The following is a 72,089-nucleotide window of genomic DNA, read 5'->3' on the forward strand; positions in this document are numbered from 1 at the left end:
GCCTGGACTGAATCTACCAGGTTGAGCTGAATCCCCAGGGGAGTCTTTGCCCTGGAGGAGATGGGAATTGGGGGTGGGCTGGGGGGTGGGAGGACAGGGTAATCCATGGCTGATATGCAAAATTAAATAAAATTATAAAAGAAAAATAAAAGAAAACCTAAAAAAAAAGTATCAACAAAATGACTCCAAATTATATCTTACTATACTCATAGATCAATGCCTTATTTAGTCATCATCAGAGAAGCATCCTCCTGTAGCAGATGGAAGTAGATTCAAAGATCTACAACCAGACATTACACTGATAGAGAGTCCTTGGAACACATAGCTCTAAATGTGATGTTTCCATCAAATCCCTCCCCTCACAGCTCAGAGAACCTCTTGAAGGAGGAGGCAGACAGACCATAAGAGCCAGAGATGATAGAGGACACCAGAAGAACAAGCCATCTGAATCAAGGCGGCAAGGCTCATATGAAGTCACAGAGATTGAAGCAGCAAGCACAGGGCCTACACAGGCCTACACCACCTTATCTGCAAATATACAATACCTTTTAACTTACTATTTTTCTGGGACTCTTGAGTGAGTGAAAGAGAGGGTCTCTGATTCTTGTGCATCCTCTTAGAACTCTTTTCCTTCTTTTTTGGGTTGCCTTGTCCAGCTTCAATGTTATGATTATTATTTTATCTTTTTATATTTTATTTTGTCATGTTTGGACATTGTCTCTTAGAAGCCAGTTCTTTTCTAATAATAGATAGAAAGAGACTGTATCTGCAGTGAAGGGTAGGTGAGAAGGAACTAGGAAGAGTATAGAGAGAGGAAATTGTTTGATCAAGATAAACTGTATAAGAAAAAAATTTATATTCAATGAATATATTCAAAAAAATTTTAAAGGAAAAACAAACCAATAGAAAAATAAAAGGCACAAAAAAACACACATAAACACACACCATAAAAACACAAAATCGGAAACCATAATAAACAAACAAAAGATCACTGAGGTTAAAAATGCCCAAACAAATCAATATGAGACAAAGTCTCCAAAAATGCTATTGAGTTTATTTTGTGTTGGCCACCTACTGCTGGGCACAGCACACAAAGGATCCTGGACTATAGAACATGAGAAGAACCAGCACGGCAGTCTTCTACATTCTGGGAAAATGATCTTTCATTTTAGCCTACCTCCATTCATTTCTAACATTCCTCAGTCTATTGTCTACCAATTCCTACCAAGGACCCCCAGTGGACACAATAGGCTGGGACTCAGTGATCCCAAACTTGGCTAGGATACAGAGTGAGTAGTAGCAATCAAAGAATGGAATACCCACCCAGCAAAGACAAGATCAAATATTCATACCAAGAAGTACTTCAAACACTGTAATTACAACAAATGCCTAGATCCCAGCAAATAAGCAAACAAAAACTATAAACATGGACAGGTGAGACAACATGCCTCCTCCACACTGAAGCCAGCAACACTACTGTCATAGGCCCTGAAAAATAGCAATATAGGTGAAGCATAAGACAGGGACTTCAAAATAGCAATTATAAATAAGTTCAAGAACCTTAAAGATGATATGAATAAATGCCTTAAGGAAGACCATGAAAACACAAATAATTGAATGAAATAATAAAAAATAATTTAAGGCATGAAAATAGAATTTAGCAAAGAAATATATTAACTGAAGAAAAACTCAAAACTAGAAATGAAAAACTCAGGATGTTAAACAAAACCCTCAGAGGTAATCCTCAGCAACAGACTGCAAGGCACAGAGGAGAGAATTTCAAGTTTTGTTTTGTTTTTTGAGACAGGGTTTCTCTGTGCAGCTTTGTGTCTTTCCTGGATCTCACTCTGTAGACCAGGCTGGCCTTGAACTTACAGAGATCCACCTTCCTCTGCCTCCTGAGTGCTGGGATTAAAGGCATGTGCCACCACCGCCCAGTGAATTTCAAGTCTTAAAGACAAAGTTGAAAAAATGGATTGCTCAGTGAAATACAATATTAAAAATTTTAAATCTAAGCATAAAACATCCATGAAATCTGGGATACTATGAAAAGGCGTAACCTACAAATAGGTATAGATGAAGGAGAAGAAACTAGAACAAAGCCACAGGTAATATTTTTAACAAGACCATAGAAGAAAATTATGCAATTTTGAAGAAATGGATGTATATTAAGCTCAAGAATGATACAGAAGAAAATTAACTCCAAGAGGGTATTTTTTTTTCTTTGTTGGACGTGGGAGCTGTTTTATTTGTACTTTCTTTTGGCTTTTATTCTCCTTATTTATTTTTTGTTTTGGTGTTTGGATTTTGTTTTTATTTTTGAGGGAGAAAGATCATGAAATTGGATAAGTAGTGCAGAACAGAAGATCTGAGAAAAGTTGGGGAAAGGGGGAAATATATTCAAAGTATATTGTATTGTCTTAGGATTTCTATAGCTGTGAAGAGACACCATGACCATGGCAATTACTGTAAAGGAAAACATTTAATTGGGGTGGCTTACAGTTTCAGAGGTTTAATCCATTATCATCATGAAAGGAAGCATGGCAGCATGAAGGTAGACATGGTGCTGGAGAAGGAGCTGAGAGTTCTACATCTTGATCTGTAGGCAGCAGAAGGAGACTGAGTGTAGCTGGAGCATGGGAGACCTCAAAGCCCTCCTCCTCAGTGATACCCTTCCACCAACAAGGACACACCTACTCCAACAGGACCATACCTGCTAATATAACCAATCTCTATGGGCCAAGCATTCAAACACTTGAGTGTCTAGGGGGCCATTTATATTCAAACTACCACACATATGAAAAAAAAAAATCCAACAAAAACTTTTTTTAAAAAGTAACTATATTCACATTGTTTTTGGAAATTCAATGCTTCCACTGGCCCCTGCTACTCTAGGGCCTAATTAAATCTATCATATTTAATTCATTCATCTGAGAAGCAGCATTTTCCACTCCTAAGGTTCATCTTACAGGACTAGTAAAAGGCCTGTCTTCTAGGCTGTCCCACTAGGGAAGATTAGGTTTAACACAGTGTATCATCTCTAGCTTTCCAATTTCCCAAAGTCTTAAAATAAATTATCTCTACATGCGCTACACCACTGGACTCCTAAGAATTTAACTGAGGTAAAGGGCCCTTTGATTTTGGTTGGATTTATTTACCATCCTCTGTTGCACATATATGTTATCAGAAAGTCCCTAGTTGCTAAATTTTGTTCACATGGTCCAATTAACATAATGTCATTAATATAGTGGACCAATGTGATACTATGTGAAAGATACAGATGACCAAGATCCCTTCAAACTAAGTTATAACACAGGGCTAGAGGGTTAATATATCATTGAGGTAAAACTAAAAGTATATTCATAACTAAAACTAATAGAAAATAGCTTCCAGTGGTCTTTATGGACTATAACTGAAAAAATAGACATTTGTTCCATCAGTAGCTGCATACCATGTACCATGTACCAGGAGATGTCTTAATTTGCTCAAGGGAAGACACTGTATCTGGCACAGCAGCTACAAATATAGTTACTACTTGGTTTAGTTTTTGATAGTCAACTGTAATTCTCCAATATCCATCTGTCTTCTGCACTGGCCAGATAGGAGAGTTAAAGGGGAATGTAGGAACCACCACCACCCCTGCATCTTTCAAGTCCTTGACAGTTCTAACTTCTCCAATTCCTCCAGGAATATATATTGTATTTGATTCCCTGTTTTCACTGATGGAGGCCATGAAAACAGCTTCTATTTAGCCTTTCCAACTACAATAAATTTCTCTCCATAGACCTGGGAACCAATGTGAGAATTTTGCCAACTTCTAAGTATTTCTATCACAACTATACATTCTTGGACTGAGGAAATAACCACAGGGTGAATAGGGGACCCTCTGATCCTCCTGTGAGTCAGACTTCAAACAAAATTCCATTAATCTCCTGATCTTTATGAGCCCCTACATTAACTAGTGGGCCACAATGTTTCTTGGGGTCTCTTGGAATCAGGGTCAATTCAGAACCAGTATCCAGTAGACCCCAGAAGGTCTGATAGTTTCTTTCCCCAGTGTACAGTTGCCCCTGAAAAGGCAATAGGTCCTTCTGGAAAAGGACTAGAAAAGTTTAAAAGTAAAACTGTCAGGTATTTTATCAAGGTCCTTTCTTGGGGAAACCTGGTCTTCCCTTCATTCAAAGAGTTCTGTATCTACAAACTGGCTCAAGGTTGAAATTGGTTCATGGACCAAGATTCTTTTGCTGTGCTCCAAAAGAGACTTTCTTTAATTTGTTTGAGTTTTTTTCACTTATGAAACTGCAATAGTCTTCTATCTATTTCATGCCTGGAAACACCATGATTGATTAGCCAGTACAAAAGATCCTTATGAGTCATTCATCAGAAAATTCATTTTGCCTATGCTGACCATTATAAGTCATGCAATTAATTATACATTGTTTTGTCTAGGCTGCCCACTATGATAAGTACAATCACTTTGCATTTCTGATTGCATGTTGTTACCTCAGCTCTGATACCTTGGGGCCCAGTAAACCTACTGCATTAAGTCATCCAACTGAAGAGTGGTGTCTCTAGTCTAAGGTCTGGCACACACAAGGAAAAGGGTGATAGCAAAGCTCTTCAAATATGCTGGTTCTCCTCTCACCTTTTTGCACCTTATAGAATTTATGAAGGTCATACTTTTTGGGTCTTCTTACTGAAGAAATTAGATTTTACACAGCAAATCCACTCTAGCTTTGCAATTTTCCTGAGCCTTAAATATCATCAACACTAAGCCAAGTGATATCAAGCGTATCTAAATCTTTTTCAGTAAGCCATGTTTTAACAAATTTTTCAATCAACCATACAAAAAAATTTGAAAACTTTTTTGACTGTGTGAGCTTCCATATTAAACCTAAATCTCCGTTTAGTGGGTTCATATCAATAAATCCAGCTTGATCCAGTTTTATGTTCCTTCTACCATTATTCCACACCAAAATATCAAAGTAATTGTTTATCAAAACAATGTAAAAACCTCAATCAGACAATAAAAACAAAATACTTGGTAAAAAATTGATCAGTGCTCTGGTGATATTTCTGGTATGAGATCTAACCAGGAAATAGAAAGAGGTGAAAGGGAAGCCTGTAAAACAATAAGTGAAGAAGGAAGAAGAAATATGAACTTACAGTCTAAATATTATACATTATCTAGATGTAGGGTCAGCAGTCATCAAGCTGAGCTGGTGTTAAAGAAAATGGCTTCTCTTCTTCTTTCTCTGTACCTTGACACATCAAAGAAATAGATATTCTTTGCTAAGTCACATTACATAAAATATAACCCAATATTCTTCTGAAATGACCCCCCAAGGCCTCTTCTTGGAATTCTTTTCTCTTGTTTTGGGGCAGGCAGCAGAAAAGACTGCTTGGAACATAGGTTTAAGCCTATAGAAAGTCTTTGTTAACTAGCCAATGACTATACTAAGTGTTAAGGATCATAGTGTAACCCCAAGCCTTTCTCAGGGTGAGCTTTTAAGCACAAAAGCCATGTTTTTGTGACATACTTCGGTTAGCAAAACAGTTATCCAGAAACAGAACTACAGGGGGAAATATCAAAGTTAGCACATTTATAGACTTTCCCAGAACTATGGACTTTGATGGATTAGGCCTTTGTTTCAGTTTTGGAAGGTGATGCTGTCTACTTTCTGAGTTTTATAGCCTGAAAGGTATTTCTGCTATGGAGTCATGGGCTAAGTTCATGGGACCTACTAGGATCTGGGGCCTTATTGCACTCTCAGGAGTCTGGAAAGACAAGGCAGAAGGCTGCCTGTACTCCTTCTTTGTCTGAGCTCTTTCAATTCTTTCACTTCTAGCATCGCTATTGAGGAGTCAGAGCAAGAAGTTTATGGGGAATTATTGGGAGACTTGTCACTACAAGTCTATATTTCTTTTCTTAAGGTGAGACTCAGTTTCTTATGACATTGACTACTGATGGGACAGTGACATTCTGTAAGAGACTCACATTTTAGACATTATAAGGAAGAGAAAGTGAGGTCAGAGAGTAAGAATAACATGAACTCCTATCTTCTTGGCCACTATAACATGATGTGTGCAGAACAGATTCTCACACACTATCTACCTGGGTATTCGCATAGGAGTGAAATCACACTCTGGTCTCATTTTGCTCTCTCATCTCTAAAGACATCTGCTTTTCCTTTCCTTTTCTTTTTTTTCTTTTCTTTTCTTTTTTTTTTCCCCTTCACCACCTGTAAACATATTCTTCAACTTGAAACATATAGTACAACCCCAGTTTGGAAAAATATATGAGCTGTGAGCACAAGATTGATATAATAGAGGAAGCCACACTAGAGAAATGTCCCCTCTGGCACACAGAGAAAAGACTAGTTTGGAACAGTCTATAGCAGAATTCCACTACTCAGAGTCCCAGTGACCCTTAAGATGAGCTTTTCATTGACCTTTAAGAGGCAGACACAATTAACATAAAAATGATACTAAACAGGAAAAGAACCATTGGACAAGGGACATTCCAGGCCTGCTGAGTCAGAGCAACCCAAATACTGTTAACTACGGTTCAGAGCATCATAAGCTTTGAATCTTTCCTCATTCTACTGAACAATCTCCATACACACTTTCATTTCTATACTTTTATTTATTGAAATAACAATGACATATTAACTATCAGAAATATTTTCCAAAATAAAGTACTTGTTCATTGAGAAGTCACAAGGAATATCCTCCACCATCTAACAGCCTAGCCAGACTACTTAAGCACCTTGGTGCCAAGGATGCATCACCGCTGCCTAGGAGCCCTGGCTGTGAAGAAGCCTTTCACCTATAAGGGCAACCAAGATACTCCTTGATGCCAGGAAGCTCAAGAACCTCAATGTCCCACCCTTATGCATTAAAAAGGCCCAAATCTTGTGAGTTTCCTTCTTAACACATGGTTAATTTTCTCCCCCCCCCCCATCTCTTTCTTGATCACACACAGATAGAGCTATGAGATTTATCACAATGGCCAACATCCCTTACCACAGGATTCCGCTTTGGTTTATATAATACACTAGTGTAGAGAGAAATTCTTTTTAAAAAGTCATAAAAATGCTCTTAGTCCAATTTTGCTTTGAGTGTGTCATATGAGCCCTGTTGTATCAGATCTTTTGAAAATTTCTCAGCTAAGTGTAAGCATTCCACAAATCAGGTAGCATGAGTTCTTTACTTGTGTGTAGAAATGTAAATACCCTCCTTTGGTTTTATTTCCAATAATCCCCCTAATTAATTAACAAGGTGACTTATTATTGAACAACAAATACTGGATTGCCCTCTAGTAAAATGTAATTATACTACATGTGCTTTCTCTTCTTTGTCAGTCTGTGGTCATAATAGTTAAGTTGATGTAAATGCTGGTATATAAATTTGATTATCTTTCTGACTTTGCCCATGATAACTAAATTTACAAAGCAAAAATCTAATGACTACAGTAAAGATTGTAGTTAATACTTATCTATGGAGAAATAAAAAATAAATCAGTGCTTTCTTGACCACACTCTGAATAATTCTGAGGGACTATGGTCTTCACATAGGGATGTAAGGCCATCACCATCTATGATGATGTGTTAGTTATTTTTTGTTTCACTGAAAATGTGCCGTGGCAACTTATAGAAGGAAGAGTTTGGGGCTTACAGATCCAAAGTGTTAGAGTTCATGGTGGTGGAGCAGAGGAAGCAGGTGCTAGGACAAAGCTGAGACCTTATATCTCAAATCATGAACCAGAAGCAGAGAGGGACCACCCAAACTGAGTCTTTTGAAAATTTAAAGTATCCTTAGAAATAGACTTCCTCCAGCATGCCACAGTTCCTTATTCTCCCCCAATAACTAGCATTTATGGACCAAGTATTTAAATGCCCCAAACTTATGGACATATTCATTCAAACCATGAGAGGTGGCATGGAGCCTTTTATCTGAAGGACACACACTATTCCTGTGTTGAAATGGACTCCCATAGCTCTTCTAGAAGTTATACATGAGCGTGTTCATGCAGCCACTAGGCTAACTGTGCTTACTGGTATTAGGGCTCGGGAGACATGTGAAGGGGACTACTCATTGTCTAAAAGGAAATTCCAATAAACAGTGGACATATGGCATGGACATTAAAGGGATGAGAGGAAACTTTCCATTGGTCTCTCTCATCTTTGTTGCTACTTTGCATGTGGAAATTAAGCCTCCAAGTTACCTCCAGGTTCTGCACTAGCTTTCCTCTACAGGATTTGGAGCAGGATAGAGCTTTAAGTGCCTAAAAACAATTTGTTTTGGTTTTCTCAACCTGTGCATGACCTGACTATCCTCTGGGAGTGATGAAAATGCTTTAAGATTTGATGCTTAATTATGACAACATCCTCTAATTAGAGCTGTTCTGAAAACAAGAAGTGAAGTATCAGAGATTCTGAAATTCTGTCCAATTCTTCTTTGAGATGAGAGACAACCTAAAGCATAAAAACTACAATATAAGCTCTCAGAGTTTAGCAGCAGTGTCCTCCAACATTGAGAGGTATCTTGGGAGAAAAGACTTGGAATTAGAAGGGGAATTTATTGTGATCCTTGCTTAAGGCTTGAGAAAAGTGAATGTGACATAGAAGTCCCATTTAGCTCTGAGAAGTCTGCATTTCTTACTCTCACAAACCTTAATGAGTTTTGGGTTTCTGTTTAAAAAAATCTACTGCAAATAGAAGCTTCCCTGAAGAGGGATGAGAGATGGGTTAACCCATAGGTGTAAGCATCTTATAGAAATCAGTTTAATACTATGTTCACTTGGTAGAATATTAGTAGCAGGCTCTTTTGCTAGAGTCTATGACATTTTTAGCCATAGATTCTTTGCCCAACTATGGTCCAGGATTGTTGTTTATCCTGTGGAGCATCACTGAAATCCAATCATGAGTTGGTTGGTAACTTCAGTAATGTTCATGACATTATTGTACCCCTCGCTGGCATGTCTTGTCAGGTTGAAATAGCAGCTCACAGGCCTCACAGATTATTAAGAGTGGTGATTACTTTTCACCTCCAGTGTTGTGCATCGCGCCTTCAGCATTTTGAAAGTTAGCCAGTAGGAGGACGCTTTCAGGTCAGTACTAGATTAATACATCCGTGCTCAAGTAAACTGTGGCTGCAGAAATGGGACACTTGTGTGCAATCTTTTAGGAAGTTTGTACAGCAGTATACATGTTTCCATATGACATTTTCAAAAAGTTTTCAGTGTTTTTTATCCCTCTTTCCTCTCCCTTGCCTTCAAATCTCCAATCACCATTTAAAACTTCTCCTTCTAATTGTTTCCCTTTAATGTTTCACACAACTGTATCCTTATCCCCTCTCTTCAAAGCCTCCCACACACACTGGCTGTTACTAATTTCCTGACCTCCATGGGTATTTCAAATGAAATTAGTACAAAAAAAGATTCAATGTTAAGATCTACAAATGTTACAAAACATGTAAAGTTTGTCTTTCTCTTACCAAATGGTACCACCTAGTGAGAAATACTCAGACATGAATCCTGACCTACAGCTATTTAAAAATTCCCCCTACTCAAGAAATTCCTGTCTTCCTAATTCAGATAAGAAGGCGGTAAGAACTCTTGGACATATACCCAGGAATGCTCAATCATACCTCAAGGGCATTTGCTCAGCTATGTTCATATCAGCATTGCTTGTAATAGCCAGAACCTGGAAACAACCTAGATGCCCTTCAACTGAAGAATGGATAAAGAAAATGTGGTACATATACACAATGGAGTACTACTCAGCCGAGGAAAAACAATGACATCATAAGGTTTGCAGGCAAATGGATGGAACTAGAAAAAAATCATCCTGAGTGAGGTAACCCAGACTTAGAAAGACAAACATTATGTGTACTCACTCATAGGAGGATACTAGATGTAAAACAAAGTATGACTAGACTGCTACTCACAACTCCAGGGAGGCTACCTAGAAAACAGGACCCTAAGAAAGACACAAGGATCGCCCAATGACAGAGAAATGGATGAGATCTACATGAACAACCTGGATGTGAGTGGGGGTAATAAAGGGCAAAGTTCGAGGGAAAGAGAACTTAGAGGAGCAGGAGATCCCAGCTGGATCAAGAACAGAAAGGGAGATCAAGGAATAACAAACAGCCCATGATAAATGAAGACCACATGAGACTAGGAAGAAGCAAAGTGCTAGAGAGATCCCCAGAAATCCACAATGATACATCCACTGTAGACTACTGGAAATGGTCAAGAGAAAGCCTGATCTGACCTAGTCTGGTGATTGGATGGCCAAACACCCTAACTGTTGTGCTAGAACTCTCATCCAATGACTGATGGAAGTGGATGCAGAGATTCATGGCCAGGCCCCAGGTGGAGCTCCAGGAGTCCAATTGGCAAGAAAGAGGAGGGACTGTATGAATAAGAATTGTTGAGGCCATAATTGGAAGTATGGGGACAAATAGCCAAAGTAGTGGGAACACATGAACTATGAACCAATAGCTGAGGAGTCTCCAACTGGATTAGACCCTCTGGATAAGTGAGACAGTTGATTAGCTGGAACTGTTTGGGAAGCACCCATGCAGTGGGACTGGGACCTGTCCTTAGTGCATGAGCTAGCTGTTTGGAACCTGGGGCTTATGAGGGGACACTTTGCTCAGCCTGGAAGGAGGACGCTGGACTGAATCTACCAGGTTGAGCTGAATCCCCAGGGAAGTCCTTGCCCTGGAAGAGATGGGAATGGGGGGAGGGACTGGGGGAAGGCAGAGGGGCAGGAGAGGGAAGGACAGGGGAACCCATGGCTGATATGTAAAATTAAAACACAAATATCCATATGAAAAAAAAAATAAAATAAATATATTTTTAAAAAAGAAGATGGTAAGAAACCCTTCCACAACCTAATTCAGTACAAACTTTGTAGAAACTAGAACCCATGCATATATGAAGGCAATGTAAATGAAATCACCAAATAATGGGGGACACAGTTACAACTGGCTACCTCTTGTCACCAAACAAGTATTGGGATTAAGTTACATCTAATTGAGTTTTTTGAAAAAAAAAAAAAAAAAAAGCATCTCACAGGAATCCCCAAAGAACCCAAGCTGTTGCCAAGACTATAGGTCGCTCTCCACAAATTGACAGCAAGGACACTTTGCTGAAGATAATACTCATAGAACTCATTGAACATAAAGAAGTCTAGCAGGATAGAGCCTTCTCCCCTGCATTTTAGCATCTTAGTACAGGAATAAACTCTGCCTTCTCTCAAACGGGAAATATAAACACAAGCTAGACATAAACCATTTATCTACAATGATGTATTGCAAGCAAGGTATGCTAGGTAAAGAATGGCACAAAGCTTGTACAGGTAACCAACCAATAACTGATTTGACATAAGGTCCTCTGCACTGGATGGAACCCATACCCAACACTGCTTAGGTAATCAAGAACCTGATACACTAGATAGTTCAGGGACCTAGATAAAACCAAATACTACTGGTCTTTAAAAAAATGTAGTTATAAAATGACTCCCTTTTTTGTATATACAGATGTCTTAAGGCATATTTATTTATAAAAGTATAAGGATAAAAACAGTTTTCATGTTAAATCCTTGAGACATTAACATTATAGAATATTATATTCATACAATAAATATATGGAACGATTGATGATAACAATAAATTTTTCATGAGCTAGGAAGTCATTTTGTCATTTTTTAGAAAACACAATGTGTCTAGACCATTATTCATAAACAGTTTGCACATTTATCTAGATGACTCCTAATGATAGTCTACTATACTTGTAGATCAGTACCTTTTGTTCAGCTATCATCAGAAAAGCTTCCTCCTGTAAGAGATGGGGACAAATATAATGCAGACATTGTGCAGAGAGTGAGAGACTTAGGAACACTAAGCCCTAAATGGGATGTCTCCATCAAATACTTCCCCTCACAGCTCAAGGAATGATATGGAAGAGGAAGCAAAAGGAGTATAAGAGCCAAAGGGGACAGAGGATACCAAGAAAACATGCTCTCAAAGTGAACACGACCAAAGCTCGTATGAACTAAGAGACATTGGAGCTACATGGACAGGGCCAGCAGAGGAATGCACCAAGTTCTTTTTCTGTATATCACAGCTTCCAGTTTAGTGATATTATGGGATTCCTGAGTGTGCAAATGAGTGGGGCTCTGATTCTCGTGCCTCATCTTGGGCTCTTTTCCTTCTTTTGATTTGTCTTCTTCAACTCGGATGTGATAGGTTTTGTCTTATATTTTATCTTGTTATTTTTTTTAATTACTGAATTAATGAATGAAACCCTAGCCACTAGGGTAAAGATTAACAACTGACCTGTCACTTTTATCTTCTGGGAGAAGGAATATTTATTTTCTCTAATAGAGTGAGACTGGATATATCAACCACTCCAAGATAGGTATGTTCATTTGGAGTTGACCAAATATAAAGGACTCCATATTGTATGTGTATGCATGTGCATGTGCATGTGCATGTGTATGTGAATATATGTGTGTTGATTTTATTTTGTTACTGTTTGGTGGGGGGTTGTTTTTTTTTCTTTTTGGGTATGGTTTTATTTTGTTTTCTTGGTTTGGGAGGTTATTTTTGTTTTGGATTTTGTGGTTGTTCTTTTGAGAGAGAACTTAAAGTTGATGAAGAAGAGGATCTGGAATGACTTGGGAGAGGGAAAACATGAACAAAATATATTTAGATTTAAATTTTTTAAATAATAATAAAAAAATTGAAGAGAGAAACCAAAAAATTCTTCCACATCTCATCCCCAGCAGAGATGTTCACTGTTAAGGAACTTAAATCCAATCAAAAAGAGGTTGGTAATTCTCATGATGTAAACGCCTCTATTGCACTAGTGAGAATATCTTTCAAGGACAGACCTTACTGAAAGATCTGATGGCTCATAGATGACTAAGAGTGGTCAGAGAACTATCAAGGAACTGCCTGGAGGAAAGATTGAGATCACAACAATCCTGATTTCCACTCCACTGACAGAAATAAATTAATTCAAAATGAGTTGGGGGATTGTACCAATAAAACAGAAATGTTTAGTCATTTGAGCAGGTAAGTAAAATATATGAATTGTCATGAAAGGAAAGGTTATTACTGCAAGGACAGAACCTGGCTTCTCTAGAAAGAAGAATTATTCAGCTCACCACAAGCAATGACTTGCTCCCTGCTCATGTAAAAGTGGAGATACAAGGTGACTTCCCAACCAGGAAAACCATCTCCACTGAAAATTCTGAATGGACATCAAAGACTTGAGATGAATGACTGAGAAAACATTTTCCTCACTAAGTCATAGAGGATCATAAAATGCTAAAACTAGCCTGTTAGTATTCTTGCTTGCCCTATACTTCAGAGAGACAGGGAGGCATCAATAACCTTTCTCTAGAAATTATGAGATGTTACAGAAATATACATCAACACAGAATCAAGATCACAGGAATAAAGGGTGCTTCTAAAAGACAAACATTCAGCTCAGTTTGCCAAGACATTCATAGACAACTTCAAAACCTGGTGGTTGAACCAGGCCAGCTTCTGGATGCCATTCTGCAAGCTCCAATCTCAGTCTTTCATAACCTTGAACATCAAAAGAAAAAGAAAGAGCTAAATACATGGGAAATGAATGGCTACAATGAGATGTAACCCAGTAAAGGCTATCTACTAGAAACAGTTCAAACCAGGAACATACTTTCACTGTGGACAGAAAGACCACATTCAATGGGAGTGCCCTCAGAAATGGAGGCCTCTACCAGGACACTGCCCCATCTGTAAGCTAAATAATCTGAATAACTGACTATGTCATCTCCTCCACGATGTATGATCATGGGGGCTTCCCATGTTGGTTGCTGCTATGCCTATCAATAAGGAAGAGCAATTTTGATTGTAGAAGACTGAATTCATTTGCATGGTTGACACTACAGCATTACTTGTTATCTTTCTCATTTCTCTTTGTCCCCAGTCTAAAGAGGCCTACAACCATTCAGTCATATCAGGTCAGCCACTGAGCTGTTACTTTACTCAGCTGTTTTCCTATCCATATAAAAATCTCCATTTCTGTTCCTCCTACTTAGTAAGTCCTCAGACTCTACCCCCCATCTGGCAAGAGACTGATGGTCCAAGACCAAGGTCCTATTGCTTCTTCCTCCATGGTACATTGCTGCCTGCCCCGGTGGAGAATATCAACACCTCCATATAAACAGATGGAACTAGCAGAGAAAAGGGGGAAATAACCACTTCATTCATCATACATCTCAAATATCTAACCCATTTCTTACACCAAAAACAATATCACAAAATGTCTAAAGTCAAAAAAGGACTAATCCCATAGTCAAAGGTTTAAGAAAGAAGGGCTGTTAATTAAATGTTCCAGTCTATATAACACCCCATCCTCAGTGTCAGGGAAGGTCATAATAAATGGAAATGACTCTAGATATCTAATTAAGGTTGCAGTGGCCCCACTCCATCATTTCTAATCATTATACCTTTTATACACATTTCCCTAGATATGTCATTACTCAGTTTTAGATTTTGAAGATACCTTGCTTTATCAGGCACTATTCAGATAGCCAGTGACTATTTGCATTTGAAGACTCCATCCCTAGGCCTGGACAAGTCATCTGATCTGTTCTCTTAAAAGGCTTTTTTTAATAGCCACAACTTACTTTGTGTAGCTCTCTTTTAAGTCATGATGTGATGCACTCCCATGGAGACCACCCTGATACAGTGTGTAAATGATCTTCTCCTATGTGGTTCTATGGAAAGAGATATTACCTGAGGAAAATAATTCCTTTTTAGTCTCCCAGCTGATAGAGGCTGCAATGTGTCATAGGAAGAAGCATGATCATACCAAGACAAATCACCAATTCAGCCCTCTTTTAACAAAAGGAAAGAGAGTATTAAAAACAGGAGAAGAATGATCTCTTTTGGTGTTCCAAATTCTCAATATATTAAGAAGATGAAAGGATTCTTTATAGTTACAGAATATTATAGAATTTAGATTCCCAATTGTGCACAACTGGCTATGCCTTTTTATCAGCCTCCCAAGGAAACCCAAAAGTCACTAAGACTGAATTGATTTTTGAGTGCCAACAGGTTCTTCAAAACTTCAAAGAGACACTAGTCAAGGATTCTGCCTTAGATGTGTCCATTGGCCCATCATCCATCTGTCATAACTGAGAGACAGGGCACATTCCTGGCAGTAATTACTCTATCCATAGGTCCCTCTCCTTAGTCTGTAGAATACCTAAGCAAACATTTAGCAGTAGTATTCAGGAGTAGTTGCTGCCACAGTAATCTTGTCATTGAATTGATTCAAGCTCCCCTGAGATAATGGATATCTCAATACTACTCTCAAGGTACTAGATGCTCCAGCTATTCTTGTGAGATATTGGATGACCTCAAGCTACTCTTCTAGTGTCACATCACATGACTGGGCCATCCTGTTTAGGGACGGCATTCCTCATTGTATCTGCCATGATTATTACTTTCTATCTTTCTTGCCCAACAGTCTCTGAGATTACCTCATTCATTGGTCTACCTGCTTGGGGTTCTAGTGAGGTCTTCTGGGTGAATAAATCAACACACTTCATGAGATCCAGTATTTATACTTGACTCAAACACCCACAAAACACTATCCACTACAGAGAAAATATAAATGTCTGATACTGTGGGAGGAACTTACCCTCAAATTACTGATGAATACATCAAGAATGAAATAAGCCCATGCTGGAGCTTCACAAGGATGAAATTCTCCTGTGCTACCAGGTACCATGTTATGGTTACTCCATTTATGCCTTCATGACAGACATTAATAACCATTTATGATTGCTGTCCCAAACTTGTGTGTATCATGGTCTATATGACAAATGTGCATGAGTACAGTCCATTGTAGCCTTTCCCACTGTCCAGAATATTCCCTGTACCTGCAGAGTAATCACAGAACTCAGAAACAAACCATCTAAGCTACTGAAAGTAACCTGCCAGGCACAATTCCACCTACGCAATGACCAGCCAAATCTGGAAGTAGCCAGATGATGACAGAAACAGACTTCCACCTAGCAAATGACAAGGCCCACACTACTTTCACTCTTCCTGGGAGGTCTCCACGTTCTGGGTTCATCACTCCTATGCTAACTGTTCCTAGGCCATGACCCTCCTAAGGGAACACTTCTCCTAGTGTTTTTCCCTGAACTGGCTATTAGACTATCACAATAATACTGAGAGCCAAATATTAACAATCATAGCTCATAAGTCATAACTTAAAACCCTAAGACAAACAAACCAGGAGCCAATATCCACAAACAGTCAACCTTCCTTGCTTACACCCAGAAACAATCAGCATCTTCTGGTTGTAGGAGAATGAAGTTCCTCGGCAGAATAAACCCTGGCCTGGGGCTTGCTAGAAATAGTGAATGGACAAAAAAAATTTCAAAATGACTTAGAAATGGATTTTCTTTCTAAGGTAAGCCATAAGTTTGGCTTATTTTTCCAAAAGGACGGAAAATGTCAGAAGGCCTTAACCAAAGAACTTCAGGAAAGAAAAAAGTATACAACCCATAAGACAAATCCTACAAAACTATGCCTCAAAGTCCAGTTGGGAAAGAGCCTGCACACAGACTCAACAGAGCCTGCTGGAACGTTTGGCTGGTGACCCACCATCTTTATTGAAGATACTCAGTCTAGAATTATATTGACTACCTATGGAAAATTTTATGAAATATAACTTCCCACAGCTCTAATATGTCTTCCTGCACCATAATCACCATTTTCCATGATTAAACAAGGCCACTAGATAGATAGCCTGTTGTCAAACTCACAGGATTGGAGCAAATTATGACACTAAAATTATGTCTAGGGGAATTGTCAGATAGTACTAGAGAACGAGGCTTGATGGAACTGTATTTTTGTCTATGACTGTCACTTATATGCCAATATTTGTCTATTCCTAATCAAGAATGGAATGCACATTTCAAAGGACTTTGGCTTGTAGTCAACCCCCACTAGATATTGTATCTAGTACATTGGTAGGGCCATCTCTTGCTGGAAGGGCAGTGTCAATGAGACAGTTGCTTTAAATGAATTCTCTAGTAAAAATTTCCAGGCACTAACACTCCTATATCTGGTATAACAAACCCAATAGTACAATAACACTTTTATCTGACAACATCAATATAGATGTTGAGAGAACCATTTTCCTGACATATCTCTATATACTCCCCATGTGGTTAAGGTCTCTAGAAACACTCATTAGTCTCCAAAGTCAAACCACTGGGAAGCCAAAATAACACTATGCTCATCATCTATTATATAATCAGGATACATTCTAACACCTATGCTAAGTATTTGAATATAATGTTGGTACTAAACTATGTATGTATATTTGTGTGTGTACTGCTATAGAAATATATGAATGTACACACAATACCCATGTGTGTGAGTATGTGTTGTTTCATACAAATATGCCTATGGCAGAGTTCAGTACATCAGATAGGTAAGCTCAAATATTAACAATAGAAACTAATGATACACTAGAACAGTGATTCAGAAGGTTGTATTAAAAAAGACATTTCAGTACTCTTGCATGTTGAGGCATTGAAGCTCCTAAAAGTGTCACTTGAATGAAATTCTTGTAACTGAAAATCCAATTACCGTGATGTCTTCAACACAGTCACAGGAAAGGTAGGATACATGATTGAGGCAAGAGACAAGGGAAATTCATAAACCAGTACAATACAGTGAAGTGACACACATTGTCATCTTGTTACATGGAGTAGAAAACAATTGAAACTGGGTGAGTGCATATGAGTTAAAACTTTCAAGCAAGAAATGTTCATACATACTTCAGAACTCAAGAATGAATAGTGAATACATAAAATTTTGTAAGACACACACACACACACACACACACACACACACACACAAAGATAGAATATTGACTGTAACAAAAGAGCTATCTACTCTTTCTTCCAGAACCCCAACATCACAAAAACATATGATTTCATGCTGTATTACTTGTTTGGATACCAAAAACATCACTGAATTAACAACCTGTAGTCCTTGGCCTAAGAGTGGGAATCTTGAGATGGTCCTCCTTCTGTGTTAGTATGTCTACTGATAATGTTATTGTTCATGTATCATTTAAGCAGCTATTTCTAGGAGACACAGTCTCATCACAGACTTCATGATCCCCTGTCTTTTAGTCTTTCTGCCCTCTCTTCCACAATGTTCCTTAAGCCTTAATGCAGGAGTTCTGAATGCTAAGAGAAGGAGAATGAGCTCTCCCAGGAACAAACCCCTAATGAACTACACAATGCAAAGTGATCAGTCCTGAAGTCTTGTGCACATAAACAACAAAATTGGATTCATGAGATTTATTATGTATCCATCAATTTGAGAAGAAATGAGGAAGGATATGTGAGGAGTTAGAAGAAGAAGACATGGAAGGGGTTGGGGGAAGGAAAGAAAAGAGAGGTGTAATATAATTTTTTAACTAAAACATATATTAAATAAAGTAAAATTAATTACTTAAATTTTTAAAAAAATCACTACAGTCAAAACTGTAAGAAGACAAACACTACATTTGAACTTAAACCTTTTTAAAGACATCATTTAGCACAGTCCTTAAAAAATTAAAATCAAGTTACTATAGGAATCAAATACAAATCAGTGCAGAGCTTCAGTTACAGCAGCCGTCATGTCTTACTGCAATAAACACACCACAGAATTCACATCACAATGTATTCTTCAGTGACTCAAGTGTTGTATCCATGCAGCAGAGGTTATTCATGTTGAAGGGGAAGTGCTTCATCTTTACAGCTATCCCCAGTCTAATCCTTCCTTGCTCCCTTCAGGCAGCTTACACTCTGGGGTAGATGGCATATGTAGCAATTCCACAGTGGTTGTTCCTGTCTCTGGCAATCTTCATGTAGCCATCCATGCCCCATCTTTCACCATGACTGAAAGAAACCATGTTTCCCATTTAGTAAAAAGAACACAGGACAGTGGATTCATTACAATAACTCCATGTAAACACTGCGCCAGAAGCCAACTTAACAAAATGATCAGAAAATGCAGAATGTCAACTTCCAAGAACCAAGACTTGTCTCAGATAGGACTGTAAAAAGTCATAGCAGTAAAAAAGCAGGGCATCTTTCCACAGGTGGCACAGAGCTCACAGATATGCTAGCTTTTAGTAAAATCAATGACAGCAATACGATATTAGCACCCAAGGAAACTGGTGGCTGAATCTGAACATTGTGATCACACAATATGAGAACTGCAGTTCAAGTCCAGGATCCCACTAAAAGCCAGGATGGGGGCTGGAGAAGGATGCATGCCTAAGAGCATGGAGCTTTCCCACAGAGCCTTTGTTCTTTTCCCAGCAACCAAGTCAATTGGCTCACAGCCTGTGGTAACTACAGTTTGGGGAAATATGATGTCCTCTTCAGGTCTCCCTAGGCACCTGCTCACATGTAGAATAAATCCACACAAACACCCTCACATGAGTGAAAATAATAATTTCTTGAAAGCCAGGAGTCACTGCAGCTTGCCTGAAATACCATAAGTGAAGACATACCTAGAGCAGGCTCACTGAGCAACAACACAAAACAGTAAACTCTAAGACCAGTGAGATCTGCTGCCTCAAAGGAGAACAGCTAAGTAAAACAACTGATATCAGCATTGGCTCTACACACACACATGCAAATAGGCATACTGCATACACATACAAAATTGATTTAAAAAAATGATTCTTATCCAGATTCTGACTCCAAACAAAAAATCCATTTTGAAATTTAAATACAAATAATATTTGCAGTTTATACCTGTTCTTTATCAGCCAGTATTTCCTGCCATCTGATTCTCTTCCTTCATAGCCATACCCAACTAACAGAACAGAGTGATTGATGGCATCACTCTTGCAATTTGGCTCATAATAAATACCTGAAAAATAAAATCAAAGGAGTGAGAGGCCCCAGCAACCTAATAGTGATGATGTCCAAAAACAGTAAGTAAGGCATTTTCTAATTGGAAAAAATAAGTCCAGCAAAAATAGGACCCATTGTTAACAGGAATCCTGAGGCAGGTTCTTATCAAATGCCAAAGAAATACAAATGAGCATAATTTTATAAATAAATGTTTTCCTACATGCATATGATGCCTTCTCACCTTGGGTTTTCTCTAATAGAACACCATTCCAAGAATGCATAACTGAACATAAAGTGCTTAATTCAAGACACTCTTTAGAATTCAGTTCAAAAAGACAATCTCTCAATATCTTAAAGTACACTAAGTAGAGAAAAGTTCATTAATTAAGCTTAATAATTATAAATTATGAAGTGCTCACAGGCATAGGAATGGCATGTTGAATGGAAACCACACACACGATTATTGCATAACAATAGATGGAAATCTGGTGATCTAATTATTAAGATCAAATGTTATACATAGAAAACTGGTCTCTACACCTAGCAGGAGTTTCATAATCGTTCCTCATTAATATCTAAAACAGTGGTTCTCAACCTTCCTAATGCCGCGACCCTTTAATAGATTTCATGTTGTGGTGACTCCCCAACCATAAAATTATTTTCATTGCTACGTGTTAACTGTAATTTTGCTACTGTTATGAGCTGTAATCTAAAATATCTGGTATGCAAGATATCTGATATGTGACCCCTGGGAAAGGACTGTTCACCCCCCAAAGTGGTTGAGACTAAAAGGTTGAGAAACACCAAGGAACACTTGCTTACCTCCCCTATACAACTTGAAAGATTCATGTCTAGCATCAATTCCAACAGAGATGGGCCCTATAGTTGCTACAGCCTGCATTAAGGCTTCCTCACTCTTTGAGACAAACATGAAGTCTGTGACTCTAACAGCAGAATGTTCAGGACGGTACCTGCAGCGTCCTTCCTTTAAAAGGTAAAGAGATAAGAGGCTCCGTTACTTCCACCCACCTCCTGGGGAGCATGCATCAGAACCACAACCCTGCACTTTGCAGCTGAGCATCCCCATATCTGGATTGTTATAAATCATCCCAGGAAATGAAATGTGACTGGGTAATTTGGAACTGAAAATCAACTCTCATGTCTTCCATGACACCTCATAGATCTTTAAGTCTGTACAAAATTTTCACAGGGAGAAATCTCCATTATATGTAGAATGGTTTGTATATTCTCTGCGTACATAAAAACATCAACAGCTACATGGAAACCATCACATTAGAAACCTATGCAAAGACTGATATTCTAATGAGACCACTGATGGTGTACAATGATTCAACCTTCCAATGTGAGTTCTAAACATAGTGAATTATCCTGCAATTACCCCTTGCCTGAAGCTGGCTAAAACAACACTAGTATAAAAGATCCACTTAAAGCTGGGCAGTGGTGGTGCATGCCTTTAATCCCATCACTCAGGAGGCAGAGCCAGGAGGATCTCTGTGAGTTTGAGGCCAGCCTATACTTCAGAGTGAGCTCCAGGACAGGCACCAAAACTACATGGAGAAACGCTGTCTTAAAAAACAAAAACAAACAAAAGATCCACTTACTTTTGCCTCATATGGATAGGTTGCTTCAGCCTCCAGACCTCCATTATGCTTCACGTACTCTAAAGCATAGTAAGTATTCCCTTCATGACATCCTAGATTGCCTTCAGGTCTAGAGCAATCCACGAGGTTCTGTGGACTCAGTGAGACCAGTCTGCCTGTTTTTCGGAACATCTGTCCTTCTATGGCACCAGCCACAGAAAAAGCCCAACAAGAATTACATATACCCTAAGCAGAGAAGAAAAGACAGTTATCTACAAACAAACAATACCTCCAAATCAGATAGCTGAATACTGTGTCAACGAATAAACTATTAGCAGGTGATGGTGACAAGGGAGGGATTTTCATTCTTCCTGGGGACCTGACTGCTGGCAGTTTTCTTTTGCCCCACTGAATTGTCACACACACGTGCATATTTGTGTAGATTAACATATGGACATGACATAATGTAGTCTGATTGCTATTACTAACAATAAAGAGGATATAAAGTCTGGAGAGTGATTAGCGGGAGATCTCTAGATAGAAGGAGGTAATGGTGGATGGATATGATCAATTTGCATTGTACAAACATATGAAACATTCTAAAAATAAAAAATGTATATATTATTAAAAGTGAATTATGTGTCACTCCACACTCAGCATACAGAGATGTCAATTCTCTTTGTCTCCCCAGTAGTTAAAGACAATCGTGTGATGCTGTCATACCTGTCTCTTCACAGGAGTCACATAGCCTCTCCTACTCCAATCTACAAATTTGGGGACATAACTGACCATACGTAGCTGGATACTTTTCCTTTTCCTAAGAGTCTGGACTGGAATATCAGGCATCATTTTCCTGAATTCTTTACCAGTCTTCAAGAAAAAGAACATAAATCATTAAAAAGCAAAAGTCTCCACATAAAGAACTGAAAAAAAAAAAAAAAAACAAACCAAACAAACAAAAACCCACCATGTGAAGCAATCCCTGTCACACTCACCATGTCACCAAAGGCATTCATTTCCATGGTGAAGCCGTTCTTCCCTTGGCTAGATTCCATATTGTGCTGTTTGACCAGTTTCGTGTTTTCTTCCCATACTGTTCTCTTCTGTTGTTCTTCTTCCTGGAAATAACAGAATGCATGACATTTCTTTCTAATCAAACCCCTACACAAGCTGACCGAGGTGAATGCAGATCATGAGACAGATCTCAGGACACTGCATCAGAAGTCATTGGCCACACACCTAGGGACAGAGATTCTGCCCCTGTTCTCTCAGTGGATGACTTCGGGCGATTTCTGAATAAGAGGTGGTCTCTATGACCTCTGCTGCACTCATAGACCCAGCAACAAGGACCATTCTCTGTGGGACAGTTTTCAGATTACTAACCAGGCTGTAGTTTTTTCCATATTTGATCTTCCACTCCTGCCATTCAGAATCCAAACTGGGATCAGATGATGGAGCAGCTGTAGCTACTCTCAAACACAGGATGGCCAGGAGGACAACAGGAGTCATCTCTCAAGACCTGGAGGGTAAGGAGGAAAAATGGAGATAAGACTACAGCGGCACTTCTAAAATGCCTCTTACTCCTTCCTGAGAAATAAGACATTTGTGGTGGATAAAATTATTGGAAATACTTTTTCAAATATTTTTCCACAGACTTTGGAAATGGATAAATATGTATTTTGGATGAAGATGCTAGGGAATAGTATTTAGTTGCTCTAACACAATGCAAAGCATGTGTCCAGAATTCTAGGAATAGAAATAGTCTGTGTATTGCAAACTTTCATTTCTAGGTGGATGTCCATGCACCTCAAAATTGAAAAGTTACACAATTGGTGACTTAGGACATGGATTTGTATGAAGCAAAACTTGTCTTATATGGATGGCATCTGATGCTAACCATAAGATAATCACAAGAGTTGTGGCCAAACAACACTCATATCCCTATCTAGTCATTATATGAGCTTGTCATGAAAACTCCCCTCTTGAATGAAAATTTTATGAACTGTTCTCCTTTGAAAATATGAGAAGGATCAATGTAAATCCCTTGGTTCTACCTTTGTGACTATACATCCCACTCACTACTTCAGTGAGAAAAAAAGGTCGAATAGAAACTGGGTCGTCACTCCTAAGATCCAAGTCATGACTTAATGTGTTTCTTAAACAGCACTCAGTACAAGACTGAATGAGGGCCATGTAATCTACTAATACTTCTGTTCATGTCAATGAAGAATATTGTATTTTTCCCAGTGGCAATGAACAAGAGGATGAGCCCTGTTGGTGCAGGAGGAGAAGGAAATGATACCTGAAGCACAAGGACCAGCTAAATTACTCTGTATAAAGACCCGGACTTGTACTTTATGGGAACCAATGACAAGTTGACCCATCTGGGTCCACACAGTATGGCTACACATGTTGAGAAGATAATCTCATTCCTGGAGATTCTGTCTGATTCCCCAAAAGAGTTATTTTATCCAGTGTCATTTCCCATTCTGTCTTAGAGGAGATAGGGTCTTACCAGGAAGAATTATGATGATTGATGCACTCCACAGATTCAATTCTTAAGACATGGCTGAGGTCCCAGGATCTGGCCCTGCTGTACTTCACTTGGGCCTTAAATGCAGTTTCTGGCCAGTAACTCAGTCTTGCTATTCTTCTGATTGGCTGTACTGGTGACTGGATTGGGCCTCCAGGCTCTGGGACACACGCTGAGATCTGATCCCGCCTGTCCTGAAAGGGTGGGTGTGGGTTGCCTCAATAGACTATGTGGAGATGAACCTTTGAACCTTATAAGAGGAAGGCAGAGAATCAGCTTTTCATCTTTGGATCATGTAATACTTGATGCCTTTTGTTTGTGAGTTGTTCAAGAAAGAGGGTTTCCTGGTAAAGCTGTGCAGAATTTCAGCCTAACAATGTCTTTGTGTTACTTTGCTGGGATGAAACATCATGACAAAAGAAACTTGAGGAGGAAAGGGTTTATTTAGCTTATGATTCCACCTCATGGTTCATCATCAGAGGAAGTCAGCACAGGAACTCAAACAAAGCAGAGACCTGGAGGCAGAAACTGATGCAGAAGTCATGGAGAGATTCTGTTTACTGGCTTGCTAATCATGGCTTGCTGCTTTCTCAGAGAATTCAGGATCATCCCAGGGAAGGCACCAGGAATAATGGGCTTGGCACTTCCCAATAAATCGCTAATTAAGAAAATGACCTACAGGCTTACCTATAACCCAATCATTTGGAGGCATTTTCTCAATTTAGGTTCCTTCCTCTATGATGACTCTAGGTTGTGTCAAGTAGACATAAAACTATCCCGTACAAATAGTTACTTTAGAGTGGAGTGAGGGGTTTTGGCTACTATTCATGGAATATACTGAGGATGTTCTGGTCTAGCATTTCATGATTAGTCCACAGCTACAGTGGGGTCCTGTGAGACCCTGGGATGCTGTCCCCCATGTCAAGATGGAACACAACTGGCTCTCACAGGAGCGTAGAGGTGGGTGATGCTCAAGGCCAACATTTGGTTTGTCCACGATTGCTGCATTTGTTTGTTTCCTCAGATCCAGGCTGACAGATATGAGACATGTCAACCCTACAGCCTACACTGTCCAACATCCATAAATCTAAACTTAATCAAGAAATGTCTAAAAGTGGGAAACACTGAAGGATATTTATGTTAGCATGAGTAATACAATAGTAAAGCCATAAATCTTCAAAATGCCTGTTACTCAGTGTCTGTTGAGTAACGCCTGTGTTGCTTGATTCAGAACTGTAAGTCCTTCTTCTAACAATGCTCATGTCTTTGAGTCATTCCATTTCCAGCAACAATCCCGGTAACTCAGGTCATTATAAATTACCATTAGTTGTGGCTTTATTTTATTTGTATATTAATAAATAAAGTTTGCCTGAATATCAGAGGAAACAGCAAGCCATTTTAAGTTAACACAAAAGTCAGGCAGTTGTAGCACACACCCTTAATCCAATCACTTGGTAGGCAGGGTCTCTGTGTGTTCAAGGCCACACTAGGCAACAGGTCCAAGCATGATGACACATGCCTTTAATCCCAGTACCAAGCATAGAGACCTGGAGGTCTGTACAGACAGGCAGTAATAAGGAAGTGAGGTAGCTGGGCTAAGAGCCAATGAGAGGGCAGAACAGCAAGGCAATAAAAGCCTGGGTAGACAGGAAATCATGGCATTTTGGAAGCTACAGAGCTGGTGAGGTAAACTGGTAAGGAAATCACTATTTCCATGATCTCTAAGGCTTTCACCCCTATATTTGGCTCCATGTTCTTTATTTAATAAGACCACTTAGAAATGCATCTACCTAATCACCAATCATATCTAATCAGATTTATCTTCCTCCACTCCACACCAGGTGAAGTCTTCTCATCCTCACCTGTCTGTAAGCAAGGATTGTGAACATCTGCCTAGGCAGAGTCCTGCTCATGTAAGCTTTTTCTGTTTCTCTGTAAAATTTTTCTATCTAAATAGTCCCACTCTACTATTTGGCTATCTACTCTTTTCTGGCCTTTATGTCTAGTGGCTGTTCTGTTCTCTGACCCCAGTTTATTAGAGTGCACAATATATTGGGGAACACAATATCACCACATTTCCCCTTTGTTGTCTAAATTTTTTAAAAAGCTTATATCCAATAAGTATATACAGTCAAGAATTACATTAACAAATGTCCTGTCCATTAACATTTGACAGATTCATATAAAAATCTCCATTAATACATAACAATGTCTAGTCCATTAACATTTGACAAATTCAGATAAAAAAATTTTCATTACTTATCCTATTTAAAACAAGTAGTTCCTTTTTAAAAGTAGATTCAATAATCTCCCTTTTTATCTTATCATATTATCCATATTCTTTTTTTTAGTAGATCCAAAAATCTACCTTTTATCTTATCATTTCTATATCTTCCCTTTTTTCAGAGTAGATTCAATAATCTATCATTTTCTATATCTTTGCTTTTTTTCTTTTTCTTTTTTTTAAACAAGAATCCTGTGTATAATCTCCTTTGTTTAGCGTTTTTTTTTGACCATTAACAATTAACAACTTGTAACCAACCATCATAAACAATAACAATTATTCATAAGCCATTGAATGACCAAAAAACACCCACCCTACCTCTTGAGAATATGGGTGTTGTGCTCTTAATATTACTTCCTGCTTTCTGGGGACAAACACATCTTTAGGGAATGTGGTGGCATTGTGTTCCCCAAAATATTGTGCACCCTAATAAACTTATCTGGGGTCAGAGACAGAATAGCCACAATACTAAACATAGAGGATAGGCAGTGGTAGCACATGCCTTTAATCCTAGCATTCCAGAGGCAGAAAGCCATCTGTTCAAGAATACAGCTAAGCATGGTGACTCACACCTTTAATCCCAGGGAGTGATGGTAGAAAACAGAAAGGTATAAAAGGCATGAGGACTAGCAGCATTTGGCTGGTTAAGCTTTCAGACTTCTAGCAGCAGTTCAGCTGAGACCCATTCTGGATGAGGACTCAGAGGCTTCCAGCCTGAGGAAACAGGCTTAACCAACTCTAGTTCCTGATTTTCACGCCTTATATACCTTTCTGCTTCCTGCCATCACTTCCTGGCATTAAAGGTGTGTGTCACCATGCCTGGCTGTTTCCAGTGTGGCTTTGAACTCACAGAGATCCAGATGGATCTCTGCCTCCAGAATGCTAGATTAAAGGTGTGTGTGCCACCACTTTCTGGCCTCTGTGTCTATTGGCTGTTCTGTTCCCTGACTCCAGATAAGTTTATTGGGGAGCACAATATCACCACACATTCCCTTTACATGACTGTATGCTGTGCTTAAGCCCTCTTTTTCAGTGCAGTACCCTATGCATCATCCATCCTTTTAGGTATATTCATGACCCTTAGTGAAGTCTTCCTAGTTACATTTTATCAAGTGTCACAGACAATTTTCTCAAATACCTACCTTTTCTTTTTCCAATGGTATGCTAGGTGAGATGGCACCTTTATCATACAGACAGCATGTTCTTACAGAAAGACTTAGAATCTCATTCCTGATGGCCCTGAGAATCACAGCCCATCCCTCTTGAAGTTGTTAGGCTCAGTGTTGAGTTTGTAAGCAAATAACTGGATAGGATGAGGGTATGAGGTTGAACAAGCTAAATCTCAACTCTCATCTCTAAGTCTTGCTTGTGACATTGCATGCATTGAAGTGACTGGCAGGCATTGCAGTGTTAGCTGATAGCTCCACCACCACCCAATATCTGCATTCAACTTCAGGGAACACCTCTATGTGTAAAGTTGGTCTTGTATGTACCTCTATCTCTCAATTCAAACATTGTAACTGTTTATTTTTCTCCTGATCACAAGAAGATACTAGTATTCATTTTCCCTCTAACATTTATTTATTCATTCTTTTTTATTAAGAATATTTTTATTCATTTTACATATCAATCACATACCCCCTCTCTCTTCCTCCCACCCCTACAGACTTCTCCCTCCAGTCCACCCCCCTTTCCTTCCTACAAGAAGGTAAGTCCTTCCATGGAGAGTCAACAGAGTCTGGTATATTCAGTAGAGGCAGGTCCAAGCCCCTCCCCCTGCCTCAAGGCTGTGTGAGGTATCCCACCCACCATAGGTAGTGGGCTCCAAAAAGCCAACTAATGCACCAGGGACAGATCCTGATCCTACTGCCACAGCCCCCTTAAGTAGATCAAGCTACACAACTGTCTCACTTACGTAGAGTGCCTTATCCAGTCCCATGGAGGCTCCACAGGTGTTGGTCTAAAGTTCATGAGTTCCCACTAGTTTGGCTTGGTTGTGTCTATAGGTTTCCCCATTGTGATCTTGATTCCCCTTGCTCATAGAATCCCTCTTCTCTCTCTTTGACTGGACTCCTAAAGCTCTGCCTGGTGTTTGGCTGTGAATTTCTGCATCTGCTTCCATCAGTTACTGGAGAAAGGCTCTATGATGATAGTTAGGGTATTCACTGATCTGATTACTGGGGTAAGCCAGTTCAGGCACCCTCCCCACTATAAGTGGATACTCAGGATAATTAGACTACAACCCACAGCTCCAGAGAGGCTAGCTAATAAGGAGGACCCAAAGAGGGGTACATGGATCACCCTGGGAAGGGGAAATAGTTGAATTTTTTATGAGTAAAGTGGGTATGAGGGGGTGCAATGGAGGGTAGAGGATGGGGGATGAGAACATAAGGGAATGGATGGTCAATCTTCCATTCATTTTTAAGACAAAGTGTCATTATGTAACCCTAGCTGACCTGGAAGTCACTATGTAGACCAGGCTAGCCTGCAACACACTGGGAATTGCCTGCTTCTGCCTCTAGAATGTGAGGATTAAAGGCATGTGTCACCATGTCAGAATTGTTTGCATATATGCAACAATTTATTTTTACTGTGGTAAACATAAAACATTGTTTTGCACCTCAAAATTACTAAGTTTTATGTCATATTTTCCTGGTCATGCTTCCGTTAATACTATGTAGTTCTAGAAAAATTACTTCAATTCAGAAAAAAAAACCATGTTTTTATATGCCAAATTCTCCTTTATCCACAATCTATATATTTTATGCACTCCTCTAGTCTGAAAATGTTATATGAGTAAAACTACAAAGTACTTGATTTTATAAATTTCTTGTTAATTTTTTACAATGCTTTTAAGATCACTCATGTTGTAAAATATATCAATACTTTAGTATACAGCTAAATTATTTTATTGCATTAACATACATTTCATTTATTTACCCAATTGAAAAACATTTGCCATCATTATGGCTAGTATAAGTATTGGTGGAGGAACATTTATGTGGATGAGTTTACTTTAACAAATGTGTTAATTTGTCATGGAGAGACATATAGCTCTGTAGTTTCTATGGAAAGTTCTTTGGGGAACACCAGACTGGTTTCAACCATTAGTATTGAATTCTAGTATTCTAGATCTGGATGAATCCCTCCCTGCCTCCTCTTTCTCTCTCTCTCTCTCTCTCTCTCTCTCTCTCTCTCTCTCTCTCTCTCTCTCTCTCTCTCCCTTCATCCTTCCCTCTCTTGCTTTACCTTTTTTAGTTCATATTTTCTTTTATTTCTTCCTTTTCATTTCCTTTCTTTCCTCTTCCCTTCCTTTGTCTTTCTTTCTCACTTTCATTAATTATTTATTGAAAATAGATTCTTCTCTCATACAATACATCCCAAACAGTTTCCCCTCCCTCCACTCCTCCCAGCTCCCCCACCTCACCTCTCCCCTAGATCCACTCCCCCAACCCCCGACCCCCCCACTCCCACCCTGCTGTTTCCCTTCAGAAAGGAGTAGGACTTCAAGAGACAATGACCAGACAGGACAAAATAAGATATAAAAAGAAAAGGCAAAAGGCCTCATATTGAAGCTGGACAAGGCAACCCAAGAGGGGGGAAAGAGTCCCAAGAAGAGGTAAAGGAGTCTAAAACACATCCTCACCCACTTTTAGGGGGTCCCACAAACTAAACACTAAACTAATATCCATAACATACACACAGAGGACCTGGTGCAGACTCATGCAGGCCACATGCTTGACTTTTCAGATTCTGTGAACCCATATGAGCCCTGCTTAGTTGATTCAGTAGGCCATGTTTTCCTGCCCTCAATCCCCCCTGACTCCTACAATCTTTCCTGCTTCTCTTCCAAGGAGTTCTCCAAACTCCAAGTGGAGGGACCCAATGGAGACCTCCAATTTAGACTCTGTCTCCTCATAATATCTCTATGTGGGCCTCTGCAGCCAGTCCCATCTGAGTCCAAAGGAAGCTTCTCTGATGATGACTGGACAAGGTGGAGATCTATGAATATAGCAAAATATCATTAGGAATCAATTTTTTGATTTTTGATTTTTTGGTCAGGTATATTTAGTTCTACCTTAGGTCTCTAGGCTATACAGTCTCCAGCTCCTGGCCCCCCCAAGAAGTGTTTGGCATGGGACTCCCTTCTGTGCAGTGGGCCTCAAGTTAAATCAGACATTGGTTGACCACTCCCACAAGTTCTGCACTGCTATTGCCCCAGCACATCTTTCAGTCAGGACACATTGTAGGTCAAAGTTTTTGTGCCTGGGTTGCTGTCCACATTTTGGTATTCTGCAGAGTACCTTTCCACACCAAAGAGACTAGAACTTAGAAGTGAAGACTCGATGTAGGCACTAGGTCAATCTTGCCATATTCAATGAGCTCTGTTGATATTTCCTTAGCAATGGGACCCTGCTGTCAGCTTTTGGAGAGTGACCCTCTGTTCTAGCATCTCTAGCATCAGCCTTGACTGGTATGGATCTCCACAGGACCCTATCAAGCAAGAATTCAACTGAATGCAACCCAATTCAACCACGGAAGCCTTGCTTGTCTACAAAAGATGGCCATTCCAGACTCCATTACTAAGAGCTGAGTAATACTTCACTGTGTAAATGTACCACATTTTCTTCATGTGTTCTTCAGTTGAAGGACATCTAGGTTGTTTCCAGTTTCTGGTTATTATGGATAAAGCCACAGTGAACATTGTTGAGCAAGTGTCCTTGTAGTAGTATGGAACATCCTTTGGGTATATGCCCAAGAATGGTATAGCTGAGTCTTCAGGTAAATTAACTCCCAATTTTCAGAGGAATTGCTATATTGATTCACATAGTGGCTGTACAAGTTAGCACTCCCACTAGCAGTGTAGGAGTGTTACCTTTGCTCCACATCCTCTCCAGCATGAGCTGTCATTTGTGTTATTGATCTTAATCATTCTGAGAGGTGCAAAATGAAATCTCAATGTAGTTTTGATTTGTACTTCCCTGATGGCTAACAATATTGACCATTAAGTGTTTCTCAGTCATCTGAGATTCATCTATTGGGAATTCTCTGTTTAGTTCTGTATTTATTTTTTTAGTATAATTATTTGCGATTCTCTTGGTATCTAGTTCTTGAGGTCTTTATATATTTTGGATATTAGGTCTCTATCAGATGTGAAGTTGGTAATAATCTTTTTCTATTCTGTAGGCTGCTGCTTTGTCCAATTGATGGTGTCTTTTGCCTTACAGAAGTTTTTCTGTACGAATCTACTTTTAGAAAGCAACTACTAATTTTAAATGTTTTACATTGGATTGTATTTTTGTATACTGTATACAAATTTTGTGTATTGATACAAATTTGATATTAATTTTGTTAGAAAACACTGTATATCTGTTTCTAATCTTATTCAAGGTACTGTACCTATACAGCTCATTTAACAATGTAATGCAAATTGCTAATTCTTGAAAATTACTACTACCAACTAATTAAGATATAAAGAAATGAAAATTAGTACTTAGTCATTACAATCAAACTTATAGTTATATTAGGTATGTTTTCAAGATCAAACAGAGATATATCTTAGATAAACAAATCGTCTTCAAACACTTCAGAGACGTACAGAATATGGCATTTAAGGTATTTTGATAACAAAATTTTTTTTTTAATGCCAATGAAACATGTCTGCTCCCAGAGCACCAAGCTACTTCAGAGAAGATGCTAGACACTGAAGAAACCCCATATGGAGTTTATTTTGATTGTGGCAAAAGTTAGCCAATGGGCAAGAAAGTGCCCTTGCCTCAACTGCTGACAGTATGCTGTCCAAAATGGACAAGCAGGACACAAAGAAAGGACTGCTGATCCTTGCCAAGACAAGACAGGAAAGTTCTTTAGAAAATCCTGCTTCACAGATGAGTCTGTCAGATATGCTGGGCCTGTAGGCCAAAGATGGATGCCCCAACATTGCAGAGAATCTTGGGTGACTGTCTAGGCAGCTGTTTCTGTCATTTCTCACAATTTTTTGGAAGTCATTTGTTTGTACTTCCTGCTTACTCAGTTAATATTATTTCCATCTTGGGTCTCTGATGGAGTTGAAAATTAGCTAGTTATAGTTTTCCTTTTTAACAAATTCAAAAAAGAAAACTCACTAAAAAGATTAGTGTATGAGTTTAAAAGACATCAAAAGATAGTTTTGGGTTGGTAATACAAGTTAGGAGAGAACATGAATTAGGTACAACATTATGGACTCATCAACATAAGATAAGTAATGGAATATTTTTGCTGAATTTGTCAAATGTAAATGGACTAAACATTGTTGATGTATTTATTGCCTGTATATATTGTATATAATTATTGTACTTATTATATATAGTTTTTCTTATACTAGTTATAACTTTTTAAATTTTACACAAAAGGGGGAAATGTGATGATATTTTATTTGTGCTCTAACAAATAAAACTTGCCTGGGGATTAAAGGACAAAGCCAGCTACTATATTAAATTTAGAGGTCATGCAGTGGTAGCACACACCTTTAATCCTAGCATTCAGGAGGCAGAGATTCATCTGGATCTCTACGAGTTCAAGGCTACACTGGGAACAGAGCCAAGCATGGTGCCACATGCTTTAATCCCAGCACTGGTTAACCTTAGAGGTGTGGAGGTCTGTACAGACAGGAAGTGATAGAGCTGGGTGGAAAGACAAAGTAAGATGGCAGGGCACAGAAAGGTGTATAATGTGTGAGTATACAAGAAGTAGCTCTCTTGTGCTCAAGATTTCCTATTGGTAAGAACTTGTGGCTGGCTTGTTCTATTCCTCTGATCTTTCAGCTTTCACCTCAATATCTGTCTCCAGGGTTTTTTTTTATTATTATTAATAATACCTTTCAAGATTTGTGTTACAATAGTTAAATAATTGTGTTTCTATAAATGCAGAACATTTTGTATATATATTAAAAACACCAACATTAATCACACAGAGACTCTCTGATTAGAGCCCAGGTGTTTGGGGCCTTTATCTGCATTGTGTTGAATGAAGACAGGTCTACTGCAAAGAACACACATTGAGTGTTCAGAAACAAGAATACAGAAGATTCACTGTGGACCTACATTTCCAGAGACACCTGATGTTTATTATATGTTTCATTTTGAGTAAACTTTTTGTCGTTGCACACCTAGAAATTTATTGTGACCAAAATTTTCAGGATCTCCATATTCAGTTTAGAGATTGGCTATATGTCAGAGGCTAAGAACATAGATTATGAAAAAATACAGGTAGAAAAGCCTGTCTCTGATAGTAAAGAGAACAATACAAATGATACAAAAATATACTTTATCTCAGTGACAGAAACACAGAAACAAAATGACTTCCAAAATTCATGAACTGTATGAAAAGAAAGAGAAGAGCTCACAGATAAGTAAGATTTGGAAAAGTACATAGAAAATAGCCTCATCTTTAGAGCTACTTCTCAGGGAGAAAAGATGAAGGAGTCAGACAAAAGTTTAATAAGCAAAGTTCTGTCTGATTTGTTGCTTTAGTCTTATATTCACTTAGAAGTTATATTAAAATGAAAACTATCATCCTTACAAATTCAGAATGGTATTCACCCTTGCATTCTAACATATTTGGTACAGGAAAGTACGCTGTACAATACCAAGAAAGAAATTTAAACACCAAGGCAGCCACAAACCCTTTATCTACAATCATATCCTGCCTGAAAGATATGCAAGATCAATGGTGGCGCAAAGCTTGTAATAGTAACCAACCAATAACTGATTTAACTTAAACCCACTGCACAAGATGTAACTCATATCTGACACTGCTTGGGTGACTAATTGCCAGAGACTAGATAGCCCAAGGACCTAGGATAAAACCAATTGCTATTGGACTTTTTTTTAAGTAGTGATAAAATGACTCCTAATAATATTATTCTGTGTTCATAGATCAGTGCCTTGTTCTGCTGGCATCAAAGAAGCTTCCTCTTGCAGCAAATTGGAAAACATACAGAGATCCACAGGCAGGCATTTATTATAATGGGGAGGGGGAACTCAGGGAGGGAGGGAGAAAGAAAGAGAGAGACCCTGAAACACATAGCTCTAAATGGGATGTCTCCATCAAATCCTTCCCCTCCCCTCAGAGATCAAGGAATCCCATGGAAAAGGAGGCAGAGACACTGTAAGAGCCAGAGGGCATGAAGGACATCAGGAGAACAAGGCCCTCTAAATTAACTAAACAAGGCTCATATGAGCTCACAGAGGCTGAAGCAATAAGCACAGGGCCTGCATAGGTCTGCATCAGGTCCTCTGCATATATTTTATAGCTTTCAGTTTAGTATTTTTATGGAACTTCTGAGCATGAGAAAGAGTGGGTCTCTCATTCTTGCCTTCTCTTGGACTCTTATTTTTGTTGGTTTGCCTTGTCCAATCTCAATGTAATGATTATTGTTTTATTTTATATTTTATTTTGGTATGTTTTATTATTATCTCATAGAAGCATATTATTTTCTAACGAGAGATAGAAAGGGAATGGATCCAGATGGGAAGGGAAGTGGGGGAGAACTAGAAAAAGTAGATTGAGAAGAAATTGTAATCAGGTCCTGGTTATTATGAATAATGTAGCTATGAACATAGTTGAACAAGTGTCCTCATGGTTGATTGAGCATTCTTTGGGTATATGCCCAAGAGTGGTATAGCTGGGTCTAAACATAGAGTGATTCCCAATTTTCTGAGAAACTACCATTCTGATTTCTAAAGTGTCTCTACAAGTTTGCACTCCCACCAACAGTGGAGGAGTATTCCCCTTACTCCACATCCTCTCCAACATAAGCTACCATCAGTGTTTTTGATCTTAGCCATTCTGACAGGTACAAAATGGTATCTCAGAGTTATTTTGATTTGCATTTATCTGATGACTAAGGGTGTTGAGCAATTTTTTAAATGTCTTTCAGCCATTTGAGATTCTTCTGTTAAGAATTCTCTGTTTAGCTCTGTAGCCCATTTTAATTGGATTACTTTGTATTTTGATGTCTAGTTTCTTGAGTTCTTTATATATTTTGGAGATCAGCTCTCTCTCAGATGTAGGGTTGGTGAAGATCTTTTCCCATTTTGTAGGCTGACATTTTGATTTTTTGACCTTGTGCTTTTCACAGAAGCTTTTAAGTTTCAGGAGGTTCAATTTATTAATTGTCAATCTACTTAGATGCCCCTCAAACAAAGAACGGATAAGGAAAATGTAGTACATTTTCATGATGGAGTATTATTCAGCTGTAAAAAAACCAATGATCTCATGAAAATTGCCAGCAAATGATAAAACTAGAAAAAAATCATTCTGAGTGAGGTAACCCAGACCCAAAAAGACAAACATGGTATGTACTCACTCATAAGTGGATATTAGGAGTAAAGTATAGGATAACCAACCTACAATCCACAGCCCCAGAGAGGCTAGAAAACAAGGAAGGCCCAAAGAGGGATCTATAGATTTCCCTGGGAAGGAGAAATAGAAGAGATCTTCTGGGTAAACAGGAGCAGGGTAGGGGGGAATGGAGGGATGGAAACTTGAGGGAGCAGGTTGGGAAGGCTAGGTGTATGAGGCTGGTTGGAGGCTGAACAGAGGGAGAGAGTAACTAAAGAGATATCTTGGGGCTGGAGAGATGGCTCAGAGGTTAAGAGTGCTGCTTGTGCTTCCAAAGGTCCTGAGTTCAATTCCCAGCAACCACATGGTGGCTCACCACCATCTGTAATGAGATCTGGTGCCCTCTTCTGGCCTGTGGGGACACATGCAGGCAGAACACTGTATAATAAATAAATAAATCTTTTTAAAAGAGAGAGAGAGAGAGAGAGAGAGATCTTGATGAGAGGTAACTTTTGTGGTTAGAAAGAAAGCTGGTGCCAGGGAAACCCCCAGGAATCCACAAGGATGACCCAAGCTAAGATTCCTAGCAAGAATGGAGAGGGTGCCTGAACTGGCCGTCTACTGTAATCAGATTGATGACTACTCAATTGTCATTAGAGATACTCTATCCAGTAAGTAATGGAAACAAATACAGCGATGCACAGCCAAGCACTGGACTGAGCTCTGGGAGTCTTCCTGAAGAAAGAAAGGAGGGATTATACTAGCCAGGGGAGTCATGATGGGGGAACAGCTGACCTGAACTCATGGGAATTCATGGACTCTGGACCAACAGTTAGAGAGTCTGCATGGGACCAACCTAGTTCCTCTGTATGTGTATGACCATTGTGTAGCTTGGTCTCTTTGTAAAGCTCCTAGCAGTGAGAACAGCACCTGTCCCTGGAGCTGAGCTGACTTTTGGGAACCTATTCCCCATGCTGGATTACCTTGTCTAGCCTTGATTCAAAGAGAGGAGCTGGGTCCTGCCACAACTTGATATGCCATGTTATGCTCAAGCCCATGGGAGGTCTGTCCCTTTCTAAATGGAGTCAGAGGAGGAGTGAAAGCAGAAGGGGGTAGATGAGACATGGGGGGAGGCTAGGGGGAAAGGAGGGGGGAGAAACTTTGGTTGGTATGTAAAATAAATGAAAAATATTCTTTAAATAAAAAATAATTTCAAAAAATTAATTAATTTAAAAATTGTAATCAGATATATTGTATGAGAAAATCTGTTTTTAATAAAAGAGAAAAAAGAAAAAGAAAAAATATACAATTTAGATCTAAGAGTATTCATATTTTAATTAGTTCTTTTAAATATTAGGTACATAAATATTACATATGCATTTTTATACATATTATATGCATATATGAAATATGAATGGTATTCAGAAATAGAAAGTATTTCCAAAAAAACAAAAAGATCTACAAATGAGAGAAAGAGGGGGTGTGTGGTTTTTCTTCCTCATACTAAGTGGTTACACCTAGGGAGAAATTTTCAGACATCAATCTTAACTTCCAATGACTTAAAAAGTCCCCCTGCTCAAGAAATCCCTGTCTATTTTGCTCAAAGTCTTTCAAATCCCACTGTCAGGAATGTTTTTTCCTCTAAGAGAGCTTAAATTAAATCAGAAAGTGGCTAGTAACTTCCATAATGTTTATGGCAGTATTATACCAGTTCATATATCCTGCTAGGTCAAACTTTATTGTAGTTCACAGGGTTTGTAGCTAAGTAACAGTTGTTAGGCACTCTCAGGGAGCTAACTGAAGGAGAGAATAGGATCACAGTGGTCCACATCTCCATATTCCTGACAGAGCTAAAATAAATTAAAACAAATGGGAGATGTGGCAGGCCACAAGAATATATTATAGAGATTCAGCTGTGTATTAAAGCTATACTTTGGCCAAGGATCTGTCAAAAGGCAAGCCATTTATTGTGACTATTTGGTTATCCAGCTTTTAATATTTCAACTGTCTTCTGCTATGAAATTTTTGCATGCCCAATTTTCCCAGACCAATTGGCTAACAGTTCAGCTTCCCAGACCTGCTGAACTTCTGGGTAACTAACCTCCCTGCCTGAGCCAGTACTTGGATTAGGTCACTAGGCAAAGACAAGCTGGCAAGAGATTCATAGCTTTGTTTCTTGTGCTAATGAAGCTCAGGTCATCCTCTTACCTTGAGGCCTAGTGGCTCTCCAGAGCAATTGACTAAGAACAAAAGATGTTTTTACATATCAAGGTGGAAGGTAGAGCAATATTCCTGAGGAGGCAGAGAACGGAGTGGCCAGGGGGAGAAGGCACAGGCATTTTTCTGTATAGAGGAGAGAACAGCATGACCAGGGAGAAGAGAACACAGAAGTAACTAGATGGTAAGGCAGAACTCTTGAGCCAGGAGTAGAGAGCTAGCAGAGATGGAGGGAGAAAAAATAAAAGATACCCCTAAGTCAGTTTCCCCTTCCTGGAGAGGGTAAAGTCAGGAGTTTTCAAAAGAACAAAGTCAGGATGTCTGGTGGTGACTGATTAACCATGAGATACCCCTCTCCAGAGATAACATGGCCAGACCCAGGGAAAACTGGACCAATCAAGGATGGACTTGTACTAACCCCCTCACCTCTAAGAAATTTTGTGGGTTTTGCCTATAAAAACTAACTTCCCCAAGAAAGAGGAACTCTCCTTCCTGCCTCCCTGTGTCAGGCATGGTAGACCAGAGTTCCCTGCTAGCTTGATCTACGCACATGCACTGAATCAAATAAACCTTGCTATTGCATTCTGGAAATCTTCGGTCTCCAGTGGTCTCTTTGTGGGTACTAATCTGGGCAGAACAGAAACAGAGTATAAAGATGAGGCTGGTAGCATAAGAGCCTAGTCATTAGCAGGACTATGAGAGGAAACTGGACAGAACTGAAGCTATGGAGTCAGGATTTTATCCTAGAGAAATAAAGGAGACTGATAAAGAGCTTGGTGTATCTAGATTTATTCCTGAATGCCTGAGCTGTAGCTATATTGATAGAATTTTGTCATAGAGGAATAAAGTTAACAGACATAAAAGCATAGTGTACATAGATTTTTTTTTCCCTCAGATATCCCACACTGTATGCAGCAAAATCCCTGGACCCCTGAGTAATCCGTAGGAAAAACTGTACTGAAAGCAAAGGTCAGTATATTCAGTCATTTGAGTAGCTAAATAAAATACCTGAATTGGCCTGGAAGAAGGAGATGCTACTACTAGAAGGATGTTCAGTGCTATAGAAAAGAGGGCAATAGGTCAGATTATCCCAGCCAGGAATGACTACCAGGTAGGGCAAAGTAGAGGTAGACTACAGCATTCCAACTAAGGATGAAGCCATTTCTACTCAAAATCTTGAGTGAAGATGAAACAATGCTAAACATGAATTGTGGTGGTATTGTGTTCCCCGAAATATTGTGCACCCTAATAAACTTATTTGGGGGTCAGAGACAGAACAGTCACAATATTATACATAGAGGATAGGCAGTGGTAGCACACACCTTTAATTCTAGCATTCCAGAGGCAGAGATTTACCTGGATCTCTGTTCAAGGATACAGCCAAGCATGGTGACTCACGCCTTTAATCCCAGGGAGTGATGGTAGAAAGTAGAAAGATATAAAAGGCGTGATGACCAGAAACTAGAAGCATTTGGCTGGTTAAGCTGTTAGGGTTTTGAGAAGCACAGTTTAGCTGAGACCCATTGGAATGAGGACATAAAAGTTTCCAGTCTGAGGAAACAAGACCAGCTGAGGAACTGGTGAGGTGAGGTAGCTATGGCTTGTTCTATCTCACTGATCTTCCAGCATTCACCCCAATACCTGGCTTTTATTAATAAGACTCTTAGAGATTCCTGCTACAATGAATAGCTGAGAAGGCATTTTCTTTACTAAGTTACAGAAGGTCACTGACATACTAAAATATAATCAATCAATTATAATCAATTGCTTCACAAACTTCAGGGAGTTAAAGAGGCACACAAAAACTTCCTCAAGGTATTGTGGAAAGCCATGAGGATGGACACCAACAAAGAGCCACAACCACAGCAAGAGTATCTCTTCAGGAAGCAACTCTAAGCCCAGTTTGTCATAGACATTCATAGAAAGGTTCCAAAGCTGGTAATTGGAGCAGGCCACCCTCTAAGTGCTTTGGTAAAAGCCACAATGTTGACCTTTTGTAACCTAAAACAGGAAAAGATTAAATACATTAAGAACTGGATGACTACAGTGAAATCCACCCCAATGTAGGCTGTTCCCCAGAGAATATAGTCTTAATCCAGGGGCAAGTATTTTCTGTGGGCAGAACTTACACTTTTAATGGGAGTGCCCTCAGAAGCAGAGGCTACCACCAGGGAACCTTTCCAATCTGTAAGAAACAACTGGAAGAATTGATGCCCTCAGAACCAACCAAGTCCCAAATCAGCATTTTCCCCAAACTGTCCAGCCATTGGGCCTCCTAAACTGGTTCCCTGTAATGCCCATGAAAACAGGAAGCACAGGCAATTTTGAGAGTAGTAGATGATGATGTGAGATTAGTGACTGACAGATGAGCATGATTTAAGGCTTTTCTGCTTCCCCTTTTTCCCAGTTTAATAGGAAACAGCAATCCTGACATGTTAGGCTTGCCACTGAGGTGTTGTTTTATTGGGATGTTTGTCTGTCCGTGGGGAAATTCCACTCTGTCACTTCCAAGTAGCAGCTTCTTACACTAGAAACTTTATTGAGGAAAAACCAATGGACCAAGCAAATGTTCCACCACTTCTTCCTACAGGGTAACATTGCTACCTGCCCCCGATAAAGAGTTGTAGAGGGAAGTTTCTTCAGTCCTGCCTGGTCCCAAAGTCTGGACAGATCTCTCCCACCCAAAGTCCCACAGCCGCTTATGAAATAATCACTCAGAGACTTATATTAATTACAAACTGTATGTCCTATGGATTTAGCTTCTTGCTAGCTAGCTCTTTTATCATAAATTAACCCATTCCTATTAATCTATATGTTGCCATGTGGTCATGGCATTACTGATCTGCTGGGATCTTGTTGCTCCTTTGGTGGCAGGCTGACATCTCCTCCAACTCTGCCCTTCTCTCTGTATCTCTGCTTGGATTTCCCACCTGGCTGTAAACTTTCTTGCCAGAGGCCAAAACAGCTTTATTTATTATCCAATGGGAGCCACAAATATTCACAGCATACAGAAAGACATTCCACAGCAAAGAGTAATGTCAAGAGTATAGACATATGAAACTATCAAGAGTATAAAACAATACCAACTCTGATCATAGTAAATATAAAAGGACCCTCTCATTTCTCACATCACAAACAATATCCTCATGGGTCTGAAGACTGGAAAAGTGGATAATCCCCACAATAAAACATATAAGAAATAAAGACTATCATCTTGATGTTCCAGTCCATGTAACACCTCATCCTCTGTGTTAGAAAATGCTAAAACAAAAGGAGGTGAGCCTAGGTTTTCTAATTATGGAGGCAGTAGTCATACTCCATCTTGTACAACCTAATTATGCCTCCTGAACCTCATTTGTCCATATAGGAGCCTTTGTTTAGTCGTAGACTTTAAAGACAACTTCTTTTGCCACCAGCTTCACCCAGGTAGACAGAGACAATTTGCATTTGATGACCTTACCCTTAGAACTGGAAAAGTCACCTAGTCTCTTCTGCAAAGCTTTTGGGATAGCCCTCTCCTCATTTAGCTTAGGCCATTCCCAAGACATAATAGACTGGACTTCACTAGAGACCACCCTGAATCAATTCACAGATCACCTTCTCCTCGTGTGAACTACTAAAGAGGATATTTGCTGGCGGGGAAAGAATCCTTTCTAAATTTCCTAGTTCATAGAAGTTACAGGGTCTCAGCTCATAACTTGTCTTGTCTCAACTATGGAAACCAAAATCACTTATGTCCTTCATCTTGTCAAAGGAACCAGAGCCTTGGGGCCAGAGTGTGCCTGACCAATGCTGGCCTTCACAAACCACAAAATTTTTAACAAAGTAGAGAATTCCTAACAGTTAAAACTTATCACAGATCTGAATTTCTTGTTCTACAGGAGGAGCTAAGCTTCTGTGTCAGGTTGTCAATGGTCCCAAACATGGGGACTCACTAAGATGAATGAACCTCTGAGACGCAATAGCCTTACTAAAAACTCAAACTTAATAATCAAGAATCTCCCCTTGTATTTATACAAGCAAATTTTCACGTTTATATTGAGAGATGGGGCAATCAGCCAGTTCATAAGCATTGCTATTAAACCTAGAGGATACACAGAGCTGTCCTACACACCTAGTAAAAGCTATAGTTGCAGTACTACTAATTCCTGGTCAGTTTCCTGCTTCTCTGGGGTAACAATGGACCACCAACTAATTACTGCTACCCCCAGCTATTCCTGTGAGTCACTAAAGGACCTCATTCTAGTCTTCAAGTGTCAACACCTCCTAAGTCAGATAAGTCCACATGAATGAGCCAACCTGCTAAGGGATTGCCTTTCCTCATTGGGTCTGATACTATTATTGCTCTCTGGCTTTCTCGTCTCAACATAGTCTTTAATGTCACTTGTTTCAATGTTAACATTGTTTTGGTAAGGTCTTCATGGCCTGTTAACAGTTAGTGAGATTCAGATTTTTAAGCTGGGTTCAATAACCCCTAAAACCATATCCAGTCAAGGGAAAGTACAAATTTGTTATGTCATTCCCAATAATGTGAGAGGAACATGCGTTCACAGTCTCAATATCAGGATCTTCATATATTTCACAATATCAGGAAATCTTTAAAAGTACCCTGGAACTTCAACTTCAAAGGATGAAATGCAACTCTGCCACCAAGTACCTTCTTGAGGTCACCTCATTCAATCCCTGTAGGTGTCATACCCCAAAAAACAAAATTTTTGAAACACAATTGGCTATCTATATACAAGGCCCATTGTAGATTGGCCCAGTGTCCCAAAAATACCTTTACCTATACAACTAGGATGATCGTGGAAATCTCAACCAGAACATAACAGCTACTGGGAATAGTTTGGTGACCACCATCCTTATCAGATAAGCTCCACCTTATAAGCTCCAAGATATGGGAGCTACTTTGCATGGCATATTAGCAGGCGCATCTACAAGGGGCAATCGCCACCATTGTAACTCTTCAGGGAATGTCTCCAAGTCCTGAATTCATTACTCCTATCCTCACTAAACCCAAGACATGACACACCTAAGGTGGTAATTCTCCTGATGGATTTCCATGAATTGACTAACAATTATACTGAGTGCAATATATTCAATATCCTGCACTTAAAAGTCTCAGAGGTATAGCCAGAAATTTTCCTGTGTCCCACCCAGTCCCTCAGCCACTCAGACCTAAATAAACATACAGAAGCTTTATTAATTAAAACTGCTTGGACAATAGCACAGGCCTTTCACTGACTACCTCTTACAGTTAAATTCAGCCCATTTCTGTTAATCTATATGTTACAATGTGTTCCATGGCTTTACCTATGTGCCATTACATACTGCTCCCTGGATGGTGAGCTAATGTCTCCTCACTCAGCCTCCCTCTTCTCAGAATTCTCCTTGTCTGCTTATCCTGCTTATACTTCCTGCATGGCTACTACCAATCAGCATTTTTATTAAACCAGAGCATTTTTCAAATGCTCAAATAAGTCAAAAGCATTATTCCACTGCATTTCCCTTTTTCTGTTTAATTAAAAAGGAAGGTTTTAACTTTAACATAGTAAAATTACATATAACAAACAAGAGTTACAATTACAATATCTAATCTATTTGTATTTTGTAAAATTAAAGAAAATATTCTATCTATCCTATATTTGTGAGTCTAAAGTTTCATATCTAATTTATCTTTTATCATAACCAAGGAAAATTATAACTATCTAGTCTTCAACTACATCAAAGACCTGAGAAGGATACAGTATTGCCTAAGTAAACAGGAAGACCATTGTAAGCAACTTTCCAAAATCTAGAATGACAGAGACAGCTGGCAGCCTGGACAGTCATCCAAAGTTCCTCTTTAATGTTGGGGCATCCATCTTCAGCCTATAGGTCTGGAGTCTCTCAATCACTTTTCCCTGTGTCCTATACAATATCTGGCAATTTCTTCTGTGAAGCAGGAACCTGAAGGACCATCTCACCTTGCAAAGTTCAGTGGTTACCTTCCTGTGGGTCTTGCATGTCCAGTCAATACAACATTTTGTCAAGCAGTCCAGGAAATAATTTCTTGTCCAAATGGCTATTTTTGCCACAAAGAAGATAAACTCCATATGGATTGTCTTCAATGCTCATCTTTTTCTCTGAAGTAAATCAATGCTGCCAGGAGCAGACATGTCTCATTGTCCAGAAAGTCTAACTTTTTAAAACATTTTAAATGCCCTATTCTATAGGTCTTCAAAGTGTTTGAAGATTACCTACCTAACTGAATTATATCTATGTATGCCTAGAAAACTTAACATGACTACAAATTTGATTATCTTAGAAGACTAATTATTAATCTGCATTTTCTTAATTATATGTTACAATTTCAAATGATCTACACAAACATAATATCTTAAACAAGAGTACAAATATACATACAGTATAACAAAATTAACTTTAAATTTATATCAATAAACTAAAATCCATAGCAATGTAAAATATTTTTAAACAAGTTGTTCTTTAAAAGTAGAGTCAGTAATCTACCCTTTCATCCTATCATATCTACATCCTATCTCCCTTTTGCCTTTAGAAAGATATTGACTATGACTAATAACAATTTGTAATTAATCTCTAAACAAAAACAAATACCCATAATCCATTTTTGGGGAAGGTAGTTGTAGTGTTCTAGGCTACTTCCTACTGATAGGGTGTACTAGTAGTCTTAAGGGGATCCTAAGAAAATTTGAAATAATGATTGAGTCCTGGGCAGACCAGCTATAACCTTTGTTGATAAGTGCCATCTGTTCAGTAGGTCTGGCTTGATCAAATATGATACATCTTAATCAGGAACAAATCCATAGGCTCTTGCTTCCTGTGGAAACAAAAACAGAGTCTCCTCTCCAAAGCAGCATATCCTTAGATCCAAATTTTGAAGTTAAGATACCTTTAAAATATACATATTGGTTTAACTTAGCAGCCTTTACAATCAAATGTCTCGCTGTAGTTAAAAATATCAAAGACAACACAATCCAGATTATCTGTGTAATATCCACCTTTACATGGCTTATTTTTTGTATTACTTTTACTTTCTCTTTAAAGAGTTTACTTTCTAAAACTTTCTATTTCTTTATATAGCTACCTACTTCCTTTTCCTCTCTCTTCCAAGCCTACATATATTTTTCATATATATTGTAAACCATTTAAAGTCTTATTCCATCTGAATCTGCCTTATTACGAATCTATTTCTTTAAACTACAGCATTACTAGGACTGAAATGTCAGCTTTGACTGCTGGCTCTGCCTTCCTCAGCTTTCCAACATGGAGGAACTACATTTATCACCAGCTCTAGGGTAACCATGCTCTCCACTGACTCTGGGAGGCAGTAGGTCCATGCCTCTACATCCAGCAGCATGTAGCCCAGAAACGTTTTTTTGTACTAGCAAAAGCTAAATCCATCATGCAGTGTACTGTGTGGCTTGGAAATGCCTGTGCATACCAGGGCAAGAACCCAACAAGCTGCTTGACTCACACACCTGCACTGTGAACCCTCCATAGAGCAGTTCAAATCCACATGCCAGGCATCTCTACATCACAGATTTCCTGAGAGAAACAACCAGGGAGCTGCTCTTGGTTCCATTTTAGAACCCTTTTTTAAAGCTTTCTTAGGTTTTGGGTGGAAATTCTTGCCTCATGTCTGGGCGCCATTTGTAGCCATAAGTTTTCCTGTGTCTCTCCCAGTCCCACAGCTGCTCAAACCCAAATAAACACACACAGGCTAATATTACTTTTAAACCATGGCCATGGCAGGATTCTTGTTATCTAGTTCTTATATCTTAAATTAACCTATTTCTGTAAATCTATACTTAGCCATGTGGCTTGTGGCTTACCAGTACTTTTACATCTTGCTTTTCATGGCAGCGGCTGGCAGCATCTCCTCTCCTTTGTCTTTCTCCTCCCTCCCTCTCTAGTTAGAATGTTCCACCTAACCTTATTCTGCCTCACCATTGGCCAAATAGCTTTATCTATCAACCAATCAGAGCAACATATATTCATAGCATACAGAAAGTCATTCCCATCACAGAGGAAAGCCCTGGGATTAATAAGGAAGGAGCCAATGTCCAAAAGGACCCAGTTGTTTCTTGGCTACATCTATAGGCATTTAGCATTTCCTGCATGAAAAACCAGGCAAGTCCTCAAAGGAATAGGACCTAACCATGTCACCACTGGAGAAACTGAATGGACAGCAAATATCATTTATGCCCCCATGTAGTAGAATATATATTTGTTCTCTTTTCTAAAGGAAAAGCATGCCATGTTAGGCCAGCTGGCCTCAGGAAGAAAAAAAAAGGCTGAGTTTAATTACTTTCACTGTCCACCACCATCTAGCATTCATCAATTGCTTTTCCAACTCAATTATGGGGTCATGAGGTACCAGAAAAAATAGAATATGATTCTTCAGTCATAGTAATTGAGAATTAAGGCTCACCAAGAACATGGCCTCCATTTGATTAGAATACTGTGATGGTATTATGTTCTCCAATATGTTGTGTACCCCAATAAACTTATCTGGGGTCAGAGAACAAAACAGCCACTAGATATTGAGGCCAGAAAATGGTGGCACACACATTTAATCCTAGCATTCCAGAGGCAGTGATCTGTCTGGATCTCTGTGAGTTTAAAGCCACACTGGAAATAGCCAGGCATGGTGACACACATCTTTAATCCCAGGAAGTGATGGCAGGAAGCAGAAAGATATATAAGTTGTGAGGACTGAGAACTAGAGCCTGGTTAAGCTTTTAAGCTTTTGAGCAGCAGTTCAGCTGAGATTCATTCCAGATGAGGACTTGGAGGCTTCCAGTTTGAGGAAATAGGATTGGCTGAGAAGTTGGCAAAGTGAGGTTAGCTGTGGCTAGTTCTGTTTCTCTGATCTTTCAGTGTTCACCCCAATACCTGGCTCCAGATTTGTTTTTATTAATAAGACCTTTTAAGATTCAAATTACAGAATACCTCCTTTGCTAGTGCTGCACAAGAGGAAGAAAAGTCGGGGAAATACTGAAGGAGAATTGTATCATGATCCTTATTAAATGATTGTTTATAAGACTGTATCAAAGAGGGGGATATAGATACAGGAGTCATTTGTATGAAGTCCTGAAAGAAGGAAGATAGGGAGCTTCATTTCACATGTGGATGGATTGGTAAATTTTACAGTAAGAAGCAGAGTGAACCTTGATAGACAGAAAATTATTAATAATCATGGGGTAAAGAGGATTCTGGCTAAGGGGACTTAGATGTACAGAAGACCACTTCCTGGACTTATCCCTCTATGATGCCCATGCAGGTAAGGTTACTAAGACCCAATATCCAGTGTCTGCAGCCAAACACTAGGAAGTTGAAATGAGATCTGACTATGCTGGTGATTTATTATGAGTTGAGGATACAATTCTAGTACCTGCCCTACATGCTTGAGCCAAAAGATAGTGCTAAATAAGATATTTCAACAAAGAGCTCCCTTTTTTTTTTCCAGAGCTGAGGACAGAACCCAGGGCCTTGCACTTGCTAGGCAAGCGCTCTACCACTGAGCTAAATCCCCAGCCCCCTAGTGGAGCTCCAGGTATCCAACTGTTGAGAAAGAGGAGGGTCTGCAAGAGTGTGAATTGTTGAATCCAAGATTGCAAAAAGCATAGGGACAAATAGCCAAACAAATGGAAGCACATGAATTATGAACCAAAGGCTGTGGAGCCCCCAGCTGGATCAGGCCCTCTGGATAAGTGAGACCATTGAATAGCTTGATCTGTTTGGGAGGCACCCAGTCTGTGGGACCAGGATCTGACCTTAGTGCATGAGCTGGCTGTCTGAAACCTTGGGCTTACACAGGGACACTTTGCTCAGTCTGGAAGGAGGTGACAGGACCTGCCTGTACTGAATCTACCAGGTTTAAATGAATCCCCAGGAGTGCCTTGATCCTGGAGGACATGAGAATGGAGGGGAGGGGCTGGGGGGAAGATGAGGGTGGGGGCCGGAGGGGGGAGGACAGGGGAACCCATGGCTAATGTATAAAATTTAAAACACACACAAAAAAAGATATTTCAAAGGAATATATATATATATATATATATATATATATATATATATATACAGTAACATAAATGTACTATTTTTTCTGAATATACATGTCTATGTCAAAGTTAAATGCATCAGACAGGTAACCTTGAAGCTTATCAACTGCATACAATAAGAGAAAAGGACCATAACTACAAAAGCCTGTGTTGAAATGGTTCTGTGAGCATTCAGCATATTGGGGCACTGAACATTATGAAAGTGTGTTCCTGTAACTGAAGACATGGTCACCTTGATGTCTCTTACACAGTTTCAGGGAAGTTGGTACAAGATTGAAGTGCTGGACAAGGGAGACTCATAGACCACTACAACAGAGCGGAGCAGTGCAAGGGGCCATCACACTACATAGAAAGGCCAAGAACCAAAACTGGGTGAGTTCATATCAACTGAAAATATCAAATCCGAGAGTTTTCCTATAATCGTTCAGACTAGGGTTGGTGATGTATAAATAGAACACTATAAGCAAACCATAATCAGTAATGGAAAACCATCCATCAGAGAGGAACCACCCACTATTTCTCCAAGAACACCAGTACCACAGTCAGTTCTGTCTTCAAGATAAATACCATGTTTAACCATAAGAATATCACCTTACAAAAATAGGAAATGTAGACACTACATTTGAGTTTAACTTTTATTTTATAGACATCATTTGGGACATTGAAAAATAAATCAAGTAACTACAGGAATTCTTAACATAAATCAGTGCAGAGCATCAGTTACAGCAGCAGACACGTGTGACTAGAGCAGCCATACCGCAGATTTGACACCCTACCCTGGCTTTCCAATGACTCAAGTGTCTCCTGCACACAGCAGGGTGGTCACTTTGAAGAGGATGGAGTGTCAGTCTGACTGACAGGTAGGACAGAAGCAGGACTGATCCAGCCAGTCTCTCCCTGGGGCCAAGCAGGATGGTGAATGTCTGATGCCCCAGACCCCCAATCCCACCCCATCCCACCAGAGAAAAGCACGCTGAGCCTGGAGTCTTCTCAAAGCAGGAACTGGCTTTATTGCATCAGGAGTGGACTTATATAGGTTGGGGTGATGGGGGGAAGGGGTGAGGATAGTGGGCCAATGAGATTATGCCATCTCAGCAGTTACTAGGCAGAGGCGATTCTAGGTCGGATAGTGCTGAGTCACTCTTATGCCAATGTCATGTCCAAGGACGGGTCACCAAACTTGAGCTAGGCTCGGGAATTACACTGGGCCCCATGCCAGGGCCTTATGGGGCCCAACAATAGAGTTCTTCTGTATGTGTTGCCCTAATATCTTCCCTTCCTTCTTACCCCTAGGCAACTCACAATATAGGGTACATGGCATAGGAAGCAATTCCACAGTAGTTGTTCTGATCTCTGGGAATCTTTATGTAGCCTTTTTCTCCCCAGTTTTCACCATGGCTGGAAGAAATCAGGTTTTCCATTTAGTAGAAAAGACACAGCAGAATGGATTATTACAATAACTCCAAATTTGAGTACAGAGCCAGAGTCCAATTTAATAGAAAGCATCAGAAAAGGCAGAGTCAATTCCAGAGTACCAAGATTTATCTCACAGAGAACAGTAAAAATAATAGCAGGGAATATTTGGACATATTCCAACCACAGGTTGTTCAAAAATAACCAATGAGAAATAGAAAATCAATTATGCAAATATTATATTGATTCCCAAGGAAATCAATGACAGAATCTGAACTCTGAGTTCATATATTATATGTTAGTTGCTCCAGACAAAGACAGGAACCAGACCGTAAAGCCAGATCACACAACTGTAAGGTCTGGAGTTGGAGTCTGAGTTCCACTTAAAGCCAGAATGAGGCTGAAGGTGTGTCTCAGTGACTAGGAGCACTTGGAGTTCTTCCCCAGGAGAAAAGTTCCCACCCAGCACAGTACCCATGTCAATGAGCTCACAATCCCTGTAATTGGAGCTGTAGGGAATGTGGCATCTTCATCTGGTCCGTGTGAGCGTCTGCCTACACACAGCATTCATTCATACAGACACACACAACGAATAAAAATAACATTAAAAGAAAACGAGGATGTTTTCTGCAGCCAATCTATAATTGCAGAAGCCAAGACATAACTGGAACAAACTGGATAAGCACACTACCAAAAATAGAAAACTCTAGGATCAGTGATACTCTCTTCCTCAATACAGAAGAACTGAGAAAGACAACTGTTATCAGCATCAGGCCTACACACACACACACACACACACACACACACACACACACACACATCACCACCACCACTTTTGAACAACAAAAAAAGAAAAGAAATTGTTCTTTTCTCAACTTAATTGTAACTACACTTTCTGTGACTTAATATAAACTATAACAACAAACAAAAAGTCCATTTGAAACCTAAAATATAAATAATTTCAGCAATTTATACCTGTTTTTTAACAGCCAATATTTCTTGCCCTCTGACTCTCTGCCTTCATAGCCAAAGCCAACCAACAGCAAACTATGGTTAGGAGAATCACGTTTGCAATTAGGCTCATGGAATATACCTGAAAAATAAGATCGAGAAAGTGGAAGGCTCCAGTAACCTGATAATGATCATGGTCAACAGTGAGACATTTTATAACTGGACTAAAAAGACAGAGTCCTTCCCTACACTCATATAGGATTACTCTTTCACATCTTATGTTTTCACTAATAGAACCCTATTCCAGGAAATTGTAACTGAACATAAATTACTTAATTTAAGGCACTCTTTAGAATCCACTTCTATAAAGACAATCGCCCACATCTTAAAAATATACCAAGTGAGGAAAGAAAAATAAATAAAGTTAAAGAAGAATGATAAATAATGAAGTGCTCACATGCATAGAGATGTCATGTCACATAGTAACAACATATGATTATTGTACAGACAAATGAAAAATTTACAAACACTAAACTTCACATCAAATTTTATATAATATTAGGACATCAACCTGGCATGTCCCCAAGGGTCACAAGCATTCTTCATTAATATCTAGAAAAACACATACTTACCTCCCGTATATTTTTTAAAAGATTCATGTTTAGCGTCAATTCCAACAGCAATGGGTCCATGAGTTACTAAAGCATTCATTAGGGCTTCTTCATTCCTTGGGACAACCAAAAAGCGGGTGACCTTAACAACAGAATGTTCAGGACGGTACCTGCAATGCCTTTCCTTTAAAACATAAAGAGTTAAAAGACTTGGTTACTTCCATCTACCTTCTAGAAAGCAAGAGTCAGAAGCATAACACTGGGCCCTTTGTGGTGTACCATCCCCACATCTGGACTGTTATAAATCATTCCAGGAAGTGAAATGTTACTAGGATATTTGGAACTGAAAAATCAGCTCTCTTGTCTTCAATGACACCTCATAGGTCTTCCTATCCATAAGAAATTTTTATGGTGCAGAAACCTGTATTATATGTGAAATGGTTTGCACATCCTCCATGTGCATAGAACAGCTACATGGAACCATGGAATCAGGCAACCATGCAATGGTGGATACTGCAATGGCAGCAATGGTGGCGTGCAGAGAGATTCTACATTCAATGTGAAGTCTGAAGGAAATGGATTATTTCTGCCATTTTCCCCTTGCCCTAGCCAAACTGAAATGACAACCATGGAAGCCCACTCACCTTTGCTTCATATGGATAGGTTGCCTCGGCCTCCAGACCTCCATTGTTCTTCACATATTGGAAGGCATTATACATCATGCCTCCTTTACAGCCATTAGTACCAAAAGATCTAGAACAGTCTATTAGGTTCTGTACACTCAGTTGGATCAGTTTGCCTGTTTTCTTGAACAGCTGTCCTTCTATGGAAGCAGCCAGAGCAAAAGCCCAACAAGCACCACAACCTAGCTGGACAGAGAAGAAAATATTGTTGTCCACAAACAAATACAAACTGCAATAATAACAAGCTATTGAATGCTTTATCAAAACTGAACTGTTAGCATTTGATGGATGCCTAGGAAAGAATGATCAGTATCCATGGGGAGGTGTCTCATGCCCCAATGTTTAGCCACACATACACACATAGATGTACAAAAGACCATGATCTATTGGATGCCTAGTGTGATAAATGTCATTAATGGAACAAATTAAGTCTGGAGAGAGATAAAGTGGGACCACTAGGTAGAGGTTTAAGACTAAGTAGTGCATAGAAATTATAGGTATGCATTCTATACTGTATGGGCCCTATAATTGGTAAGGCATGGATTAGGGATTCCTCATTCCTTGAGACAACCAAGAAACATTTGTTACTAGCAATTGAATACTAAGGATGGTACTTGTGGCATTTGACTTTAAAAATGTATTTAGTGAACAGCATATCATACCACAGTTAAATAAGATAGACATGTTTATAACTTGTTGCATCCCAGTAGTCGAGGAAGAAAGTCATGTGATGTTGTAATACCTGTCTCCGCACAGGAGTCACATAGCCTTGTGTTCTCCAATCCAAAGTTTTGGGGACTTTGGGATCGCCTCGTTTCTGGATGTGTTTTCCATTCTTTAGAGTCAGAACTGAACTCTCCATCATCATTTTCCTCATTTCTTCACCAGTCTTCAAGGAAAGTACATAAAATCTCCATTTAAACAACAGAGGAGAAAATGAAAAAGTGTGAAACAGTTTGAGTCATACTGACCATGTCACCAAATTCGTTCATCTCTACAGTGAAGTTGTTCATCTCCAGGCCATTCCCCTCACTGTGCAGTTTGATCATTTTCACGTTTTCTTCCCACACTGCTCTCTTCTGTCTTTCTTCCTCCTGGAAATAAACATAATGAATGCCATTCATTTCCAATTAAATCCCTGCACTACCTGACCAAGTAGACGTCCTGCTGCATATGCACAGAGGTCATGGAGAGGGATCTTGGGACACTAAAGCAAGCCACTCAACACCCTGATGAGCAGAGACAGTGACCTCCTTGTGTTCATGCCATGTTACACTAATACCTCAAGTAGGGGTGACATCTATGACCTCTATTAAATCCATGAACCCCAAACAGCAATGAACATGCTCTACAAGGACCCTCTGAGTGTCCATGTGACCTACTTGGGTGTATGTTTTCTCATAGCTCCTCTTCCACTCCTCCCACTCAGCATCCAAACTGTAATCCAGTTTTGGAGCACCCGAGGCCACTCCCAAACACAGGATGACCAAGAAGACAGCAGGAGTCATGTCTTAAGTACCTACAGAGAGAAGAAAAATGAATAGGAGACTATACCAACACCCTTGAGAAATTAAGCCATCTACGCTGGCTAAAATTATTCCAACTACTCTCCCAAATATTTACTCAAAAATGTTTTAAATGGCTAAATATGAGTTTGGACTAGAGATGCCATGGGTGGCACTTAGTTTATACATAAAATTGCAGAGCATGTGGGAAAAATTCTAGAAATTCCTGGAAACGGCCATGTACTGCCAATTGACATGATCAGAAAGGTGACTGAACAACAAAATTCAAATCATATATAACTAGGGGTTTTGCAACAGTTACCAAGTATTTGTAATAATACAAAACTTCTCTGATGTGGCATTTGATCTGAACTAAAAGGTTTTCCCTGGAGATGGGTGTCACATTGCATCACATCCCTTCTTAATACAAAGCAGGAGATGGGCTTTGTTTGAAACATTCCCTCTTGAAAGAAAACATCCTAAACTATCCCTCCTTCCTATGGGGGAGATCAAAGTTACTAGTAGTTGACCCCATCATTGGGACTTGGCCACACACTCATTACTTCGATGAGAAAAGGTTCAGATGGAAAAGCCATTAGAATCCATAGCCACCAGTGATGATAGGGTACTAGATAAAGACTTCTTAGGATTCAGAATCAGGACAAGCTGGGTCTCATAAGCCATGTTCTAGACTAGAGACATGGAACCATATACTTCTGTACACAACAATCATGAAAAGAAGCTTCTTTCTAGTGGCGATGTTCAAGAAAATTATCTCTGTAGGCTCATTCTGATAACCCTGGTGCATGGTATCAACTGTCACTGTTTCTAGCCAGAACCAGATTTGCACTGAATTGGAACCTATATGAACCTGGACATAGGTGGGATATGGTTTTCTGTCTGGCTTCTCCACCCTTTTCTACCTCTACACAGAAGGGCTGCTGAAGTTGAGAAGATATGCTCATTACTGGAGATCTGCCTGATTCTCCATGGTCTCTCAAGGGTTCTCCTCCAAGATCAATTCCCTTTCTGTCTTGGTAGAAGCAGGGTCTCACCTTGGTGATTGATGTTTCCTCAGCATACTCCAGAAGCTCTTCAGAGGTGGCTGAGATGTCAGAATCTGGCCCAGCAACACTTTGCTCAGGCTTTAAATCCCAAGTCTGTCTAGTCAGCCCTTTCCATCAATGTTTTCCTTCTTCTCATTGGCTATGGGGATAACCAGATCGGGCCTCCAGGGTTCTAATGAGATTTGATCTTACCTGTCCTGGAGGGGTGGGTGTGGGCTGCTTCCTGTGGACCATGGGGAGTTGAACTTGTGGACCTTCAGAGAAGTAGTTATGGAACCAACCTTTAGGCTGTGGATCACACAATAGCCTGTCATTTTATCTTAATAGTAGGTATAAATTGAGGTTAGGATGTTTCCTTAAAAAAAAAAAAAGCTATGTAGGATTTCAGCATAGTACTTAATTTAGAATAAGAGGTGTAGGTTGCCGCCATAGAGTGGACTCTCAGCATAATGTACTCTTATAATTCATGTTTACTTCACAACTACATTGGGATCCCATGAGAACACTAACTTTGGCATGTATTCTTTTCAGTGACGCAGAAGAACCCAGCTAGTACTCATAAGAAGCCTAATGGAGGGGTGATTCCATATAGGAAGTCTTCAAGACCACAGCAAGGAGGGAAATGTAAGTCTTAGTGTGCATGGTCTCAAGAAACTATCTAACATTTCTCTACTTGAGGTTAAGTTGAACACTCATTGTCAAACACCATCATATCTGTCAATATTTTCATTCAGTAACACATCTATCACCTGAAATTTCAACATTTCATCTGTAATCAGATATAAATCTCAGTGGCCTCCAGAACACCATCATTGTTGTACAAACATCACCACGTAGATCTCTGGGAAGATTTCATCTACTTTTGGGAAGCTACTGACTAATGAAACAATAATCCTCTGTTCACTGTCCTCAACTTCAGCACCCCTCACTTCATTTTCTCTGTTTAGGATTTTGCCTTCTGCCATACATGGAGTGTTTTTTTGTTGTTGTTGTTTGTTTGTTTTTTACCATAGGCATGGTAGAGGTAGTTTCCACCATACCTACTGTCAAATTATCCTCTTTTAATCAAGTTATGTAATTTTCTGTTAAATGAACACAATATATTCTGTTTCTGTATTCAATGTGACATTTTGTTGGTTCCTTTAATTAGGGAAAAAGTATATGATACCTATTTACCCTAAATTCTACAATAGCAAATTTGCACAAAATCTAAATTCAACCAATATATTTCTAAATGTAATAGAAACCATGATGAATGTTTATGTCATATAGACTAGCCCAGTATAATGAACATAAGTCTTTTAAATGCCTAAGTATTCATTACTTGCTTAATAAACTTGGACTGCTCCATTTAGAGATTTGAGTCTCTGTAACAATGTCTATGCACGTCCTTCTGTTATCTCTTTTCTTTCAAGAATACTGATAAGTCAAGTCATCACAAATCAGTATTGCCATCTGATCACCCTTCAAATCTGATCAGGGTTCTCTTCCTCGACTGTGACCCAGGAAAAGTCTACTCATCCTTGCCTGACTGCAGCAAGAATCCTGAACATCTGTCCAGTCACAGTCTTTCAACTCTGATTCTGTTTTGCTGCAATATTTTCCCATTTTCAGACCCCCACCCTTCTCCTTGGCTATAAACTCTGTTATATGGACTTATGTTGAGCAGACTCACTTTCCCCACTGTGTCATCCTTATACGTATCTCGAGGGTCCTTAATAAACATTTCCTAGTAATGATGGCATAGGACAAATTCCTCTTAGGCAGCAATTTCCTTGGATTTTGGTTATTCAATATAGCACCAGGTGAGTGAGCACTTTAGTCAAATATGACCATGTTCTTGCAGAGACCTAGGGATCTTCTCAAATCACCTCAAGAATCAAGTGTAGTCCTGGAATCATGTGAAAGGATCTAAAGCTCACTTGCCCTTTCTAAGCTGCTCTACCTGACTTGACATTATTGCTCCACATTAGAAAGGCAGATAGGATCACATTTCCTCTGTATGCTTTACTACAGTGGACACTTTCATGAATAAGTTTGTTCATAGAAGACAATTTATCATCTTTGCATAGGTTTTCATATGAGGTCATGATCAGTGAAAACTCCTTCCCTGAGATTTTGCTAGGAAAACAAAATTCTTAAATCGATAGAAGACATGCTGAACCAGAACTATAGGAAATTGCATCCAGACATCTAAGTTTTCTCAAGCCCTCAGGTTAGTGCTGACCTGCACTGAAGTTTGGAGTGTCCTGTGAATAGTAGTTGTAAAAATTAGAGGAGGTTCATGTGTAAACAGCTCAGAACAATACTGGGAACCTCACTGCTATTTCTCTGTAAGTCCCATATTGAAAATGAGACAGCAGGAAGAATCATTTCTAGCAATGCTTCCTTCCCTTAACTGCCAGGTCCTCACAGATAGGGAGGTGTATTCCCAGAAGTAACCCAATGATAGGTGTGTATGTACATGGATCTCTCAGTTTAAAACATTTTAACTGTCTCTCCCTCTGATCACCATAATTCACCTAAATTGATTTTTATTTCTAGTTATGTCTTTATTTATTGAGACAGTGTCTCATTGTGTAACTTATACTGACCTGGAATTTTCTGTGTAGACCAGATTTGCCAACTCACAGTGATCTGCCAGCCTCTGCCTCCACAGTGACTGATTAAGGATATACACCACCACAGAAGGGGTGTGTATTGTGTGTGTGTGAGTGTGTGTGTGTGTGTGTGTGTGTGTGTGTGTGTGTGTGTGTAATGTTTTGCTGAGTTTGACACAAAACAATGGTTTCATATCAAAATGAATTTATATAATTTTTAAACACATTGTTATGTGTAGTTGGAGTTTTCCTGCCTGGCCCACAGTCAGGACAAATCTCTCTTACCTGCCAGTCCCACAGTTGCTCAGACCCAAGCAAGTAAGCACACAGAAACTTATATTGTTTACAAACTGTATGGCTGTGGCAGGCTTCTTGTTATCTACTTCTTTTATCTTAAATTAATCCATTTTTATTAATCTATACTTTGCCACATGGCTCATGGCTTACTAGTACCTTACATCTTTCTTGTCATGGGGGTGGCTGGCAGTATCTCACTACCCAGTCTTCCACTTCCCACAATTCTCCTCCTCCTTGTCCCACCTAGCCTAGCCTTCCTGCCTGGCTACTGGCCAATCAGCATTTCATTTATTTTAACCAATCAGAGCAACACAATTGACATACAGAACATCCCACAGCACTTCCCCTTTTCGTTTTTTCAAAAAGCAAGGTTTTAGCTTTTATATAGTAAAATTTCAGATAACAAAACAATTATCAAGCAAGAATTACAGTTACAATATTAAAGAAGATATCCTATCTATCTTATATTTGTGAGTCTAAGGTTTTATATGTAACTTATCTTTTATCATAACTGAGGAAATTATAACTATCTAGTTTTCAACAACATCAAAGACCTCAGAATGATATAATATTACCTGAGAACCAGGAGAAGGATGTAAGCAACTTTTGGGAGTCTTGCAGGGTAGACAGAGACAGCTGGCAGCCTAGACAGTCACCTAATGTTCCTTTGTAAAGTTGAGGCATTTGTCTTCAGCCCACAGGGCTAGAGTTTCTTGGTCACTTTTTTTAGTGTCCTGTAGAATGTCTGGCAGTTTCCTCTGAGAAGCAGGAACCTGAAGGACCACTTTGTCAAGCAAAGTTCAGTGGTCACCTTTTTATGGGTCCTGTATGTCCAGTCGATCAAGCAGTCCAGGCAAGAATAGTTTCTTGCCCAAATGGCTATTTTTGCCAAGGTGAAGATAAACTCCATATGAAGTGTCTTCAATGCCCATCCTCCTCTCTGAAGTAAATCGGTGTTGCCAGGAACACACATGTCTCACTGTCCAGAAAGTCTAAATTTTAAAAATATTTTAAATGTCATATTCTGTAGAGCTTTGAAGTGTTTGAAGATTATCTGTCTATCTGAAATATATCTATGTATACCTAGAAAACTTAATATGACTATAAGTTTGACTATTATAGAAGACTAATTAATCTGCATTTTTAATTATCCATTACAATCTAAATGAGTTGCATAAACATAATACTTCAAACGAGAGTAGAAATACATATACAGTATAACAAAATTAACTTTAAGTTTGTATCAATAGCCTAAAATCTATACCAATGTAAGACATTTTAAACAAGTTGTTGTTCTTTAAAAGTAAGTTCATTAATCTACCCCTTCGTCCTATTATATCTATATCATATCCCCCTTTATTTTCTTTAGAAAGAGATCACATTTATAATCAACCTGATTTAAATAAAAATATTGGTTATTCTCTGTCCCACACCAGAGGGCTCTTCTGATTCTAGACAAGAAATCTCTTAACCTTTTCTTTCAGCAATATGTCTGGGTTTAGAGAAGGAATGAGCCTATTTCATCTCTAAAGCCAGCTTGATAATTTTGGGAGTTTAGGCGTAGTTTTTCTTACTACTTCCTGCTGGAAGGGGGCGCTGTATTTTATGGGGACACAAAGAAAATTTTAGGATTATGGAGTAGTCTGTGAGGGTAAACCTCTGAGCCATTTGCCTTGAAACCATTCTGGATGTTGGATCATCTGGGCCGTGGTGTCATCAGAGACCTTTCAGGTGGTCTTGGCTGATCAAACCTGATGTATCTTAATCTGGAACATACCCATAGCCTCTGGCTTTCTGTGGAAATAAAAGCAGAGACTCTCTTCCAAAGCAACATATTCTTATATCCAAATTTTGAAGTAAAGGTACTTTTAAAATTTACATATTTGTTTAACTGAACAGCTTTTACAATCAAATCTTTTTCTGTAGTTAAAAATCCCAAAGACAACATAAACCAGATTCTCTGTGTAATATCCATCTTTGTAAGACTGAAACGCAGCTATGGATGCTGGCTCCACCCACCTCAGCTTTCCAAAGTGGAGGTAGTACAGTTTACCGCCAGCTCTGGGTCTGGAGCCATGTGTACCATAAACTATCAGAAGCAGTTCTATCAAAGCAGCACATAGCCCAGGAAACCCCCCTCCTCTTTTCTTTAACTAGCAAAGGCTAAATCCACCATGCAGCAGAATAAAGTGCCGCTTGTAGACTCCTCATTTCTGCCACACTGCAGGTCGGATGTACACCAGGAACCCGCCATAGTAGCTCAAACCACCAGGCTGCCACTAACTTGAGAGAGACAACTAGGAAGCTGTTTTTAGCTCTGTTTTAGAATATTTTTTTGTCAGGTTTTAGATGAACACTCTTGCCAACACGTTGGGCACTTTTTTTTTTTTTTAAGTGTAAGTCCCATTTTATTTTTCCAAGGTGTTTTTCTTCTGTCTTTGTGAATCCATCTCTTTGCATGGGCTTGGGTGGAGGTCGTGGAACAGCACAAGCAGGTCTAAATCGTGGTGGGGGTAAATTAGCATATATTATCTTAGATAGAATATATTAAGTATTTGTAGTTAGAGTTTTCCTGCCTGGCCCAGTCAGGACTAATCTCTCTTACCCGCCAGTCCCACAGTCGCTCAGATTCAACCAAGAAAGCACACAGAAACTTACATTGTTTAGAAACTGTATGGCCATGGCAGGCTTCTTGTTATCTACTTCTTCTATCTTAAATTAACCCATTTCTGTTAGTCTATACTTTGCCACATGGCTTGTGGCTTACCAGTGTCTTTACATGTTCCTTTTCATGGCGGTGGCTGGTGGTGTCTCTCTCCAACCTTCTGCTTCCCAGAATTCTCTTCTCTCTTGTCCCACTTATACTTCCTGCCTGGCCACTGGCCAATCAGAACTTTATTTATACAGAGCGATATCCACAGCAAGTATTAGACTCAGGTTCTTTAGGATAGCACACCTTTTGGAATGATCTTTGTAACATGCCACCTACCCATGCTCTAGACTTCCCTGGTTTTAGTATCTGTTTTTTGCTTGATATTGTTTGCATTGATTGTAATTCCAACTTATCTAGGTCATTATCCCTCATTACTCCTGAACAATATTTGATAACCATTTCTTTGTATATAGTCTTGTATTAGGTTAGAACCTTCTTATTTAGACAAAAGGGGGAGATGTAGTGGATAACCATCCCAGCCTTGGCCTAGAAGTTACAACCCCCATTGAGGCTTCAGTAATGGTCATGCCCACAAGGCAGGGCTGAGGGAAGACTCTGAAGACCCAGGATTGAGAGTAGAGGCTTCTCTTGGTTCGAGGACCCTGGACGCTGGAGGAAGACTGAGGATTGTTCTCCAGAGATCACAGCTGGACTGTGCCATACTTTTCCCAGACCCTGCAACCTATCCCTTCATTTGTAAGCTACCCCACAAAATAAACCTCTCTTTTAACTACATGGAGTAGCCTTAATAATTTCACCAATAATTCTCTCTCTCTCTCTCTCTCTCTCTCTCTCTCTCTCTCTCTCTCTCTCTCTCTCTCCCCCCTCTCCCTCTTACTCTCTCTCTTTCCACCTCTCCCTTTCCTTCTCCTTTTTACTTAAATTTTCATTCTTTTCCTTCATTTCCTTTTTTACTTCTCCCTTCCATTCTTTTTCCTTCTTTTTATCTGTATTCTTCCTTCTTTTTATGCTTAGCTCGAGGCTATGGTGGGGGGATGTTTTATTTGTATAAGATCCCCATCTTTGGTGCTAATTATATAACAAAAGACACATACTGTCACAGTACATGGAAATCACTCCTCTTCAAGGCTGATTAGCCTTTTCTGTCTGATCTTAGTTCTCTCCTAGTTTGCAACAGAGAAGAAAACAATCTGTTAATCTGTTAAATTTCTTCTTGCTTAATGTCATTCTAATTGAAGAGGTAAGGGATTTAGAAATGAGATTGGTTTTCTGAAGAAATAAATGATTGGTAACCTAAATTAAGATATTTGGAAATTCTAATTTATACCCTTTATATTGTACCTATGTCTGCATTTTCAAATGAGGTAATGAAAGAATGAGGAATGATAGAAACCTTTTCAGTATTCCTTATATAATTTCTTTCTTACACCTGTAACCTCACAACCAAATTTTAAAACCTAAATATATTTTGAAAGAGAAAATCATATCAGAAATTCCTCCTCAAAATTTTACCTGTGGCTATAAAATCACATTTGACACAAGGTAAACCTTATTAGTAACTGGAAACTCTGGAGAACAGCACATCAATGGCAGTTATGGCCTTGACCATTCTCAAACATGTGGAAGCCTACTGGAACACTCCAAGGATGTTGAACTTTTGTTTATTCATGAACTCAGAAAAAAGTGTCAGTAACAATGACATGAAACAGCTGAATCTTCCCCACCAGAAGGAGCTCTGCAAATGTTCTTCCATTTTCACTTTATTGTCCAGGAATCCCACCCTCCATGGAAGCTGTGAGAAGGCAGGATTGTACTTGTAATCTTTCAAGAAGTATGAAAATTGTGAAATACCTTCCTATATATCCTATCATGTAGAACTATTATGGAAGAAGATTGAGTGTCAGTGCTCAGTCATGGAGATTTATCTAAAGTAATAAAGAAGGTAATGGCTTGATTGTGTGTAATTTCAGGCTGCTCCTTAGACTGCTATCTGAAGAATCAAATCTGCCCTCCAAACTGACTCTTACAATGTTGCAGTCCAGGAAAATGGAAATGTGTTTCATAACTCATCACAATTCTTGGAAGAATGTAAGTACATTCCTAACTCCTCACAGCCTTCCTACTTTGGATTCTCCTGATGATGGACTGTAACCTACAAATGAAATAAACCCTTTCTTCCACAAGTTGCTTTTGGTAATGTCATTTATCACAGCAATAGAAGATAGTCATGCTATGAGCTAAAAAACCAATATGAAGCAAGTTTTCCCTTCTTTGTACCAAGGAGTTTGAATCCAAATAGAAAAATGGGGATTAAAGATCCCTGATCTATGTAAAATGAGTTGTGAAATTTTCAATCCCTTTGTCCAAAATATCTGTACAAGTTTTCACTTAACAGTGTTATGTGTATGCAACAAATTCTTGTTCACAGTGGGAAGACAGTGAGATGGGGCCAGTCTTTTTCCAGGATATATGGGGTGGGGGTAATGCTCAGCGACATTTTTAAAAGTCCACTATGCTACCACTTGTCTCAAACAAGAGGGTGGACAAGGCTTCTTGTTGCCCTCCATTTATGATGCATGAAGGCTGAATGTTGCCTGATACTCAGGAGTTTGTACTCAATCATCAGAATCTCTCACATGGGCTCAACTCTGCCACAGATCATCCTGTAGCAATAGTGCCTGAATTTTCAACCTGTCCTCTGATTGCTATTCTACCAGAGAATCTCAAGGGTAATCCTGAAGTTCTCAGATGAGAGGAAAGGAGATAGTGAAGCTGTTGAAACTCTGAAGAACCATGTCTAACCAAGACACTATCAAGGTTTAGATGACTTTCTCAGTGAATAACATGTTCACATTAGTAAATTTGTTACAGAGCCTTCCCCAGTCCACCACCAAAGAGGAAGCCAGTGTCTAGAACATTAAGAAGCTACATAAATGATCCCTAGAACTATATTCCTTTTTCTAATTGGTTCTTTGGGTATTATTTAGCTCACACTCAGTCACCTCTATCTACCCTACCTAGATGTGTACATCCTTAACTACTAACCTTATGCTGTGACATTTTTTAAACCATCAAGACTAATTTTGTTGCCCAAATATTCTTGGGTATGTGACCTTTCACTGATGTGGTTGGCTTATCAGAGGCTACAGTCTTAGAGAACAATGACTTTGTCTCTCCCAGCAGCAAAACTTGTGGTAGCACTGTAGCTAAGGGTGAGACTTCATGCCTAGTTGCCTTGTCCAAGCTGGGATTTGTTTTGCTTGGCTTACACAGGTCTACCATGTGCTTTCAGATTAACTGTGAGTTCATCTGTGAAGCTGCCCTGTTGTGTCCAGAAGATACTGTTTCCTTATAGTCATCAAATGTCTCTATCTCTCACACTTTCCAGCTGGTCTTCCAGAGTAACCTCTGAACCATGGAGGAAGAGTAGTTGTATATATGTTCCATTTCCAACTGAGCACTTTCTAGTGTCTGAGTCTTCTTGACCAACTCTCTAGGTCTTTGTGATAATCACCAGCCACTTCAAGTAGAAGCTTCCATAAATGGGTTGAAAGATGTATTAATTTGGAGGTATAATAAGTCATTAGGAGTTCATTTAATACCATAACAGTTCAGTAGCACTGTATAAGTATATTCACTCCTGGGGCCTATGATCTGTCTAGTCATAGATTTTCAGCCATATAATGGTGCCAGTTATAGATTTTTATCTTGTAAAGCAGCACTCAAGTCCAATCAGATATTGATTGGTTAGACTCATGATGTTCATACCATACCACTATTGCACCAATGGGCATGTCATGCCAGCACAATCATTATTGTATCTCACAGGGTTCACTGATGGTTACTTTTCTATAGTAGTAGTGTGAATAGCACTGTCCAGCCATATGAAAACTATACAGCAGGAATAAAGCTTCTAGGTCACTACCAGATTCATTTCTCCATGTTCTATGACTCAGATATGTGATGTATTCAAAAATAGAGTCTTACCATCAATTTCTGGTGGGGAGCAAAGACTATTGGCTGTATCTTATACAGTTTGGGGGGTCTAAGGGACCCCTTTGACTAATACCTCCAAAATAAGTAACCCATTCCTCTCTCTGTCCCTGTTTCTCTCTCTCCCTGTATGTATGAATGTTTCTCTAGTACTCTTTATTTTCAATGTGTGAAAATCATTACATTGTTAGATAAATCTAATCTCACTTATCAACCCACCTTCTTTATACTGATGCACATATCCAACATACTGTCACTATTTTCCAAACATTATTGCAATGAGTATTATTATCCTTGTGCCATTGGAGTGTTGGGAAAATAATGTAACAAATTAATTTCTAGAGCTCAAGTAGCATGAGGAAAAAAGATTATCAAAACTGCATATGTACATGTATTATTTAAAATGCTCATTTTCTCAAAGTGTATGAAGTATCTTATCCATACATAAGTACTATATTTAATTATTTCTTTACCTCCTATTGCCACTTCCAATCTCTCCATTCCCACCTGCTTCCTGTGAATTTCATGACCCCATCTTTATTTATTCTTCCTGCATATATATAAATATGTATATTATTCATCCATTAGCATTGATCTAATGGAATTGTAGTAAAGCTTGATCATTTAGGATTGGGATACCTATCAGGGAGTTTGTCCTGGAGAAACCCACTTCTCCCTTTCTCTGCAGCAATTCATTGCCTGTATTTCTTCATCTAAGGGGTGCCTGTAAAATTTTCTACACCCACATTGACAAGACAAATGGTGTTGTCATTGTACAGGTCTAGTTGAACCAACTATATTGGTGTTAGCCCTTACTGGAACTCTTCTTGGATATCCTATTGCTGTCTGTATTGTAGAGACCCCACAGTCCTTGATCCATAGGACTGAACTCCCTCCCCCATGCTCCAGAAAATCACAGTGGGATGGATATTGGGGTGGGCCAACACATGACCCTGGTTCTGGGACTGGGTAGCTGCCATGTTGGTCAGCCCCCAGCTCTCCCCTATCTTCTCTACCAGGGTGAGCTATCCAGCATTACACTGGCTAGTTCATCCTCTGCAGAGATGAGCAAGGGATAGGGCTAGTTCTCTAGCTTTCATGTCCTCAGGGTCATTTCTCCCACATGTACACCTCAGGGCCAGCTCTACTGTGTTGCCCAGGCAAGGTGTAGGGGCCACTCTCCTAAATGCTGCCCCGGTGGGGGGTGGGGGTGCAGAAGCAGTTCTACTCTTACGACCTCAGGGGCAGATCTCCCACCTGCCTCAGGCATTGATGGGTGGGTTAGGGGGTAGCAAATTTTTTAAAGGAAAACATGAAGCAAAGAGAATAAACTGGAAGTACAATGAGGCTATATTATCTAAAAATTCACCCCAAGTGCAATTTATCTATCAAGATTGCACCTACAAAATCTCTCTGACTGGGATCCTGGTGTTCAAATACTCAAGCTGATGGGGATATTTATCATCAAAATACACAGTGTTTTTCTTTCTTTTGCCTGTATGGCGCTTTTACAGAACTGTTTCAGTGATAATTCCTTCACATTATTCTTTCTGTATATATAATAAACACACACACTTTTCTTTTATCTTTAGGTAATTGCAGAGATTTTAGTGACTTATCCATTTTCAAATTATTTTTTAAAATATTATGATCCATGTTGGAGAAGAGAATATAGGATTCAGGGGAGGATGTGGGATTAGATAAGGCATTCAAAGCAGCTGCCCACTAGTTGCTGTTTAACCCTTGAATCAATTCAGCTATCAGAAGAGCAGAGTATTGACCTAACTATCATCATAGCCTTAGATAATTCCTGCCTCCACTATGTGTAATGTGAATCTTAAAGAGTCTTATTAATAAAACAAACCTGGAACTGGGTACTGGCGTGAATTCTGAAAGATCAGAGAAGCAGAACAAACCACAGCCACCTCACCTTACCAGTACCTCAGCTGGTCCTTTTTCCTCAGACTGGAAGCCTCTGAGTCATATCCAAATGGATCTCAGCTGAACTTCTTCTCAAAAGTCTCAAAACTTAACCAGCCAAAAGCTTCTGGTTTCTGGTTTTCATGCCTTATATACCTTTTTGCTTTTTTCTATCACTTCCTGGGATTAAAGGTGTGAGTCACCATGCCTGGCTGTTTCTAATGTGGCTTTAAACTCACAGAGATCCAAATGGATCTCTGCCTCCCAAGTGATAGGATTAAAGGCATGTGTGCCACAATTTTCTGGCTTCTATGTCTAGTGGCTGTTCTGTTCTCTGACCCCAATAGGTTTATTAGAGTGTACAATATTTTGGGGAACACAATACCACCACAACTGTGAGTCTTGGTCTCCTAAATTATAAAGTGTAAATAATCCACCTGATAGGACTGCTATGAGAATAAAATGATGTATACAAAAAGTACACAGCATGGTAACCTGGACACAACACACTGTGTGCTCTAAGATATAGATATTATTATTAATCACATCCTAGTTTACCATTTGCTTCCTGAGTTTATGGAGACACCAGACCTTATTTCTTTTCATTTTTATTTAGTATTTTTTGAGAGTATATATTTTATTTAAGACAATACATTCTGATCATGGTTTCTCCTTCTCTAAGTCCATCCAGACCATCCCCACTTCTGCATGGACCCAAACCCATGCCCTTATGATACACATAGGCATCTAAATAATAATAATAACAAAATAATATAAAATTAGATAAAATAAAAAATAAATATTAAGAGGACAAAACAAACAACAAAAACAGAAGAAAAGGAGCAAAGGAAAAAATGAAACACATATAGATGCAGAGATACACACATTCACATCACAGAAATCCTATAATAACACAAAAATGGAGATCAAAATATATAGGCAAAGGTAAAACAAAACAAACAAATAAGCCCTGACAAACCATTATGTGATAAAACTTCCCTAAATACCATTGATTTCATTTTATGTTGGCCTGCTGCTGGGCATGGAGCCTGGCCTTAAGAATGGTTTGCATACCTAGTGAGACTCCATTGGAGAAAACTAATCTTTCTTTTTTTTAAATTTTTTAATATTTTTATTTTATAATTAACTTAATTTCACATATCAGCCACGGATTCCCCCATCCTCCCTCCTCCCACCCCCCATTCCTACCCCCTCCAAGGCAAGGTCTCCCCTAGGGAGTCAGTCCAGCCTGGTAGACTCAGCCAAGGCAGATCCAGTCCCCTCCTCCCTACACCAAGGCTGAGCAAAGTGTCCCAGCATACACCCCAGGCTCCAAAAAGCCAGCCCATGCACCAAGGACAGGTCCCAGCTCCACTGCCTGGGGGCCTCCCAAACAGTTCAAGCTAATCAACTGTCTCACTTATCTAGAGGATCTGATCCAGTTCCATGGGGGCTCCTCAGCTATTGGTTCACAGTTCATGTGTTTCCACTAGTTTGACTTTTTGTCCCTGTGCTTTTTCCAATCATGGTCTCAATATCTCTCCCTCATACAATCCCTCCTCTCTCTCGGATTGGACTCCAGGAGCTCCATCTGGGGCCTGGCCATGGATCTCTGCATCTGCTTCCATCAGACACTGGATGAGAGTTCTATCATGACAGCCAGGATGTTTGGCCATTTGATAACCAGAGCAGGTAAGCTCAGGAACTCTTTCGACCATTGCCAGTAGTCTATAGTGGAGGTATCTTTGTGGATTTGTGGGGACCTCTCTAGAACTATGCTTCTCCCAAACATGTTATGTATTCACTCATAAGTGGATACTGGATGTTTACAGCAAAGGATAGCAAAGGATAACCAGACTACAACTCACAAATCCAGGGAGGCTACCTAGTAAAGAGGACCCTGAGAAAGACACAGGGATCTCTCAACAACAGAGAATTGGATGAGATCTACATGAGCAAACTGGGGGTTAATGGAGGGCAAGGGTTGGGGGGGAAAGAAAGCTTAGGTGAGCAGGAGGTCCCAGCTGGAAGAGGAGCAGAGTGGGAGAATGGAGAGGGAGATACCATGATAAATGAAGACCCCAGAGGAATAGAAAACTAATCTTTCATTGGTGAACAGTTATCAATTGGAGATAACTTCTGGGTTAGAAATGGGGCTTCTGTCCATGTCCCCTCTCAGTGTTATGACTCTTTCTGGTGCAGACACTACAGGCCCTATGCAAGCAGTCTCTGTGAGTTCATGTGTGCATCATTCCTGCTGTGTTAAGAATGTATTGTTTCCTTAGTGTCCTTCATCTCCTCTGGGTCTTACAAATCTTGCTGCCTCCTTGTCCATAGGATTTCCTGAACCCTGATGAGATGGATTTGATGGAGATATCCAAATTAGGTCTGAGTTTTCCAAGGGCTCTTACTCTGCACATTGTTCAGCTGTGGGTCTGTATTTATTCCCATAATAAATACAGAAGGAGGGAAGGAGGGAAGAAAGGAAGGGAGGGAAGGAGGAAGGAAAGAATGAAAGAAAGAAAAAAAGAAAGAGAGAGAGAGAGAGGAAGGAAGGAAGGAAGGAAGGAAGGAAGGAAGGGAGGGAGGGAGAGAGAGAGAGAGACAGAGAGAGAGAAAGAAGGAAAAAAGGAAGGAAGCTTCTCTGATAATGGCTGAGCAAGACACTGATCTATGTGTATAGCATAATGTCATAGAAGCCATTTTATTTCTATGTTCCTTTAACAAATACTAATACTCTTCAGTAGTATTTGGTTTTCTGCTAGGTTCCAGGCATATTAGGTCTCAGGCTCTTGGCCACTGTAGCAGTGTTGGCCATGGGTTTAATCTCATGGAGTAGGTCTCAAATCCAATCAGATATTTGTTGGTTATTCCCACAAATTTTATGCCACTATTGAAGCAGTAGCTTTGGAATTAGCCTGTGTTGCCTGGGGGTGACCATGGGAGGCCTTAAGATAAAAACTCTACTAGATGCAACCCATTCCTAGAACTAGAAATTTCATAGGGTAAGATGGCCATTTTTTTCTCTATTAATTCTACTAATCCATGAGGTTGGGAAATATTTACATCATCATATCTTCTTCAGTGTCTTAAAATTTTTCCTATACTAAGACAATTATAAATGTATTTTTCCTTATGGAACTTGTACTTGGAGAGCTTCTCTCCAGGTGCCACCAAGCCCTCATGTTCCCCAACCCATGTGTAAAATAATCACACAGATGCTTATATTACTTATAAACTGTATGGCCGTGGCAGGCTTCTTGTTATCTACTTTTTCTATTTTAAATTAACCCATTTCTGTTAATCTATAATATAAACTGTGTGGCTCGTACCTGTACCTTACATCTCACTTGTCATAACAGCGGCTGGCTGCTCTCCCTGCCTCAGCCTTCCACTCCCATCATTCTCTTCTCTGCTTGTCCCACCTATACTTCCTGCCTGGCTACTGGCCAATCAGTATTTTATTTACACAGAGCAATATCCACAGCAGGAACTTGCCAGGTTTTCTATGTTCGAACCCCATAGAATCTTCTTAGAAATCTACCAATTCCTCAAAGTTTTAAAGTTCAGGTGGTTAGTCACTGACAAGAAAATGTAACTCTGGGGAGTCCAGTGTTTGGTCACTTGGAGAATCCCTTGGAAGAGGAAGAGAAAGGACTATAGAAACCAAAGGGATCATACTGGCTGACTTTGTGTGTCAACTTGAGACAAGCTAGAGTCATCAGAGGAAGGGAGCCTCAGTTGAGGAAATACCTTGATGAGATCCAGCTGTAAGGCATTTGCTCAATTAGTGATCAATAGGGGAGGGCCCAATTCACAGAGGGTGGTGCCATCCCTGGGCTGTTGGTTCTATAAGAAGGTGGGATGAGCAAGCCATGGGAAGCAAGCCAGAAAGCAGCACCCCTCCATGGCCTCTGCATCAGCTGCTGCTTCCAGGACCCTGCCCTGTTTGAGTTCCTGTCCTGACTTCCTTCAATAACAAAACAGCAATACTGAAGTACAAGACAAATAAACACTTTCCTCCCCAACTTGCTTTTTGGTCATGGTGTTTCATCACAGCACAAACTAAGACAATTTGGAACAAGGAGTGGGGTACTACTGTAACAGACCTAACTGTTTGTGTTTGGAGGAGGGTTGTGGAAGGACTTTTAGGACTTTGGGTAGAAAAGCCGCTGAATGTTGAGACCTCAATGGAATGTTCTATAGGAACTTGGAAGATAAGAATATTGAGAGAAGTGCAGAGGATGGAGACTTGGCTTGTAAAATTTTAAAGGGATGTTTAAAGACTCTATCAGAGCCATTTGTTATTTTTAATTAAGATCTATGGTTATTTATAGCTGGGGCTGAATAATCAGCTGTGATTAACAAGATATTATAACTAATAAAGCAATCCTGTGATTCTAATTAGCTGGGGTTGAAGAATTGGCCTTGATTAACAAGATACCAGAACTACTAAAGGAAAATTTCACTTTGCTGGGATACATGATGCTGGCCAGATGGAGCTAAGAAATTAGTGGTGATTAGGAAGAGACTAGCATCACTAAGGTGAAAACTTCTGGGAAATTGTTTCCTGAGAGTGCAGAGAATCTGTGTTCCAGTGTCAGCCAATGTAGTACCTCATGCTGGCAGCCAGACTTGATAAAATGTAAGCATCACCCAGGTGGTACTGTTTTTGGAGCAGAATCATGGAGAGCAGCTGAGGCTTAGCACTGTGAGACGCCAGAAAAGGTCATTGGTGAAGGTGTGGTCCCATTGGCACTTTAAGAGCCAGGACTAAAGGGGTCATGCAAAGAAGTTGAAATTTGATAGCATAAAGAGAGCGTACAAGAGACTATTGATGAAAGTGCAGCCCAGATGCACCAAGGAGGCCCACCTTTTGGAGATGCTAGTACCACAGGAAGACCACCAGGAACAGTAACAGCAGTGGAGTGGTACTAGCTGGGTCCTAGAAGACAGATGTGTGTGCTGCAGAAGGCAGAGCTGGATCATAAGTGAATCTCAGACAATTGGACATTGAGTTATTTATGCTGCTGGAGTTTGGTTTTCCATAATTGAGATTGTAATAGTACCCTGGTTCTTCCCTCTTGAAGAAAGTGTTTAATTTTAATTTTTAAAGGTTCCCACAGCTAAAAGATTTGAACTTTTATAAGAAATTGGATATTTCAAAGAGACTAAAATTTTAATTTGTTTAAATTGGTAAAGACTGTGTGACTTATTAAATTACTTATGATTTTAATGTGAGATCTTGGGGATGAATAAGAAAGGAAGAGATATGGTTTAATAGTGACTTGTTTGTGTGCCAAATTGACAAGGGGTCAGTTGTACTAGCTGATTTTGTGTGTCAATTTGAAAGAAGTCATTAGAGAAGAAGGAACCTCAGTTGAGGAAGAGTCTTAATGAGATCCAGCTGTAAGGCATTCTCTCATTAAATGATCAATGGGGAAGGGCCAGCCATGGTAGGTAATGTTATCCCTGGGCTATTAATTCTGGGTTCTATAAGAAGATGGGTTGAGAAAGCCATGGGAAGCAAGTCAGTAAGCAGCTCTACTCTATGGCCTCTGCATCAGCCCCTACCTCCAGGATTCTGCCCTGTTTGAGTTCCTGTCCTGGCTTCCTTCAGTGATGAACAGCAATGCTGAAGTGTAAGCCAAATAAACCCTTTCCTCTCCAATTTGCTTTTTGATCATGGTGTTTCATCACAACAATAGAAACCCTAACTAAGACAAGGGCCAAGGACACTATAAGAACACAGCCCACAGTCAACTAACCAGTACTCATAGGGGCTCACAGACAATATGGGAGCCTGCATAGGTCTGACTAGATATTATGCATATATGTTATGGTTGTATAGCTTGGTGTTCTTGTGGGACTCCTTACAATGGTAGCAAGGGCTGCCTCTGACTCTTTTGCCTGATTTTGGGACCCATTTCCTCCTGTTTGATTGCCTTGTTCAACCTTAATATGAGGAAATGTGCCTAGTCTTATTGTAATTTGTTATGATGTGTTTGGTTGGTATCCCTAGGAGACCTGCTCTTTTCTGAAGGGAAGAAGAGTGGATCTGGGGCAGAGGGGAGGTGGGGGCAACAGACTTGGAGGAGAGGAGGGAGGAGACACTGTGGTCAGGATGTAACATATGAGAGATAAATAAGTAAATAAAATCAAAAGGCTTTTCAAATTTATATTGGGATTCACCAATGAGACAGTGAGGCTTTCTCATGATTACTATAAGGAAGCCATGTATTTTCTCCGGTGTTTCAAATCACATGACACATGGAAATCTATCAGGGAATACTGGTCAGTTCATTTTTCAAATTGTCACTGGGAAGGTTTGAACTCAGATGTATTAGTAAATACACTTCTTCTAAAGGCTACCTTA

General features: G+C 39.5%; 2 protein-coding genes across 4 annotated transcripts; both read right to left on the reverse strand.

The window, feature by feature from the left end:
• Window positions 1-18,790: 18,790 nt before the first annotated feature.
• On the reverse strand, window positions 18,791-24,124 carry LOC118584213 (cathepsin 8-like). The gene is made up of 8 exons (XM_036188295.1): window positions 24,075-24,124; window positions 22,943-23,078; window positions 22,555-22,677; window positions 22,283-22,429; window positions 21,581-21,805; window positions 20,781-20,943; window positions 19,857-19,974; window positions 18,791-18,989 (listed from the first exon to the last, which is right to left on the reverse strand). The coding sequence occupies exons 2-8, from the start codon at window positions 23,066-23,068 to the stop codon at window positions 18,890-18,892; spliced, it is 1,002 nt and encodes a 333-aa protein (XP_036044188.1). The 5' UTR covers window positions 23,069-23,078; window positions 24,075-24,124; the 3' UTR covers window positions 18,791-18,889.
• LOC118584212 (cathepsin 7-like) lies at window positions 24,088-54,509 on the reverse strand. Of its 3 annotated transcripts, XM_036188293.1 has the most exons (8): window positions 54,422-54,509; window positions 53,040-53,176; window positions 52,629-52,751; window positions 52,400-52,546; window positions 51,619-51,843; window positions 50,996-51,158; window positions 50,388-50,505; window positions 24,088-24,342 (listed from the first exon to the last, which is right to left on the reverse strand). In XM_036188293.1, the coding sequence occupies exons 2-8, from the start codon at window positions 53,163-53,165 to the stop codon at window positions 24,171-24,173; spliced, it is 1,074 nt and encodes a 357-aa protein (XP_036044186.1). In that variant the 5' UTR covers window positions 53,166-53,176; window positions 54,422-54,509; the 3' UTR covers window positions 24,088-24,170. The 3 variants fall into 3 exon arrangements, with proteins under 3 accessions (XP_036044186.1, XP_036044185.1, XP_036044187.1); XM_036188292.1 differs by lacking the exon at window positions 54,422-54,509 and having other exon boundaries at window positions 53,040-53,470; XM_036188294.1 differs by lacking the exons at window positions 24,088-24,342; window positions 54,422-54,509 and adding an exon at window positions 49,001-49,397 and having other exon boundaries at window positions 53,040-53,470.
• Window positions 54,510-72,089: the final 17,580 nt, after the last annotated feature.

Source organism: Onychomys torridus, chromosome 5 (genome assembly GCF_903995425.1).
Source record: "Onychomys torridus chromosome 5, mOncTor1.1, whole genome shotgun sequence".
Taxonomy (NCBI): Eukaryota; Metazoa; Chordata; class Mammalia; order Rodentia; family Cricetidae; genus Onychomys; species Onychomys torridus.

Bases quoted from the DNA above. Each gene is read 5' to 3' on its own strand.
- LOC118584212 (XM_036188293.1), bottom strand. From the start codon at position 53,165: ATGACTCCTGCTGTCTTCTTGGTCATCCTGTGTTTGGGAGTGGCCTCG. The intron at 52,752-53,039 runs GTAGGTCACATG...GTTTATTTCCAG, and splicing joins ATGAGAAAACATACACCCAA to GAGGAAGAAAGACAGAAGAG. The intron at 24,343-50,387 runs GTATAAATTGCT...TCCTCTTATAAG, and splicing joins TATTGGCTGTTAAAAAACAG to GTTCAAAGGTTCATCTCCAC.
- LOC118584213 (XM_036188295.1), bottom strand. From the start codon at position 23,068: ATGACTCCTGTTGTCCTCCTGGCCATCCTGTGTTTGAGAGTAGCTACA. The intron at 22,430-22,554 runs GTGAGTGTGACA...TTTTTCTTGAAG, and splicing joins TGAATGCCTTTGGTGACATG to ACTGGTAAAGAATTCAGGAA. The intron at 18,990-19,856 runs GTATAAACTGCA...GGTTTCTTTCAG, and splicing joins TACTGGCTGATAAAGAACAG to TCATGGTGAAAGATGGGGCA.